The sequence below is a fragment of the Bombina bombina genome, chromosome 2 (genome assembly GCF_027579735.1).
Source record: "Bombina bombina isolate aBomBom1 chromosome 2, aBomBom1.pri, whole genome shotgun sequence".
Taxonomy (NCBI): Eukaryota; Metazoa; Chordata; class Amphibia; order Anura; family Bombinatoridae; genus Bombina; species Bombina bombina.
The window spans coordinates 931008028-931080116 of NC_069500.1; positions in this window are offsets into that span (position 1 = coordinate 931008028).

Genomic DNA, 72089 nt, shown 5'->3' on the forward strand with positions numbered 1-72089 from the left:
ACCCTCAACCTCAACCAACCAGGTTTCCATTGAAAACAGAAAGAGGAAGTCTTTTTTAGAGGAAGAAAACAGCACAGATTCAGAACCACCAGGAGAGGTGGGTGGAAAAAACAAAAGAATAACCAGAAACAAAAAGAACCCAAAGGACAAATCCCAGACAGCGAAACAACACAAACGCAATCCGAGCCCATTCTCAATAATGAGGATGAAAAATTGAGAATAATCAATTTATCAAATCAAATTTTGAATGAACATCATATCAAGGTTCTATCTAAAGGTTTGTCCTTTTGCCCCACCTCCCCTTTAGATAAATTTGAAGCAATAAAAGATGTGCAACTGTTTCTGAGGAAACTACTTCTGAAAAAGCATTTTAACAACAAGGACAATGATGGTGCACCAACTACTTGGTCGGAAGATGAATTGGAAACACTTCAGACTTTAGAAGATTTAATATCAGAACAAGGATCCAATGAACAACCCAATTGGAGGAAAACACTGAAAGTTAAATCCAAGTTCGTCCCCTCGACCAACACTAGCTCCAATATTGATGTATTTAATCAAATTGTATGTCAAAGTATTAACAATCTGAAAACTAATTTCAAACCATCTAACCTATCAAAACAGGAAAAGAAAGCCCTAACTGAATTGGAATCTTGGAATGATGTTATTATCCGCAACGCGGACAAGGGCGGCAATATTGTACTATGGCCAAGAGACATGTATTTGAAGGAAGCAAATACACAACTAAAAAACAAGACGTGCTATAAAGAACTATGGGGAAATCCATCTACAGAATTCCACAGCCAATATAATAAATTGATTGATACAGTCAGCAAGAAAGGGCTCCTAAGCAACAAAGAAAAGAAGTTTCTACAGGTCACCCATCCAAAAACGGCAACGTTTTATTTAATTCCAAAGATTCATAAAAACAGTAAAGAACCACCGGGCAGACCGATTGTGTCCGGGAATGAAAACTTGACCGAAAAAGCAAGTCAGTATGTAGACTTACGCTTAAGACCCTTTTTAACTCAATTACCATCTTATGTGAGAGACACAATGGAGGTTCTGCAAATAATTAAAGATATTAACATCACAGAGAACACATGATTAGTCACCAGTGACGTGGAATCCCTGTATACTAGCATCGAACACAATCTAGGACTGAAGGCTGTAAAACATTTTCTGCAAATGTCCACAGAAGAAAGCCCTGACCATAACCTATTCATACTTGACCTATTAAAATTTGTATTGACCAAAAACTATTTTCTTTTTAACAACAAATTCTACTTGCAAACGCAGGGAACAGCGATGGGCACCGCTTGCGCCCCCACCTACGCTAATCTGTTTTTAGGATGGTGGGAGCAGACCGAGGTATTCACAGACACAAATGATGAATATTGCATGAAGATCCCATTATGGATCAGGTACATAGACGACATTTTGTTTCTATGGGAAGGAACTGAACAAGATCTTGAAACCTTTCTTGCAAAATTAAATCAAAATAATCTTAACATCAGGCTGACACATCATAAGAGCCAAACTGACATCTCATTTCTGGATCTGTTAATCAAAAAGGAAGCAGATGGATCATTAAGTACGGACCTATTTAGAAAAGAGACAGCTACTAACAATGTCCTTTTTGCTACCAGTGCCCACGCTCCCAACACTGCTAAATCCTTACCAATAGGTGAATTCCTAAGGCTAAGGAGAAACTGTTCTCAAGACAAAACTTTTAAAACAAGAGCTACAGAATTGGAGAAGCGTCTTATACAACGAGGATACAGCAAAAGATCCATTCGGAAAGCGAAAACAAGAGCGCTTAAAACTCCAAGATCGGATCTTTTAAAGACCAAAGCCAAGAAAGGTGATACAAAAACCAGATTAGTGCTAACGCACAATCAAGACACCCATTTAATCACAAATATAATCCAGAAAAATTGGCATATTCTTCAAGCTGACCCTGTACTTAAAGATCTAATAGGAGACCGAGTCCAATTAAGCTATCGAAGAAACAAAAATCTGAAAGAAATACTTAGTCCCAGCCATTACGTACATAAGTCCAGAAAAACACGACCAGTAGAACAAGGATCTTTTTCCTGTGGAAACTGCTCATCTTGCAGTAATATGATAAAAAAGAAATCTATAATGGATAGATTCGGACATCATCACAAAATCAAGACATATATCAGCTGTAACACCTCGGGCGTAATTTATGCCCTTCAGTGCAAATGTCCCCGAATCTACATAGGAATGACAACAAGAACGTTACATACAAGATTGATGGAACACATGCGAAATATCCGAAATGCCCCATCTGACTTGTCTAAAGATAGAAAGATCACGTCTGTCGCATCTCACTTTTTCAGATATCACCAATCCAAAACTTCTGAACTTAAGTGCTATGGAATCCAAAAAATATCCTTGGGTCTAAGAGGTGGTGACCTGGAAAAAGCCCTCCTAAAGGCTGAAACCAGGTGGATCTACTTAATGGACTCAGTATACCCTAAGGGTATGAATGAACAAAACAACTACTCCATGTTCCTTTAGGGACATGTAGATCTGAATTTCAGATACAATAGAAACAGTCAAACCAGCCTAGGTTAAAACAAGGTCACCACTGCAGACCCAGACATCATGATTGGTTACTATTTTATTTTAAACCAGATAACCAAATGTGTTTCATTCAATACACATTCAGTATTTCATTATTATGATTAATATTATTGTTTTTATATTTATTTTTGTTTTTATTTTATTCTATGTTAAGAGACACAAGTTAGGCACTGGGCCAACACTAACCCCCTCTTTAATACATTTTATTTTAGTACAGTAATATGTTCAAGGAGTTTGAACAATATACTGATCACATTACCAACTGATCCACTTGCTCTTATATACACAATTTTACACAATTTCACCCATGTTCTATTCACATTCCTAATGCACATCAGAATAACAAACACTAGTGTTGTATAATTTAAAGAATTCACGTTCCTTTCTCACTCAGCATTTCACACTTTTCATCACTCTTTATATTAGGGATTATCATGTCACACATGTATACCAGAGATCTTTCTCCCCAAATATCTATTTATCTATTTATTTATCGTTTATCCATTTTTATTATTTATAAGACAACAAGCACTAGCCAATGAGTCCCACTCTTTATTGATTCCATAATGTTAATGCATCATATCCAACAATGTTTCACGTCTTTTCTATTTGCACCACCTCACAATTCCCTTCCCTATCTCACAATGTCAACCGTATCAAAGTATTTATCTATTTATAAAAAGCTTTCTTCTTCTCCTAAGTATTGAAACACACGACATTCACTAAGCTGATATGAATCAACTTGGGTTGTCAAAGTACACTCATGTTCAAGTACTAGCAACCCAGTGCATTTTAATTTGCTCAATTCTAGTTTGTCTCTTAAAAAATAAAAAACAAAAAACAAAAAATAATACATAATATTATTTCATGGATCATCCCATTGTACTCCCCTAAAAAAACATCCAGATCAATACAGTTGATAGTAGGTTTTCAGTAACCTGATATATAATCATGATCGTTAGCAAATAGAGATAAAATATTAGCCATATTATATCCTATTATTTCTGTATTGTTTCATTCGGTTCCAATACCTTAATTTTAATAAGCAACCAGGTGGGTTATAAACTTTACATCTGAGCAAAATTATCGGAGACTAACCATTGTATCAGTATTATTCAGATTTCACACCGCTCATAAATTCTATGAGGATCACGCAGCACAACATAGTAGAGGTGTGACGTCAGTACTCGAATTTCACACACCTCCGTTTCAGAGTAATATGATTGGCTGATAGGGACCAATCATTTTCGTTCAAGACATTTAAAAAGCCCCAGACGCCGGCGCGCGTCACCTTTGAGAAAGCCGAAACAGTATCGGCGAAACATGTCAGGGGGGGAATAGTCTAACAAACACCCCAATTAGTCGTTTTTTAAAATGGCATAGGAACTGGTTATACAAATTTATTTAATCTAATAAGTTGGCAATCAGGAAAACCTTAATATATATAGTTATATTCGCTAAAAAGCAGCCATAGCTCATTGACCGGAACGGTCAGAATTACATTCAGTAATTCGGTGACACGCTAGAGGTATCAGTTTGGGGATAGCGAACATTTAAGAGTGGTCCTTTAAACTGTAGAAGCGTAATCTATAAACCACAGATGGCAAAATAAGATATTTCTTCAGATTTACTAGACAAGCCAACACCTAATTCTAATAGACACTGTTTGAGAATTACTATAAGACTCATATTACGCTATTTCAGCACACAGCATTCCAAGCAGTGCGGGTGCTATATGATATCAAGTTAATGATAACTGCAAACTTTATTAAGTATATTGTATTTGAGTAACCATATACTGACCCTCATGGTATTTTGATAGTTGTGCTATATGCCAGAGATATAATAGATGTAAAGGATACACAGATTTGAACTGGAATTTTCGATCTAATATATGATAAATAAGGCCAAAATAAGGCCTTTCTTAAGATACAGTTTTTTCTTTTCTTTTTAAAAAAAAATTAATATATAAGTTAAACAGCCACAAAAATCAGTTACAACACGCACAACTAGTTACTTCACGATTCAGCTTTAAGAGTAATGTATGTCTAATTCAAATTTAGCTAAACAGATAAAGGGTATTTTATTTGGGTAAACCAGACCTGAGTATAAGGTCTGGAAAAAGTTAATCTGACAACCATTATATCAGACATCTTATTTGTAAAACCAGAATTAGACATTTGACTAGTCTAACCACAAACCTAGAAAGTGCCATACACAGCACCTAGGTGTGAACCCATTGTGAAACACTCCAATCCACCCCTAGCGCATGATATAAAATACAAACAAGCACCTATACAAGAGTGGGATCCCTCAGAGGTGCCCTCTATAATAGTATAACTAGGTTGCCAAATTGACCATTAGCCAATATTTACAATCCAGTTCCTATGTGTTTTTAAAGCACATACACACACATATTGATTTTATAACTATTGTTGAATAAAAGTTATGTTTTAAGTAAATCCTTTTTGAATAGAAACTTTTTGGTCCTGAATGTGAGTTTATTATTATTATTTACTCGAATCAGGGACGGGAGTGCTGCCTAAGTGCACTATTTCTAGTCTTGATCCCTTCTCTTGGGCTCTAGACTCAATCCAAAAGTTGTTCCTGTGCACAAGCACCCCAGCTCACCACAAGCTATACTTATAAGATTGATATACACACAGACTTGAACGTGTGTACAGATGTATGCATGTGCATAGATAAATATATACGTACATAAACAGATATCAATCTAATCTAATTTGAGCAACCCTGTATTAACAGTATTGTAGTGCTAGTGCCATTCCCTCTTTTTCTCAACATTGCTACTCATTCCTACATCAAGTGTAGGATTCAGGCACAGTTAAAGCACACATATTTGATCTCAGACATGACAAGCAAATTTGAAAGTGACAGGCAGACCAGGGAACAAAAAAGATTGGCAGATATGAACGAAGTGTTCAATAATCCTGGATCCACTAAAATTGATTCTACAACTAATAATCTGGATACTCTGTTAAGAGAATTGCACAAAAATCTATACAAGCAAGATAAACTCTGGTGGGACAAGCAATTCTGCGAACAGTATATTGAGAGGAATCTAATACCGAGAGGCCTTAGAATACAACTTTTTCCAGCCTTTGAATTCAAAGAGAAGAACTTGAGTATTGAATGGGAAGAGGCACTAAGTGAATGCTCTAAGAAACTCATGAAAATACTCATAAAACACGATTCCTCTGAATATGATAGATTAGAAGAGCAGATCAAAACACAAAATGAACAACTAAAGCAGTGTGAAAATATGCAAGAATTTGAAAATATGTACAAGAAATATCAGAAAGAATTGGACAAGTATGAAAGTGAAATCAAGATGACCAAGAAGGGCAAACTACAAAGAGACATACAGGACTTTAAAGATAATAAAGTATATAAATGGAGAAATAGATTTAACAACTCTAACACCAGGTCACAGAGAAGAATCCACCTAGTAGAGACAGATGTCTCAGATACTGATGCGGACGACACAGATGATATGGAAACACCCAGTGTACCCTCAACCTCAACCAACCAGGTTTCCATTGAAAACAGAAAGAGGAAGTCTTTTTTAGAGGAAGAAAACAGCACAGATTCAGAACCACCAGGAGAGGTGGGTGGAAAAAACAAAAGAATAACCAGAAACAAAAAGAATCCAAAGGACAAATCCCAGACAGCGAAACAACACAAACGCAATCCGAGCCCATTCTCAATAATGAGGATGAAAAATTGAGAATAATCAATTTATCAAATCAAATGTTGAATGAACATCATATCAAGGTTCTTTCTAAAGGTTTGTCCTTTTGCCCCACCTCCCCTTTAGATAAATTTGAAGCAATAAAAGATGTGCAACTGTTTCTGAGGAAACTACTTCTGAAAAAGCATTTTGACAACAAGGACAATGATGGTGCACCAACTACTTGGTCGGAAGATGAATTGGAAACACTTCAGACTTTAGAAGATTTAATATCAGAACAAGGATCGAATGAACAACCCAATTGGAGGAAAACACTGAAAGTTAAATCCAAGTTCGTCCCCTCGACTAACACCAGCTCCAATATTGATGTATTTAATCAAATTGTATGTCAAAGTATTAACAATCTGAAAACTAATTTCAAACCATCTAACCTATCAAAACAGGAAAAGAAGGCCCTAACTGAATTGGAATCTTGGAATGATGTTATTATCCGCAACGCGGACAAGGGCGGCAATATTGTACTATGGCCAAGAGACATGTATTTGAAGGAAGCAAATACACAACTAAAAAACAAGACGTGCTATAAAGAACTATGGGGAAATCCATCTACAGAATTCCACAGCCAATATAATAAATTGATTGATACAGTCAGCAAGAAAGGGCTCCTAAGCAACAAAGAAAAGAAGTTTCTACAGGTCACCCATCCAAAAACGGCAACGTTTTATTTAATTCCAAAGATTCATAAAAACAGTAAAGAACCACCGGGCAGACCGATTGTGTCCGGGAATGAAAACTTGACCGAAAAAGCAAGTCAGTATGTAGACTTACGCTTAAGACCCTTTTTAACTCAATTACCATCTTATGTGAGAGACACAATGGAGGTTCTGCAAATAATTAAAGATATTAACATCACAGAGAACACATGGTTAGTCACCAGTGACGTGGAATCCCTGTATACTAGCATCGAACACAATCTAGGACTGAAGGCTGTAAAACATTTTCTGCAAATGTCCACAGAAGAAAGCCCTGACCATAACCTATTCATACTTGACCTATTAAAATTTGTATTGACCAAAAACTATTTTCTTTTTAACAACAAATTCTACTTGCAAACGCAGGGAACAGCGATGGGCACCGCTTGCGCCCCCACCTACGCTAATCTGTTTTTAGGATGGTGGGAGCAGACCGAGGTATTCACAGACACAAATGATGAATATTGCATGAAGATCCCATTATGGATCAGGTACATAGACGACATTTTGTTTCTATGGGAAGGAACTGAACAAGATCTTGAAACCTTTCTTGCAAAATTAAATCAAAATAATCTTAACATCAGGCTGACACATCATAAGAGCCAAACTGACATCTCATTTCTGGATCTGTTAATCAAAAAGGAAGCAGATGGATCATTAAGTACGGACCTATTTAGAAAAGAGACAGCTACTAACAATGTCCTTTTTGCTACCAGTGCCCACGCTCCCAACACTGCTAAATCCTTACCAATAGGTGAATTCCTAAGGCTAAGGAGAAACTGTTCTCAAGACAAAACTTTTAAAACAAGAGCTACAGAATTGGAGAAGCGTCTTATACAACGAGGATACAGCAAAAGATCCATTCGGAAAGCGAAAACAAGAGCGCTTAAAACTCCAAGATCGGATCTTTTAAAGACCAAAGCCAAGAAAGGTGATACAAAAACCAGATTAGTGCTAACGCACAATCAAGACACCCATTTAATCACAAATATAATCCAGAAAAATTGGCATATTCTTCAAGCTGACCCTGTACTTAAAGATCTAATAGGAGACCGAGTCCAATTAAGCTATCGAAGAAACAAAAATCTGAAAGAAATACTTAGTCCCAGCCATTACGTACATAAGTCCAGAAAAACACGACCAGTAGAACAAGGATCTTTTTCCTGTGGAAACTGCTCATCTTGCAGTAATATGATAAAAAAGAAATCTATAATGGATAGATTCGGACATCATCACAAAATCAAGACATATATCAGCTGTAACACCTCGGGCGTAATTTATGCCCTTCAGTGCAAATGTCCCCGAATCTACATAGGAATGACAACAAGAACGTTACATACAAGATTGATGGAACACATGCGAAATATCCGAAATGCCCCATCTGACTTGTCTAAAGATAGAAAGATCACGTCTGTCGCATCTCACTTTTTCAGATATCACCAATCCAAAACTTCTGAACTTAAGTGCTATGGAATCCAAAAAATATCCTTGGGTCTAAGAGGTGGTGACCTGGAAAAAGCCCTCCTAAAGGCTGAAACCAGGTGGATCTACTTAATGGACTCAGTATACCCTAAGGGTATGAATGAACAAAACAACTACTCCATGTTCCTTTAGGGACATGTAGATCTGAATTTCAGATACAATAGAAACAGTCAAACCAGCCTAGGTTAAAACAAGGTCACCACTGCAGACCCAGACATCATGATTGGTTACTATTTTATTTTAAACCAGATAACCAAATGTGTTTCATTCAATACACATTCAGTATTTCATTATTATGATTAATATTATTGTTTTTATATTTATTTTTGTTTTTATTTTATTCTATGTTAAGAGACACAAGTTAGGCACTGGGCCAACACTAACCCCCTCTTTAATACATTTTATTTTAGTACAGTAATATGTTCAAGGAGTTTGAACAATATACTGATCACATTACCAACTGATCCACTTGCTCTTATATACACAATTTTACACAATTTCACCCATGTTCTATTCACATTCCTAATGCACATCAGAATAACAAACACTAGTGTTGTATAATTTAAAGAATTCACGTTCCTTTCTCACTCAGCATTTCACACTTTTCATCACTCTTTATATTAGGGATTATCATGTCACACATGTATACCAGAGATCTTTCTCCCCAAATATCTATTTATCTATTTATTTATCGTTTATCCATTTTTATTATTTATAAGACAACAAGCACTAGCCAATGAGTCCCACTCTTTATTGATTCCATAATGTTAATGCATCATATCCAACAATGTTTCACGTCTTTTCTATTTGCACCACCTCACAATTCCCTTCCCTATCTCACAATGTCAACCGTATCAAAGTATTTATCTATTTATAAAAAGCTTTCTTCTTCTCCTAAGTATTGAAACACACGACATTCACTAAGCTGATATGAATCAACTTGGGTTGTCAAAGTACACTCATGTTCAAGTACTAGCAACCCAGTGCATTTTAATTTGCTCAATTCTAGTTTGTCTCTTAAAAAATAAAAAACAAAAAACAAAAAATAATACATAATATTATTTCATGGATCATCCCATTGTACTCCCCTAAAAAAACATCCAGATCAATACAGTTGATAGTAGGTTTTCAGTAACCTGATATATAATCATGATCGTTAGCAAATAGGGATAAAATATTAGCCATATTATATCCTATTATTTCTGTATTGTTTCATTCGGTTTCAATACCTTAATATTAATAAGCAACCAGGTCGGTTATAAACTTTACATCTGAGCAAAATTATCGGAGACTAACCATTGTATCAGTATTATTCAGATTTCACACCGCTCATAAATTCTATGAGGATCACGCAGCACAACATAGTAGAGGTGTGACGTCAGTACTCGAATTTCACACACCTCCGTTTCAGAGTAATATGATTGGCTGATAGGGACCAATCATTTTCGTTCAAGACATTTAAAAAGCCCCAGACGCCGGCGCGCGTCACCTTTGAGAAAGCCGAAACAGTATCGGCGAAACATGTCAGGGGGGGAATAGTCTAACAAACACCCCAATTAGTCGTTTTTTAAAATGGCATAGGAACTGGTTATACAAATTTATTTAATCTAATAAGTTGGCAATCAGGAAAACCTTAATATATATAGTTATATTCGCTAAAAAGCAGCCATAGCTCATTGACCGGAACGGTCAGAATTACATTCAGTAATTCGGTGACACGCTAGAGGTATCAGTTTGGGGATAGCGAACATTTAAGAGTGGTCCTTTAAACTGTAGAAGCGTAATCTATAAACCACAGATGGCAAAATAAGATATTTCTTCAGATTTACTAGACAAGCCAACACCTAATTCTAATAGACACTGTTTGAGAATTACTATAAGACTCATATTACGCTATTTCAGCACACAGCATTCCAAGCAGTGCGGGTGCTATATGATATCAAGTTAATGATAACTGCAAACTTTATTAAGTATATTGTATTTGAGTAACCATATACTGACCCTCATGGTATTTTGATAGTTGTGCTATATGCCAGAGATATAATAGATGTAAAGGATACACAGATTTGAACTGGAATTTTCGATCTAATATATGATAAATAAGGCCAAAATAAGGCCTTTCTTAAGATACAGTTTTTTCTTTTCTTTTTAAAAAAAAATTAATATATAAGTTAAACAGCCACAAAAATCAGTTACAACACGCACAACTAGTTACTTCACGATTCAGCTTTAAGAGTAATGTATGTCTAATTCAAATTTAGCTAAACAGATAAAGGGTATTTTATTTGGGTAAACCAGACCTGAGTATAAGGTCTGGAAAAAGTTAATCTGACAACCATTATATCAGACATCTTATTTGTAAAACCAGAATTAGACATTTGACTAGTCTAACCACAAACCTAGAAAGTGCCATACACAGCACCTAGGTGTGAACCCATTGTGAAACACTCCAATCCACCCCTAGCGCATGATATAAAATACAAACAAGCACCTATACAAGAGTGGGATCCCTCAGAGGTGCCCTCTATAATAGTATAACTAGGTTGCCAAATTGACCATTAGCCAATATTTACAATCCAGTTCCTATGTGTTTTTAAATCACATACACACACATATTGATTTTATAACTATTGTTGAATAAAAGTTATGTTTTAAGTAAATCCTTTTTGAATAGAAACTTTTTGGTCCTGAATGTGAGTTTATTATTATTATTTACTCGAATCAGGGACGGAGTGCTGCCTAAGTGCACTATTTCTAGTCTTGATCCCTTCTCTTGGGCTCTAGACTCAATCCAAAAAACGAATATTATAGTTATCTCTGCACCATGTTTATGAAGGTGCAGCATATTAATCGGAAATGGCTATATATACGATACATATGGGCTTGGTTGGTCCCCCTATTAAAGGGAATTACAAGGAAACAGAACTATGGGACTATGATATGGACCTCCCAGGGATTTGCCCAGAGACTTTCAGCATTCATATATTGCCATACAAAGTTAATCTATGTTAAAAGGTGTTAACATATATCCTTGCACTTATTCACTCCATTTTGTAACCTTTTTGAAAATGTTGTATCTTCTACCTTATGATGCTCAATAAACAATATTTTAAAATAAAAAAATAAAAAAATAAAAATGCCGGCCCATTTTTGGTGAACAACCTGGGTTGTCCTTGCTGATTGGACAGCATCAATAAACAAGTGCTGTCCATGGTCTGAACCAACAATTCGCTGGCTCCTTAGCTAAGTTGCCTTCTTTTTCAAATAAAGATAGCAAGAGAATGAAAATTGATAATAGAAGTAAATTAGAAAGTTGCTTTAAATTGCATTCTCTATCTGAATCATGAAAGAAAAAAATTAGGGTTCAGTATCCCTTTAAACTAAACATAGGTAGGCTCATATGCTAATTTCTAAGCCTTTGAGGGCTGCCTCTTATCACATGCTTTTAAAATATCTTTTCAACACAAAGAGACAGAAAGTACACGTGGGCCATATAGATAACACTGTGTTCAGGCACAGGGGTTTATTTAAGATTTAGCACAAAACAATGCTACATTTAAGACAATAGATAATAAAGAGTCACAGTCATGTGATCAGGAGGCTGGAAGAAGGTTCCTAGATACAAGGTAATCACAGTGGTAAAAAGTATATTAATATAACTGTGTTGGTTATGCAAAACTGGGGAATGGGTAATAAAGGGATTATCTATCTTTTAAAACAATAACAATTCTATGGTAGACTGTCCCTTTAATAAACAGATTTCCAGCTCTGGCTAAAATAGCCCAAAAAATATCTTTCTGCCCCATGCAGTAGTGTGGAAAGTGAAAGACTGTTCAACTTAGAGTCGAACCTCCATACAAATGTCAGATTGATGTTATATAACAGCCCTACAATCCAATTGTATAACCCCTTTAAATTTAATATTTTATTGTAATATTTTTTATTTATAAACATGTTCACTGAACTTTTTTATTATTTCATAATGTCTCTTGAATTACAGTCATTTATAATTATAAAGAAGGAATCTTAACTAATTAGTCTGTATTGTGCTTGGTAAACTGTCACATGACATAAAAAAAAAAAGTATTAGTAATTGGTATCGGCGAGTATTTGAAAACAAGTATCGGTACTTGTACTCAGTCATAAAAAAATGGTATTGGTGCAACCCTAATTAGAAGGATCCAACATGTTATCTGCCATTACATAGCAGAGTTGGAGAAGAATGTCTACTTTAGGCCTTTCTCCTATCCTTAGATGCAGAGAAGGCCTTTGACAGAGTAGAGTGTAGTTTTATGTGTGAAGCCTTGGCCAATTTTGGATTTTGTGGTAACTTTTTGGATTTAATCTCTAATGTTTACTTTGATGATAGTGCTACTCTCCTGATTAACAGCAATATACAGCAATATATCCCCTTCTTTCCCCCTACACAGAGGGACTAGACACTTATCTTTGACTTGGTTTTAGAACCACTTGCTACAAAATTGAGAGACAGTTTAATAGGCTGTAAACTAGGCAAGGAGGTTTTTCAGATATCATTATTTGTAGACGACTAATTGTTATGTGTAACCTCCCCAGACAAACAAATAAAGGGAATCATAAATCTTCTTGAAAACTATGGTAAGGTTTCAGGATACAAAATACATTTTTCAAAATCTAAGGTTTTGTTGCTAAAGAGAACTAACCCAAATCAAAAACATTAATTTATGGAAACATTACCGTTAAAATATCTGGGGATTTATTTGTCTGCCTCCCCTGATAACCGGTCTAAGGAAAATATAATGAAAGTCTTACAGAACATTAATAACAAATTTAAGAATTGGGCCAACCTCCCTCTTTCACTGTTGGGCAGAGTCACTATTTTTAAAATGTTTATTCTTTCTAAAATATTATACATTTTACGGATGCTTCCTCTGTTAATTAAAAATCAAGATATCAAAAACTTCTCAAAAGCTTTGAGATATTTCCTTTGGCAGGCAAGGAAGCCTAGGATAAAAATGGAAAAGCTATTCCTCCCCTATAATAGAGGAGGGCTGGAATTACCCAATCTAACAATATATAACCATGCTACACTTCTGAAACTTCAACTCAATTGGATATTTCAATCTGCTAAATACACCAATCCTAATATGGATGAAAGAATATGTGAACCTCTCTCCCTCAACTTTATCCTTCATGCATCCAATAAAGAACTGAGCCGAAAAGTTTTTCTCCATCCATTGTTGAGAGATATTCTTAGAACCTGGAGAACCTCAATGAAAGTTTTGAAGGTAGAATTTAAAAGTTCTAAGTGGCTCCCTCTTTTAGGGAATAGTCTATTTTTTATCAGGCCTACAAAATCAAACATTCCAAAAGTGGAAGGAATACCAAGTGACTAACCTAGGCCACTTGGTTTATCCTTTGAGTAAACATGTTTATAATTTTAAAGAATTTTAGGAGAAATATAAACTTCCCGATAGCAATAGATTTTATTTTCTTCAAGCTAAACATTATTTAAACTCAGTCATCCAGTTGACTCCTGACTTTTTCCAAAGTCACCCACTTTTGGAACACCCTAAAGAAAGGGAAGGCTCTTTATCAATTATATGTAAAACAGCAACAAATGAGTGATCTATATGACAAATGGAATACAATTTTCCCATAGTCAACAATAAAAGTACTATACAAAAGAGCTTAGATGTTTTGCAGTGCTTAGATAAATAGGCTAGAAATAGGGAATCTCACTTTAGACTTATTCATCAAGACTATATGACCTCAAGTAGAGTACAGAAATGGAAAAAGTAAGTTGAGAATAAGTGTATGAAGTTCTCAAAAGGCAACCCAAATTTGCTAAACTTGATATATGCCTGCCCTAAGTTATGTCAGGTATGGGCTAAAGTGGAATACTTACTATTCCGTATTCTTGACTTCAAGATTGTTCTATCACGAGAAAACATAATTTTTCTTACTAAAAATCCAAATTGGAAATCAAATACTAAATTTATTCAACTAGGGATTTTGAGAACAAGATCTCTGATTTTTGCGGGCAGCACACGATTGGTAGTTTGTTTGATCAATTGACCTTTGAAAATGGAATGACCTTATGGATTAATTAACTATATTGTTTTTTTTTTCTTTCATTTTTCTCTGGATTTACTAAGTTTTGGAACCTGTACTAGATGCAATGGATCATTAATGTATATTTTTTGTACTTGTATTTGTTAAAATATATTTTTAAAATAAAGGGGGAAAAAAAGATTAAAGTTCATAAATGTAAATCATAATAATAAATTGGCAGCCATTCATTCCTGCTAGAAGTATGAATTATATAACATAAATTAATTAACCACTATGATACACTTAATTAATATTGTTATGTTAATATACATGACTTCATGTCTCAGATTAAAGGGACATTAAAAACTAAATACATAAGCATAGTACTGAGGTTATTCCCAGCCTCTCTCTAGTCATGGGTGCCGCCATATTGAAATCTAGTTTTTACTACATTTCAATGCTGATGTGTTTGCACATGTGCAGCAACTCTACTTCAGATACCTGAGGTGTAACCTAGGTTCATAAGGCAGCACTCGATTAGAGGAAGGTGCATGAAATGTGTTTAGTGTCCCTTTAAAGTATACAAAACTGTGTACAAACTAAAACAAGCTTGAGATAAGTGATAACTTGTATTCACACCACATTTGTTTCCAGGCAACACAAACATGATAAAACCTTTTAAGTTCACCAGAACTGAAAGTGCACAAGTGAATGCATTCAGTTTGTGTTCTGTAAGAAACGTATATGATGCTTGTTACATGTTGTGGCATGAAATTCTATATTTACCCTGGGCAAACTGCCAGTAACAATTCTTAGTAAGTTATAGCCTGCTAATGACTACTTAGAAAACTGTATAATGCTCCTAAACAGGATGAAAGTTCAGTAATCATATTAACTTATGTGAAATCAGTAAAATGACTGCATTAGCAAAAGTCTCAATAAATGTGTGACCTTCTGAACCTGAAAGAAATAGAGTAGCTTCATGAATGATTAATTAGTCATAAATACAGATCTCCTATTGCTTTTATTCTTTATGTTCATGTTATTTTGCTGAGTTCATTAGGAAAGATTAGAAAGCAATTCAAACTGATATACCTTATACTTTAAAACCTCTGTCTTCCCCAAAATGTGTACAATTTGGTGTGCAAATGCATTTTGTTACTCTTAGGTGATTGTTGGATTTGATTGCTATGGAACTCCAGTGTTTTCTTGAGCTTTTCACATACCATAACTGCAGGAAATTCTAAGCAGCCAATGAAAGACAACTACATCATCAAAAATGTATACACTGTTTTATGTTGATGAGATGAGCATTAGATCTGTAGTTGTGATTCCACTGAGTGTGACACACAGGCTAGACCTAACACAGTTTAAAGGGACATTAAACCCCAAAAATGCCAATTTACTTCTATTATCTAATTTGCTTTATTCTTTAGATATCCGTTGTTGAAGAAATAGCAATGCACATGGGTGAGCCAATCACACAAGGCATCTATGTGCAGCCACCAATCAGTAGCTACTGAGCCTATCTAGAATATGCTTTTCAGCAACGATATCAAGATAATGAAGCAAATTAGATAATAGAAGTAAATTAGAAAGTTGTTTAAAATTGAATTTTATTTCTAAATCATGAAAGAAAAAAATGGGTTTCATGCCCCTTTAATGTTTCAATGATTATTATTATAAATATTAAAACACACACATGTTTACACAAGAACATACACACGTCTACACAACTACACACACACATATATATACCCCCAATCATGCAAGTTTAAATGTTTATTAAATAGAGTTTTAGGTGTTATTGAGGTACACTTTTTGACAAAGGGATTGAGAGAGGGGGAGATTGAAAGGTGGTGAGAGAGGTGGAGTATTAGAGAGACAGGGGGGGATGCCATAGGGAGAGCTGGAGGGGGAAAGAGAAGAGGAGTAAAGGGAGGGGGAGAAGTGGTAGAGAGATTTAAAAGGGGGGAGAGAGAAAGATTGTGAGAGGGTTACACTAGAGACAACTGATGAAAGGATATTATAAGGAGAGTCACTGGATAATATGAAATGAGAAAGGAGTGTGACTGAAACAGTGAGAAACACACAATATACACAAAACAAAATACATTTAGTGAAATGATTCCCTCTAGCTAAGCAGCCAGGGAATAAAAGGAAAATCAAGAACATCTTCAAAGTCAGGATTCAAGCACTACCTACAGGCTACCCATCATAAGGGGCCTTTAATTACAACAAAATGTATAATTAATTAAATGTTGCATGGGTTCAAATAAAAGATGGAACATGTAGTGAACTCTCAGGAGTATTATGTTCTACGATTGCAAATCTAATCTTTATTGCAAAACACGGTTTAGTAGTGTGTGGGGGTTTTGGTGCTGGCTGGAATAAGCAGGTCAAGGGAATTTAAGGGGGCAGCTAGGGAGAGTTGTTTTTTTTTGTATGAGTGAGCAATGTGGTCTTGTGTGTTCTAGAGACGGGGGTCAGAGTAACAGAGTGTGAGCATCATATGCAGCTGCAAGTATGTCTTAATTGCCTTTGTTCTGCTTTTGTATTAATGGTAAAGCAATAAGATCAAATTGTTTTCTCCTAACATTCTCATATAATTCTCACAACTAATACCATTGTATAGCTCTGAGGTGAGAAGTCCTACATTATTTGTGTGCACTCTCTTGCTTATGCACCTATAGTTAGATTTATATAACTGTATCTTGGTTGCAGGTTTTGTCTGTACTGAGAGAAGGTACTTTTGATAGGTACTAGTTGACTTTTCTAAATGTATGGATGTTGGCCTACATTCACCAATTATGGCGACATAAGAGAGTCACAAACTATGTCACATAATGGTTAAAAAAGTGTGCAAGACTATAAAATTTGTTTATTCAAATGTTTGTGCTATGATACAAGTCTGATGTAAACTTAATTAAAGTGTCTTAGGGAATTTCACCAGGCTCAAGCCTGGAAATCAAATAAAGGCCTAGATTACAAGTGGAGTGCAAAACTTGCTATTAAACGCAAACACCGGGCACGTTAAATCAATAGCGCTCCTATTCTTGCGCTTATATTACAAGTTGAAAGTTCCCCTGCACACCAACATTGCCCACACTATTATAAATCTATTAACCCCTATTCCACTGCTCCCCGACATCGCCGCAACTAAATAAAGTTATTAACCCCTAAACCTCTGGCCTCCCACATCACTACCACTAAATAAATCTATTAACCCCTAAACCGCCAGCCTCCCACATCGCAAAAATCTAAATTAAACAATTAATCAGAAGTGAAATCAGAAGTGAAATCAGCTCTCAACATACTACCAATCTCCTACCCCCTCAAAAACTCACAATCATCCAAAACCCAAATATCAAAAAATGCAGCTCTTTTGCCCCTGTTAATGAGGATGAAGTTTCTGCCCTTATACTGTCCTCCCACCTCACTACCTGTCCCCTCGACCCCATCCCTTTACAGCTACTCCCCTCCCTATCTTCTACCCCCCATACTCACACACATTTTCAACCTCTCCCTCAGCACTGGTATATTTCCCTCATCTCTAAAACATGCACTGGTCACACCTATCCTCAAAAAACCTTCCCTCGATCCAACCTCCCCATCCAACTACCGCCCTATTTCCCTACTCCCACTTGCCTCAAAGCTCCTAGAAAAGCTAGTATACGCACGTCTATCCCATTTCCTTACACTAAACTCTCTTCTTGACCCACTGCAATCTGGATTTCGTCCCCATCACTCTACAGAGACAGCAATTGTCAAGGTTACCAAAAACCTACTTACAGAAAAATCCAAAGGCCACTTCTCTCTGCTTATCCTCCTTGACCGGTCTGCAGCCTTAGACACTGTTGACCACCCTCTTCTGCTCCAAACCCTCCAATCCTTCAGCATCTGTGACACAGCTCTTTTGTGGTTCTCTTCCTATCTAACTAACCGTACATTTAGTGTAGCCTTCTCTGGAGCATCCTCCGCCCCGTTACCACTTTCTGTTGGGGTACCTCAAGGCTCTGTCCTCGGTCCCCTTCTCTTTTCAATCTACACGTCATCATTAGGTTCCTTAATAAAGTCCCATGGGTTTCAATATCATTTGTATGCCGATGACACCCAAATCTACCTCTCTGCACCAGACCTACCTCCTTCCTTACTAACCCGTGTCACTAACTGTCTTTCTCATATCTCATCTTGGATGTCCTCTCACTACCTTAAGCTAAATCTCTCCAAAACTGAACTCCTTATTTTTCCCCCTTCTTACAATGTCTCCACCCCCAAAATTTCTATAACTGTTGATTCCATCATTACTCCTACCCCGCATGCCCGATGTGTTGGGGTCACACTTGACTCAGATCTTTCCTTCACTCCTCACATTCAGTCCTTGGCTAAAGCCTGCCGCTTCCACCTTAAAAACATTGCTAAAATTAGACATTTCCTTACACAAGATACAACTAATATTTTAATCCACTCTCTCATCCTTTCCCGCCTCGACTACTGCAACTCCGTCCTCTCTGGTCTACCTAGCTGCCACATAGCTCCTTTACAATCCATTATGAATGCCTCTGCCAGGCTCATCTTCCTTACTCGTCGCTCTTCGTCTGCTGCACCTCTCTGCCAATCCCTTCACTGGCTTCCTCTTGCCTCTAGGATTAAACACAAAATCCTCACTCTGACATACAAAGCTCTCAACTGCACTGCTCCCCCCTACATTTCAGAACTTGTCTCCAGATACTTTCCCTCCCGTCCCCTTCGATCAGCTCAGGATCTCCTCCTCTCTTGTTACTTCCTCACATTCCTGTCTACAGAACTTCTCCAGACTGGCCCCCATCTTGTGGAACTCCCTGCCTCGCTCCACAAGACTCTCCCCTAGTTTTAACAGCTTCAAGCGCTCCCTAAAAACTCTACTATTCAGTGCTGCTTACAACCAACACTAACCTTTCCTAACTCCATTGCTTTCCCCTTGAACCCCTTAGAATGTAAGCCTATGAGCCCAGCTGTTTGCAGATCGCCTTCATAAGAGCCGACTACAACAGTGAAACTCTCGGCAGGGCCCTCTACCCACTTGATCCCTGCAAAAGCTATCCTGTATATTGTTTACAGCGCTGCGGAATCTGTTGGCGCTCTACAAATACCTGATAATAATAATAATAATATTAACCCCTAAACCTAACCCTAAACCTAACCCTTATACCCCCTAACTTTAACATAATTACAATAGAGCTAAATTATACTTACAATTATTAACTAAATAATACCTATTTAAAACTAAATACATACCTGTGAAATAAAACCTAAGCTAGCTACAATATAACTAATAGTTATATTCTAGCTAGCTTAGGTTTTATTTTTATTTCACAGGTAAGTTTGTATTTATTTTAACTAGATAGACTAGTTAGTAAATAGACTAGTTAGTTAAGTTACGAGTACCTTGCCTGGGAGGACAGCCCAGGGAGGAATGGCTGTCTGAATGAAATGGACTGGTCCAGAATGAGATGGTGCTGGATGACAGCTACCCGATGGTATGCTATGCAAGTGTGGTCATGGCTGGGTGATGTTGTCCCCACAGAGGGCTTAAGCTACGGCAGCCCTGGATTACTATTTGAACTAATGGCAGAGGACCCAGATTTTTGGAATCAGGAGGAGTGGAGATTTAAGGACATTTGTGAGTACCGAGAGAGCCTGCTGAGTCTCTCAGGGGTACCCTGGCTGCAAGACAATTTGGATTATATATGTGGCCACAGAGCCTGCAGGGAGCTATGATACAGCAGTCTGGGAATCATGGAGTTTGGCCTCTGAGGAGTGGCAACAGAGCATAAGCGACGATGAGCTGCTAGATACAGATCAGCAGCCTGGCCCCGAGCTTATGGACTTGGACAAGGGAGCCACCCCAGCAGAAGCACTGGCAACAGGGCAGAGAGCCACCGTCCTCTGCCCAGCCCCTGCAGCAGCTCCAGGAAACCAGGGAGAGGAGGTAGTCGCCCTCCCTCCCCTTACACAGAACCCCTTCCTGGTAAAGGAGATAGTCGGTCTCTCTCCCCAGCGGCAGAGCCAGGAGCAGGGAGAGGAGACAGTCAGTCTCTCTCCCCAGTAGCAGAGCCATTCCCTGGGAGTGGAGGTAGTAGTCCTCCCTCCCCTTACGCAGAACCCCTTCCTGGGAGAGGAGACAGTTGGTCTCTCTCCCCAGCGGCAGAGCCAGGAGCCGGGAGAGAAGACAGTCTGTCTCTCTCCCCAGCGGCAGAGCCATCCCTTGGGAGCGGAGGTAGTCATCCTCCCTCCCCTTACACAGAACCCCTTCCTGGGAGAGGAGACAGTCGGTCTCTCTCCCCAGCAGCAGAGCCATCCTCTGGGAGCGGAGGTTGTTGTCCTCCCTCCCCTTACACAGAACCCTTTCCTGGGAGGGGAGACAGTCGGTCTCTCTCCCCAGTGGCAGAGCCAGGAGCAGGGAGAGGAGAAAGTCGGTCTCTCTCCCAGCAGCAGAGCATTCCCCTGGGAGAGGAGGTAGTCGTCCTCCCTCCCCTTACGCAGAACCCCTTCCTGGGAGAGGAGACAGTCGGTCTCTCTCCCCAGTGGCAGAGCCAGGAACCAGGAGAGAAGACAGTCGGTCTCTCTCCCCAGTGGCAGAGCCATCCCCTGGGAGCAGAGGTAGTCGTCCTCCCTCCCCTTACGAAGAACCCCTTCCTGGGAGAGGAGACAGTCGGCCTCTCTCCCCAGTGGCAGAGCCAGGAGCCAGGAGAGAAGACAGTCCATCTCTCTCCACAGCAGCAGAGCCATCCCCTGGGAGTGGAGGTAGTCATCCTCCCTCCCCTTACACAGAACCCCTTCCTGGGAGAGGAGACAGTCGGTCTCTCTCCCCAGCGTCAGAGCCAGGAACTGGGAGAGAAGACAGTTGGTCTCTCTCCCCAGTGGCAGAGCCATCCCCTGGGAGCGGAGGTAGTCGTCCTCCCTCCCCTTACACAGAACCCCTTCCTGGGAGAGGAGACAGTTGGTCTCTCTCTCCAGTGGCAGAGCCAGGAGCAGGGAGAGGAGACAGTCAGTTTCTCTCCCCAGCGGCAGAGCTATCCCCTGGAATCGGAGGTAGTCGTCCTCCATCCCCTTGGGCAGAACCCCTTCCTGGGAGAGGAGACAGACGGCCTCTCTCCCCAGTGGCAGAGCCAGGAGTCGGGAGAGAAGACAGTTGGTCTCTCTCCACAGCGGCAGAGCCATCCCCTGGGAGTGGAGGTAGTTGTCCTCCCTCCCCTTACACAGAACCCCTTCCTGGGAGAGGAGACAGTCGGTCTCTCTCCACAGTGGCAGAGCCAGAAGCAGGGAGAGGAGTCAGTCGGTCTCTCTCCCCAGTGGCAGAGCCATCCCGCTTGAATGATCTTCATCCCGGCGGCGAAGTCCTCATCCAGGCAGCGAGAAGTGTTCATCCAGGCGGCCTCTTCAATCTTCATCCCGGCGGTGAAGTCCTCATCCAATCGGCGAGAAGTCTTCATCCAGGCAGCATCTTCTATCTTGATCCCGGCGGCGAGGAGCGGGTCCATGCAGAAGACATCCGGAGCGGAGCACCCTGTTCATACGGTCGCCGCCTTACACTGAATCTTCAAAGCAAGGGAGCCGTTTCAAGATGGTGTCCCTTGCATTCCTATTGGCTGAAAATTTTGAATCAGCCAATAGGAATTAGACCTCCTAAAATCCTATTGGCTGTTCAAATCAGCCAATAGGATTTAAGCAGCTCTCATTCTATTGGCTGATTCGAGCAATGGGTAGCTTAGGTATTTTTTAGAGTTAGGTTTTTTATTTTGGGGGGTTGGTTGGGTGATGGGTTTTACTGTTGGGGGGTCTTTGTATTTATTTATTTTTTACAGGTAAAAGAGCTGTTTAACTTAGGGCAATGCCCTACAAAAGGCCCTTTTAAGGGCTATTGGTAGTTTGTTGTAGGCTAGGGTATTTTTTTTATTTTGGATGGGCCTTTTTATTTTGATTGGGCTATTAGATTAGGTGTAATTCTTTTTTATTTTTGATAATTTCATTTGTTATTTTTCGTAATTTAGTGTTTATTTTTTGTAATTTAGTCTTTTTTTTGTAATTAGATACTTTGTAATTTTTAGAGTAGTGTTAGGATTTTTTTTAATGTGTAGTTTAGTTTTATTTAATTGGTAGTTAGTTTAATTTTAGTTTAATAATTATATTAGTTTAATTGTTAGTTTAAACTAATGGCTAGATTACGAGTTTTGTCGGTAAGGCTGTGCAGTGCTAACGCTTCTTTTTTTCTTACTGCTCCCTTTAAACAACGCTCCCTTTAAACACCCAATCGGAATTAAGGTAGGAAAAATCATATTGGCTGATGCTATCAGCCAATCGGATTGAAGTTCAATCCGATTGGCTGATCCAATCAGCCAATAGGATTGACCTTGCATTCTATTGGCTGATTGGAACAGCCAATAGAATGCGAGGTCAATCCGATTGGCTGATTACATCAGCCAATAGGATTTTTCCTACCTTAATTCCGATTGGCTGTTTAAAGGGAGCGTTGTTTAAAGGGATGACGTCATTTAAAGGAACCTTCATTCTTCGTTAGGACTTCGTTTGAAGAGGATGCTCCGTGTCGGCTGGATTGAAGATGGACCCGCTCCGCTCCGGAAGGATGAAGATAGAAGATGCCGTCTGGATGAAGCCTTCTGCCATCTGGAGGACCTCTTCTGCCCCGATCGGATCAAGACTTCGGACCCTCTGGAGGACCACTTGTGCCCGGCTGGGTGAAGACGGCTCAAGGTAGGGTGATCTTCAGGGGGTTAGTGTTAGGTTTTTTTAAGGGGGGATTGAGTGGGTTTTAGAGTAGGGGTGTGTGGGTGGTGGGTTGTAATGTTGGGGGGGTATTGTATTTTTTTTTTTACAGGTGAAAGAGCTGATTACTTTGGGGCAATGCCCTGCAAAAGGCCCTTTTAAGGGCTATTTGTAATTTAGTATAGGGAAGGGAATTTTATTATTTTGGGGGATTTTTTATTTTATTAGGGGGATTAGATTAGGTGTAATTAGTTTAAAATTCTTGTAATTCTTTTTTTATTTTCTGTAATTTAGTGTTTTTTTTCGTAATTTAGTTTATTTCATTTAATTGTAATTAATTGTAGGTAGTTTAGGTAATTAGTTTAATGATAGTGTAGTGTTAGGTGTAATTGTAACTTAGGTTAGGGTTTATTTTACAGGTAATTTTGTACTTATTTTAGCTAGGTAGTTATTAAATAGTTAATAACTATTTAATAACTATTGTACCTAGTTAAAATAAATACAAAGTTGCCTGTAAAATAAAAATAAATCCTAAGCTAGCTACAATGTAACTATTAGTTATATTGTAGCTAACTTAGGGTTTATTTTTATCGTTAAGTATTTAGTTTTAAATAGGATTAATTTATATAATTATGTTAAATTAATTTCGTTTAATTTAAATTATATTTAAGTTGGGGGGGTTAGGGTTAGACTTAGGTTTAGGGGTTAATAACTTTATTATAGTAGCGGCGACATTGGGGTCGGAAGATTAGGGATTAATAATTGTAGGTAGGTGTCGGCGACGTTGGGGGGCAGATTGGGGTTAATAAAATTGAACTAGTGTTTGCGAGGCGGAAGTGCAGCGGTTTAGGGGTTAATACATTTATTAAAGTGGCAGAGATGTCTGGTCGGCAGATTAGGGGTTAATAATTGTAGGTAGGTGGCGGTGATGTTGGGGGTGGCAGATTAGGGGTTAATAAATATAATGTAGGTATCAGCGATGTTAGGGGCAGCAGATTAGGGGTTCATAGGTATAATGTAGGTGGCGGCGATGTCCGGTCGTCAGATTAGGGGTTAAAATAATTTATTTTAGTGTTTGCGATGTGGGAGGGCCTCGTTTTAGGGGTTAATATGTAGTTTATGGGTGTTAGAGTACTTTGTAGCACTTTAGTTAAGAGCTTTATGTTCCGGCGTTAGCCCATAAAACTCTTAACTACTGACTTTTAAATGCGGTAGGAGTCTTGGAGGTAGAGGCTGTACCGCTCACTTCTTTCAAGACTTGTAATACCAGCGTTAGGCAAATCCCATTAAAAAGATAGGATACGCAATTGACGTAAGGGGATTTGCGATAGCCTCAAGTCGCGGAAGAAAAGTGAGCGGTACACCTGTACCTGCCAGACTAGTAATACCAGCGGGCGTTAAAAAGCAGTGTTGGGACCTCTCAACGCTGCTTTTTAAGGCTAACGCCAAACTCGTAATATAGGCGTTAGTTTTTTTGAATTTGACAGGTAAGTTTTAATTTAATTTAATTTAAGATAGGGAAATTGTAATTTAAATCTAAAGTTAGGGGTGTTAGGTTCAGGGGTTACTAGTTTAATTTAGTTTATTGCGATGTGGGGAGCTTTCGGTTAGGGGTTAGTAGATTACTTTAGTATATTTCGTTGTGGGGGGCTTGTGGTTTAGGGGTTAATAGGTTTATTATAGTGGCGGCGGTGTATGGCTTAATAACTTTAGTATAGTGAGGGCGATGTGGGCGGACGGCAGATTAGGGGTTAATTATATTTAAATAGTGTTTGCGATGCGGGAGGGCGGCGGTTTATGGGTTAATATGTTTATTATAGTGGTGACGATGTTTGGGAGCGGCGGAATAGGGGTTAATATTTTTTTTATTGGCGGCGATGTCGGGAGCAGCAGATTAGGGGTTAATAAATTTAAAATAGTGTTTGCGATGCAGGAGGGCCTCGGTTTATGGGCTAATAGGTAGTTTATGAGTGTTTAGTGTAACTCTTTAGTTATGAGTTTTATGTAACAGTTTTCTTGCGTAAAAATCATAACTACTGCTTTTAGATGGAGTTACAGATCTTGTCATTTTAGGCTGTAACGCAAGCTTTTTAGCCTCAAAACTCGTAATGGCAGCGCTATGGAAGTCCCATGAAAAAACATCATTTTTACGAGTGCGGGACTGACGTTGCGTTACAGGCTAAAAGGCTTGCGGTACACCTATACCGACAAGACTTTGTAATGGCTGTGGTCAGGCCCGGCGCTTGCAGAAGGCAAACTAGGCAACCGCCTAAGGGCACCTCAGCAGTGGGGCGCAAAATTGGAGGGCAGAGCAGTGATTTTTTTTTAAGGAAAAAAAATATATATATTTTTTTTACATTTTTTTTTATTTTTTTTTTTATACTTTATCAGTGGCGGACTTCCAGGGTCCCAAAGGTCACAAATTTGTTGTGGCCACCGGGCCCTGGAGATCCGCCACTTGCGAGGGCCCAGGCCAGCACCGTTCCTAACTTCCAAGTTCCAATTCTAAGTAAGGTGCCTCAGTCAGTGCCGTTAGCTCCTCCTCCTCCAACCCGCGTGCATGGCGCTCCCTCTGTTACCCTGATGGTGATAGTGACAGACTACTCATGGTTATAAATGTTCATCCCACTCTCCCCGGCGGCACGTCCAGCTTTCATTCACTGTCTGTAGTGCACTGTTACACACTAGCTAGCTACTGACAGCAGTCTGGTTATTGGGGGGCTGCCTTCAACTTCTTCAAGAAGATGTCTTGATCTGATCGCATGTAACCCTTCTCCACGGTCCTCCAGGCTCCAGCCTTCTGTGAAGACCGGGTTGTTACTTAGGGAACTCGAGCTCTGTCAGTACCTGCTGTGGGATCATGGGATGGCATTTGGCAATGTAACCTGTTATATATGTATAGTGTGTATATATATATATATAGTGTGTGTATATATATATATATATATATATATATATATATACAGCATATACTGTATATATATACAGTGTGTGTGTATATATATATATAGTATATATATATATATATATATAGTACATATATGTATATATAGTATATATGTGTGTATATTAATATATATATATATATATATATATATATGTATATGTATATATATATTTATATATATATATATTGTGTATATAATTATCTTTAGGGTTTTTTAGTACATCTTTTTAACATTTTGTAAAAATCAGAAATGGTATATGGTATGTAATGGGTGGGGGGGGGGCGCAAAATTTATCCTCACCTGTGTGACCAAAAATCCTAGCACTGGCCCTGGCTGCGGTGCTGTTTTAACGCTGAAAATGCCATTATTTTCAGGGTTAAAAGACGAACGCACAACTCGTAATCTAGCTGACTATTTTTTATTGTTTTTATATGAGTATATATATATATATATTTGTAATCAGTGCATATGAGAGTCAGGTCATGAAAACTAACTTGTTTATATGTTCTAACAAACAACCACCTTTCTATTGAAACACCATGCTATGCAGGCAGATGACATTTTGTCAGGCTTTGATTATCCCAAGAGCCTGTGTGCCCTTGGTGCCTTTAACATTTTACCTGGTACTTATGCTTCAGAGTCTTGGGCTACAACTGCTGTGTCCTATTCTACCTCCTGCTGTTGGCCCTCTGCCCGATAAGTGGGGATGTTACATTATATGATGAGCAGCCAACAGCAGCCTAATAAACTGTGCAACCTGCCTCTGAAACATGCACATGCTCTCTCTTATATTTTTCAAACCCTGTTTTATCTTAAAGGTTATAAGTATAAACTTATTTATTTTATACTGTTTTATTCTAAAAAAACAAGAATATTGGGTATGTAAAAGAAAGGAATAAACTTATAAAGAGTATATTATATATTTTGTTTTATGATTTATGGCCATAATTAATTGTTTCACATATTGTGGTACACCATAACCTCTTTTATATGTCAGTATCAATTAACTTTATTTATACTGTTATTTGTCAGATATTACAGATCATGTCCAAAGTCCTTCCCTCTAACAAGTTCAAATGTATTTATTTTCCTTTCTCTCATATCATAACACTGTATTGATTGGTAATTGTAGCACATTCCTTTCACTTTACTAATTTGAAAGTTGTTCCCAAATACTGAACTCATAAAAACTTTGCATTTTGAGAAAATCTTGATGGAAACATTATGTCATTTGGTCATGCTAAAACTTGTTTATACCAGCTGAGCCATATAATTTAACGTGTCACATTTATTTTTTTGTTTTATGAGGCATTTTTTGTTGCTTTCTTTTATGACTAATCGAATCATTTGTGTCTTTCTAGCCAAGCCCATTCCTTGTAATGAATTAATGATAACCCATCAAAGAAAAGGTAAAATTTGAGGAAAGTTTTAAAAACTAAGAACAAAAAAAAAAGCACAACACATTTTACTTATTCAGCAGTGTCTGCATGCAAATATAGAATATATAATGAAGTGAAATTAGGAGCTAATTAAAAAAAAAAAATAGTGTTAAAATACTATACAATATAATGTCATTTCCCCCCCTAAATAATATACAGTAACTCTCGAGTTATATCACTTTATCTCTTTGTGACTCTGTATGTTAGTATTTTCACAATTTCTGAGCACAACATCCATGTACAATATCTCACAAGCCTGTATAACAGTGTAAATTTGCTGCCTCCTCAAAATAACTCAACACACAACAATTAATGTCTAAACCGTTGGCAACAAAAGTGAGTACACCCTTAAGTGGAAATGTCCAAATTGAGCCCGATAAGTAATTTTCCCTCCCCGGGGTCATGTGACTCGTTAGTGTTACAAGGTCTCAAGTGTGAATGGGAAGCAGGTGTGGAAGAAGGAAGCCTCTTCTAAAAATGATGCATATGAAAGCCCGCAGTTTGCTGAAGACAAGCAGACTAAGGACATGGATTACTGGAACCATGTCCTGTGGTCCGATGAGACCAATATAAACTTATTTGGTTCAGATGGTGTCAAGCGTGTGTGGCGGCAACCAGGTGAGGAGTACAAAGACAAGTGTGTCTTGCCTACAGTCAAGCATGGTGGTGGGAGAGTCATGGTCTGGGCCTGCATGAGTGCTGTCGGCACTGGGGAGCTACAGTTCATTGAGGGAACCATGAATGCCAACATGTACTGTGACATACTGAAGCAGAGCATGATCCCCTCCCTTTGGAGACTGGGCCGCAGGGCAGTATTCCAACATGATAACGACCCCAAACACACCTCCAAGATGACCACTGCCTTGCTAAAGAAGCTGAGGGTAATGGTGATGGACTGGCCAAGCATGTCTCCAGACCTAAAGCCTATTGAGGATCTGTGGGGCATCCTCAAATGGAAGGTGGGGGAGAGCAAGGTCTTTAACATCCACCAGCTGTCATGTCATCATGGAGGAGTGGAAGAGGACTCCAGTGGCAACCTGTGAAGCTCTGGTGAACTCCATGCCCAAGAGAGTTAAAGCAGTGCTGGAAAATAATGGTGGCCACACAAAATATTGACACTTTGTGCCCAATTTGGACATTTCCACTTAGGGGTGTACTCACTTTTGTTCCCAACGGTTAAGACATTAATGGCTCTGTGTTGAGTTATTTTGAGGGGACAGCAAATTTACACTGTTATACAGGCTGTACACTCACTACTTTACATTGTAGCAAAGTGTCATTTCTTCAGCGTTGTCACATGAAAACATACAATAAAATATTTACAAAAATGTGAGGAGTGTTCTCACTTTTGTGAGATACTGTATTTGTGGGTCTGTAAGCCAATGTGAAGCATTTTGTTCTATTCTGATGCACTTAACCCTTTCACTGCTAAGCTTTTTTTTACAACCACTGCTGAGCCAATTTTGAGCTTTTTTTTTACCTACCTACATTTAAACCCTATTGTCAGTCAAATTTCAGTGAGTGACCCAAACAAATTGTATTTTATTTTTATCAGCAGGCCCAGCAGATTTACAATATAGTATTATTATATTTATTATACATGGCATGTGAAATAGTTGTGGCAAAAAATGTAAAGACATGTATAATTTTTGCTCCGTTGCAGCTACCGGTGCATCCTGGTTCAGCCCCTTTGTGACATCACCACGTACGTAAATGGTGATGTCACCGGCACCCTCATGAAGCCCATGGGGCCGATTTATCAAGGGCCAAATGGTCTTTGATGCCCCTGTTTCCACGCGAGCCTGAAGGCTTGCCGGAAACAGCATTTATGACCGCTGCTCCTTAACTGGTCTGCCGCCTCTGAGGTGGCGGACATCAATCTGCCCGATCCTATACGATTGGGCTGATTGACACCCATAATAGGGCTATTATATTAGGTGTAATTTTTATTATTTTGGATAATTGCGTTTATTATTTTTTGTAATCTTAGATTTTTTTTATTTTTCATAATGTTAGTGTTTGTTTTTTTGGTAATGTTAGATTTATTTTTTTTTGTAGTGTTAGGTTTATTTAAATTTGTAATTTTGGTAGTTTTTTTTTATTTCAAAGGTAAGTTTTTATTTATTTTAAGATAGTTATACTGAAATTTAAATTTAAATTAGGGGGGTTTTAGGTTTAGGGGTTAATAGTTTGATTTAGTGTTTTGCGATGTGGGGGGCCGGCGGTTTAGGGATTAATACATTTATTTTCACTGTAGCGATGTGGGGGCTGGCGGTTTAGGGGTTAATAGGTTTAGCTTATTAGATGCGATGTGTGGCCGGGGGTTTAGGGGTTAATCATTTTATTTAGTGTCGGCGATGTCGGGGGCAGTGGTTTAGGGGTTAATCATTTTATTTAGTGTTGGCGATGTTGGGAGTGACAGTTTATGGGTTAATCATTTTATTTAGTGTCAGCGATGTCAGGGGGGGGGGCAGATTAGGGTTGCCTAGACTAGGGGTTTATGTTAGGGTGTTAGGTTTAAACGTTGATGTCCCCATAGACATCAATGGGATTGTGTTACGACGATGCTCCACGCCTCTACAGCTCTGCGCCACCGTGATAAAGATAGATGATGCCCCCGGTGATGGATCAAGATGTCGCCATCTGGATGAAGACTTCTCACCTCCTGGATGAAGATGGATGTCCGGACTTCAGGAACAGTGAGTAGATTTCCTGGGGTTAGTGTTTTTTTTTTTTTGGGGGTGTAAGATTAGGGATAGGCAGTAAAAGAGCTGAATGCCCTTTTAATGTCAATGCCCATACATGGGGCAATGTGTAGCTTTTTAGACTTAAGTTTTTTATTTTGGGTGGTGGGTTGGGTGGGGGGCTTTACTGTTGGGGGACTTTGTAATTTTTGTAGGTAAAAGAGCTGTTTAACTTAGGGCAATGCAGTACAAAGGCCCTTTTAAGGGCTATTGGTAGTTTATTGTTAGGTTAGGGGGTACTTTTATTTTGGGAGGGCTTTTTTATTTTTATAGGGCTATTGTATTAGGTGTAATTTTTATTATTTTGGATAATTTCGTTTATTATTTTTGTAATCTTAGATTTTTTTTTATTTTTCATAATGTTAGTGTTTGTTTTTTTGGTGATGTTAGATTTTTAAAAATGTTTTCGTAGCGTTAGGTTTATTTAAATTTGTAATTTTGTTTTTTATTTTTTTGTAGTGTTAGGTTTTTTTAAACTTTTTTAAAATTTTTAATTGTAGTTTATTTTATTAAAATATTTATATTAGGTTAATTTTTAGTTTAATCTTAGTTTTTGTTTATTTCACAGGTAAGTTTTTATTTATTTTAAGATAGTTATATTGTAATTTTAATTTAAATTAGGGTTTTTTTTAGGTTTAGGGGTTAATAGTTTAATTTAGTGTTTTGCGATGTGGGGGGCCGGCTGTTTAGGGATTAATATATTTTCATAATAGCAATGTGGGGGCTGGCGGTTTAGGGGTTAATAGGTTTAGCTTATTAGTTGCAATGTGGGGCCGGGGGTTTAGGGGTTAATCATTTTATTTAGTGTCAGCGATGCCGGGGGTGGTGGTTTAGGGGTTAATCATTTTATTTAGTGTTTGCGATGTCGGGGGCGACGGTTTATGGATTAATCATTTTATTTAGTGTCAGCGATGTCAGGGGGGGCAGATTAGGGGCCTAGACTAGGGGTTTATGTTAGGGTGTTAGGTTTAAACATAACTTTTTTCCCCCATAGACATCAATGGGATTGTGTTACGGCGATCTCCATTCCGTAAACGCAGGTGTTAGTTTTTTTCTAACACATTCTCCCCATTGATGTCTATGGGGGAAAGCGTGCACGAGCACGTAAACTCAGCCCTTGGCTTTTGTGCAGTATGGAGCTTAACGCACCAGTATAGTGCACAACATGTAATCTAGGTGAATGTTACTTGTTTTCACTCTGCTTTCCTGTACTCTGCTGTAGAAAATTTTCTTATTTAGAAAGAGGGGGATGTGACATTTCAGTGAATGATAGTGCTAGGCACTAACCTGAAGTTAGTTATGAGAGTATTTGCTTGTTATGATATACATTCTTATTTTGCTAAAACACTTTCTAATTGAAATAATATGATTGACATAATGTTAGACACACCATCTAAACTGAAAGTTTAATGATTAGAATTGCTTACGGGGGAAAGGGAGTCTTTGGGTAACATCTTGGAGAGAAGTCGGATACAGCACCTGTGGAATTTTGCTGCCTGTTCCACTGAATGATGACTCTCAGCACTGTTGCATGTTATTAATGCCTTATCTGAAACCCGAAAATAAGTAATGCGCTTATAGTTTAATCACTGACCTGTGTTACTATATTATAACTGCTTAGTTTTGATACATTTATAAGTTGATTACTGATTTGTGTTATTACAATAAGTTCATAATAAACACTGTTATTGTTATATTGTATTTTCCCTTTTGCAGTAATATAATGACAACTAGTGTGCGCTTCCCCAGCGCTAGCACAAAACAATGCCCCTTTTAAAAAATTTGAGCTTAACATTAATGATCATCTAAGTTTTTAGTTTTTTTTAGAATCCTGTGATATTTTTAGTCTAAGGAGTAGGGTTATATTAACCTGAAATATCACATTGATACACAATTCTGTTAGATTGTTGAAATTATAGGTCTCAGTCTTGATTCAATGAGCTAAACATCTCATTGCTTCATCGTCATTATGTTGTAAAACCAGACAGCCAGACAACACTATAATTTATTTTCTTAAAAATTACACCACAGACAACTATTCAAATTCCTGTGGTGATGAAAACTAGAACTCATAGGGAAAACTATGGCAAACATATAATTAAGTTAAAGTTAGGATGGTAGTTTTTTCAATACTTAGAGTATTATCTGAATTATATCTATAAATTGTCTAAGACAGATTTCTGCCTTACAATGAAATACTAAGGTTTAAAATAATTACTATTTTGCCAACTGTTTAGACCAATTCAGAATTACTACAAAAGGGGGATGTGCGCTCTTCTTCTGACTTCTGAAATAGTTATTTTTTAAAGGCAGACCCTTTTTTGGTCAGAACTCAAAACTCGGTCATCATATTATCTTCATGAGCCTCCCTAGTTAGGATAAGATGATTTTAGCTCTTCTAGACTTACTATTGATGGATTCTATATCTACACTGGTATGAGATCAGTGTGCAATAGATAGTTAATTTACAGTGCCCTGATCATGCATCTCAAGGCAAGTGAGTGGTAACAGTGTGGTTAGGGCTTTGGTTTGCTTTGATTTAGGGTATTTTTTACTCATAGGATTACATCCTTCTCTGGATTATTATTATTAGTTATTTGTAGAGCACCAACAGATTCCGCTCTCGGTAGAGGACCCTGCTGAGAGTTGCACTGTTGTAGTCAGCTCCTCTGAAGGTGATCTGCAAACAGCTGGGCTCATAGGCTTACATTCTAAGAGGGTTCAAGGGGATTGCAAAGGAGGAGAGAAACTGGGGTTAGGAAAGGTTAGTGTAAGTTGTATGCATCCTTGAACAGTAGAATCTTTAGGGAGCGCTTGAAGCTTTCAAAACTAGGGCAGAATCTTGTGGAGCAAGGCAGAGAGTTCCCCAAGATGCAGGAGAATTCCTGTAGATGGGAATGTGAGGAGGTAACAAGAGAAGAGGAGAGTTGGAGGTCATGAGCAGAGTGAAGGGGACGGGAGAGTATCTGGAGCCACGTTCTGAAATATAGGGGGGAGCAGTGCAGTTGAGGGCCTGGTATGTCAGAGTCAGAATTATGTGTTTAATCCTGGAGGCAAGAGGAAGCCAGTGAAGGTATTGACAGAGAGGTGCAGCAGATGAGGAGTGACTTGTAAGGAAGATTAGCCTGTTAGAGACATTCATTATGGATTTAGAGGAGCTAGGCGGCAGCTAGGAAGACCAGAGACGATCGCATTGTAGTCGAGGTGGGAAAGGATTAGAGAGTGGATTAAAATCTTAGTTGTGTCTTGTTAAATGAAATGTATAATTTAAGAGATGTTTATAAGGTGGAAGCTGCAGGATATGGTCAAGGACTGAATGTGAGGAGTGAAAGAAAGATCTGATCCAAGTGTGACCCCAAGACATCGGCATGTGGGGTAGGGGTAATACTGAAATTACCGACAGTTATAGAAAATGGGGGTTGGGGATTTTGGAAGAAGGAGTGAAAATAAGGAGCTCAGTTTTGGAGAGATTTAGCTTAAGGTAGTGAAAAGACATCCAGGAAGAGATATGAGAAACACAGTTAGTGACACGGGTTAGCAAGGAAGGAGATAGGTTTGGTGGAGAGAGGTAGATTTGGGTTTCATCTGAAGAATTTATAAAGGAACCTAATGATGACATGTATATTGAGAAGACATGGGCACCGAGGATGTAGCGTTGTGGTACCCCAACAGAAAGTGGTAACAGGGCAGAGGATGCCCCAGAGAAGGCTACACTAAAGGTACAGTTAGACAGTTAGGAAGAGAACCACGTGAGGGCTGTGTCGCAAATGCCGAAGGATTGGAGGGTTTGGAGCAAAAGAGGGTGGTCAACAGTATCAAAGGCTGCAGACAGATAAAGGAGGCTAAGCAGAGAGAAGTGGTCTTTCGGTTTTGCTGTAAGTAGTTCGTTGATAACCTTAATAATTGCTGTCTCTGTGGAGTGATGGGAGCGAAATCCAGATTGCAGTGGGTCAAGGAGGGAGTTCAATGTAAATAAATGGGATTGATGTGCATATACTAGTTTTTCAAGAAGCTTTGAGGCAAGAGGGAGTAGGGAAATAGGGTGGTAGTAGAATTGGGAGGTTGGATAGAGAAAATGTTTTTTGAGGATAGATGTGACCAGTGCATATTTTAGAGATGAGGGAAATATACTGGTGCTAAGGGAGCAGTTGAAAATGTGTGTAAGCATAGGGGTAAGGGTAGAAGAGAGGGAGGGGAGTAGCTGTGAGACAATGGGGTAGGGAGGGCAGGTAGTGAGGTGAGAGGACATACTATAAGGGAAAATTATTCCTCAGTAACACGGGCAAATTAGCTAAATATATGGCTATGTGGGTTTTGGTTGATTGCGAGCGTTTGAGGGGGTGGGAAACTGGTAGTATGTTGAGAGATGTTGGAGTTGATTTTGTTATTGAAGTGGCTGGCAAAATCTTGAGCTGAGAGAGAAGTTGTATTAGGAGGTGGGGGTGGGTGGAGAAGAGTGCAGAACAGACATTTTGGGTTTGAAGAAAGAGTAGAGATAAGTGTAGAGAAGTAAATTTGCTTATAAAGGTTAAGGGCAGAATAGTAGGAGTTAAAGATGAACTTGCAGTAAAGAAAGTCAGCTGAACTCTGAGATTTTCTCCAGTGTTGCTGAGCAGTATGGGAACATATGCATAGGTACCGTGTCAGAGGAGTATGCCAGGGCTGAAGATGAGAGTGTGATTTCCGAACTATGGTAGGAGGGGCAAAAATGTCAAGGATCGATGTAAGGGTGGAATTATAGTGGCAGATAGATTGGTCAGGGCAGGAAAAGGAGGAGATGGAAGAAAGTAGAGATTTGAGAGAGCTAGCAAACTGTTGCTGATCTAATGACTTAATGCTACTGTGAAGTTGGTGTGAGGGGTAAAAGGAGGAAGAGTTGTAGGGAGGGATGTGATGTTGCAGTAAGGAGATGATGGTCAGAAAGAGGAAAAGGGATGTTTGTGATTGCTAAAAAAGGTTTGTAAGGGTCTGCAAATCTTGCAGCAATTTTTCTAACAGCATTGCAGCAATACATTATGCCACTCACAGCAATGTGGCTCCAGTGGTTTCTTGCCTACAGTATTGTTATTGCCACAAAATGTTTTCCCTATAAACAATCATACTCAGACAATCTGCACACTGTATACTCTGCTTCATATGTGGAGACATGGCACTTTCTTGTTGTTGGCGGGGTTTATTATTATTTTGAGGGGGTTAGATTAGGGTTAGCAAAAGAGTTTAGGGATGGGTTTTTATAAAAAAAAATGTGAAAGGCAAAAGAGCTGATCACTTTAGGACACTGGTTTTCAAACCTGTCTTCAGATATAACTCACATAACCATACATTGAGATCATTCGCCCCTGTTACTGAGGAAGAAGTCTCTGCCCTTATAGTACTGTATGTCCTCTCACGTCACTACCTGCCCCCCAACCCCATCCCCTCACATACAGATTTTGTAGGATATCTGAACTAAAGCACAGGGGAAATAATCAGCTGATTAGTAAACATAGTTATTTTACCTGCTGTCACCCAAGGTAATTCTGAAAATCTGGACTTTTAGGGAGGCCTGGGGACAGGTTTGAAAACCAGTGCTTTAGGACAATGCCCTACAAAATGGGCTTCAAATGACAATTTTTTCAGGATATTTTTTTTTTAGAATATTTAACTTTTTAGTTTTTTCAATTTTTTGTATTTTATTGAGGTATAAGTAGCAATACAAAGAAAAATAATGAAATACAAGCCTTAATTCAAGCTTCAATAAAAAGGTAATGGCAGGCGCAGTGCCCTGCTTCAAAGGCAAATATACCATGAAATTCAAGATATAGAAAAACAAGCGTAATATAAGAATATAGGCAGGATCATGGCTATTATACTTAGATACTGAACCTCATTTTTAATCTTGACTCCACTGATAAGTAGCAAATGTCCAACACTGAGAGTACTGTTTGCAAGCCACAGGAGCTCCACAAAACTCCCAAATCAACATAAAAAAAGTCCAGAGGTGGCTGCAAAAATAGGAGGGAATAGAAGAGCAACATTTCGGGAGTAATCCCTTTGTCAAGCTAATTCCACACTGTTCAAAAACCTCAATTTATACACAATCCCACAAGGGGGCACAAAATACATATAAATAAATTAACTCTATCATGCCCAAAATCCATTCATTACATATAATAGTGAAAAAAATAATCTATATACAAACATATCATCAGAGATTCAAACACATGATAGAGAATATAATAATTACACAATACCTACATGATTACAGAAAACAGAAAGGCAAAAATTCATGTATATACATTTTCAAATTTCCTATGAATTAGATCCAAATTTAAAATGTTACATTTTTAAGTTTTTAAATACCAAATTAGAAAGAGTTACTTACAGAAACATGGAGAGATCAAACTCTCTATTTAATCCTGATGGCTATAAGGTGCCAAGTTTATGAATCCATAAATCCAAAAGGATTTGCGTTATTTTAATAAAATTTCTCTTTTGCCACCACGACGGGGTCTGAAAACACATTTAATAATCTGAAACCTAAGTTGGTTTATTGCATGACCCATTTTTAGAAAGTAATATGCAACACGGGCTGTGTCTTTTTTAGTTCTTATATTACTTTTATGTTCGATTAGCTGATCACGGATACATCTAGTGGTTTTGCCAATATAGCTCCTTCCACACGGGCATTTCATAATGTATACTAAAAAAGTAGTTTGACATGTAAGATATCCATTAATGCTATATTTATGTCCCAGTGTAGGATGATAGAAAACAGATCCCTTAATAAGATTTCCACAGCATGAACACCCTAAACAGGGAAAGCAACCATGATTCTTTTTTGTAATATAACTTTGGGTGCTACCTTTTTTACTACGGCCAATATCAGCTTTAATCAGATGTTGTTGGAGATTGGGCCCTCTTTTAAACACGGGCAACAGGTGGTTATAAATTCTGATATTTCAGGATTACATTTTGATAATATTTCCCAATGTTTCCTAATGATTTTTTGTATGACATGGCTTTGTGCATTGTATTCTGATACAAATACCATCCTCTGATCATCATTAATATTGCTCTTATCTTTCTGTAATTTACCCAACTCAGGACATAACAAAAATTGTTTCTCACTTTCAATGATGGTCTCAGGATAGCCACGTTCTAAAAATCTATTGCCCATTTAATGTAGTCTGATATTACAAACCTCTTTATCAGAATCTATTTTTTGAACCCTAAGAAATTGACTTCTATGGAGGGCTTTAAATAAAGAGGGGGGGGCACTGTCATAACGAAGGAGACTGTTACAATCAGTTTCCTTTCTGTACAAATCTACCTGCAAACCCATTTCAGATTTAATAATTTTAGTGTCAAGGAATACTATTCGCCTAGATTTAGAGTTTTGTCGGTAAAAACCTGCGGGGCTAACGCTTCTTTTTTTCTTACCGCTCCCTTTAAACAATGCTGGTATTACGAGTTTTCTGAATGGCTGCATTAGCCTCAGAAAAGTGAGCGTTGAGCCAAATTTAGCTCCACTTCTACCCTCAATACCAGCGTTGCTTACGGTAGCTGTAAACTGGAAAAATGTGCTTGTGCACGATCTCCCCATAGGATACAATGGGGCTGAGCTGGCTGGAAAAAAACCTAACACCTGCAAAAAAGCAGCGTTCAGCTCCTAACCCAGCCCTATTGTTTCCTATGGGGAAACACTATCTACACCTAACACCCTAAACACCCCTAACCTTACACTTATTAACCCCTAATCTGCCGCCCCCGCTATTGCTGACACCTACATTATATTATTAACCCCTAATCTGCCGCTCCGGACACTGCTGCCACCTACATTATAGCTATGAACCCCTAATCTGCTGTCCCTAACATCGCAGACACCTACATTATATTTATTAACCCCTAATCTGTCCCCCCCAACGTCGCCACCACCTACCTACACTTATTAACCCCTAATCTGCCTACCGGACATCACCGCCACTATAATAAATGTATTAACCCCTAAACCGCCACAATCCCGCCTAGCAAACACTATAATAAATTTTATTAACCCCTAATCTGCCCCCCCATGTCGCCGCAACCTACCTACAAATATTAACCCCTAATCTGCCGCACCCAATGTCGCCGCTACTATAATACAATTATTAACCCCTAAACCTAAGTCTAACCCTAACCCTAACACCACCCTAAGTTAAATATAATTTAAATAAATCTAAATAAATTTACTATAATTAAACAAATTATTCCTATTTAAAAATAAATACTTACCTATAAAATAAACCATAATATAGCTACAATATAACTATTGGTTACATTGTAGCTATTTTAGGATTTATATTTATTTTACAGGCAACTTTGTATTTATTTTAACTAGGTACAATAGCTATTAAATAGTTAATAACTATTTAATAGCTACCTAGTTAAAATAATTACAAAATTACCTGTAAAATAAATCCTAACCTAAGTTACAAATACACCTAACACTACACTATCAATAAATTAATTAAATAAATTACCTACAATTATCTAAACTAAAATACAATTAAATAAACTAAACTATATTACCAAAAAAAACCCCACTAAATTACAAAAAATAAAAAAATATTACAAGAATTGTAATCTAATTACACCTAATCTAAGCCCCCTAATAAAATAAAAAAGCCCCCCAAAATAATAAAATTCCCTACCCTATACTAAATTACAAAAGTAATCAGCTCTTTTACCCAACCGATCTCCCCTTAAAAAACCTAACACTACCCCATTGAAGATCACCCTACCTTGAGCCGTGTTCACACAGCCGGGCACCCAATGGGCCAGAATAGGACATCCGGAGCAGCAGAAGTCTTCATCCAATCACGGCAGAAGAGGTCCTCCATCCAGCAGAAGTTTTCATCCAAGCGGCATCTTCTATCTTCATCCATACAGCACGGAGCGGGTCCATCTTCAAGACATCCAGCGCGGAGCATCCTTCCTGGCCGACGGACTAACGACGAATGAAGGTTCCTTTAAATTACATCATCCAAGATGGCGTCCCTCGAATTCTGATTGGCTGATAGGATTCTATCAGCCAATCGGAATTAAGGTAGGAAAAATCTGATTGGTTGATTTAATCAGCCAATCGGATTGAAGTTCAATCCGATTGGCTGATTGGATCAGCCAATAGACTTGACCTCGCATTCTATTGGCTGATCCAATCAGCCAATCGGATTGAACTTCAATCCGATTGGTTGATTACATCAGCCAATCAGATTTTTCCTATCTTAATTCCGATTGGCTGATAGAATCCTATCAGCCAATCGGAATTCAAGGGACACCATCTTGGATGACGTCATTTAAAGGAACCTTCATTCGTCGTTAGTCCGTTGGCCAGGAAGGATGCTCCGCGCTGGATGTCTTGAAGATGGACCCGCTCTGCGCCGGATGGATGAAGATAGAAGATGCCGCTTGGATGAAAACTTCTGCTGGATGGAGGACCTCTTCTGCCCCGATCGGATGAAGACTTCTGCCGCTCCGGATGTCCTATTCTGGCCCATCGGTACCCGGCTGGGTGAACACGGCTCAAGGTAGGGTGATCTTCATTGGGGTAGTGTTAGTTTTTTTAAGGGGGTATCGGGTGGGTTTTAGAGTAGGGGTGTGTGGGTGGTGGGTTTTAATGTTGGTGGGGATCTTTTTATTTTTTTACAGGTAAAAGAGCTGATTACTTTGGGGCAATGCCCCACAAAAAGCCCTTTTAAGGGCTGGTAAAAGAGCTGATTACTTTTGTAATTTAGTATAGGGTAGGGAATTTTATTATTTTGGGGGGCTTTTTTATTTTATTAGGGGGCTTAGATTAGGTGTAATTAGATTAAAATTCTTGTAATATTTTTAAATTTTTTGTAATTTAGTGCTTGTTTTTTTTTTGGTAATATAGTTTAGTTTATTTAATTGTATTTTATGTTAGATAATTGTATTTAATGTATTTAATTAATTTACTGATAGTGTAGTGTTAGGTGTATTTGTAACTTAGGTTAGGATTTATTTTACAGGTAATTTTGCAATTATTTTAACTAGGTAGCTATTTAATAGTTATTAACTATTTAATAGCTATTGTACCTAGTTAAAATAAATACAAAGTCGCCTGTAAAATAAATATAAATCCTAAAATAGCTACAATGTAACAATTAGTTATATTGTAGCTATATTAGGGTTTATTTTATAGCTAAGTATTTAGTTTTAAATAGGATTAATTTATTTAATTATAGTAATTTTAGTTTGTTTTATTTAAATTATGTTTAACTTAGGGGGGTGTTAAGGTTAGGGTTAGACTTAGGTTTAGGGGTTAATAACTTTATTATAGTAGCGGCGACATTGGGGGCGGGAGATTAGGGTTAATAATTGTAGGTATGTGGCGGCGACGTTGGGGGGGCAGATTAGGGGTTAATAAAATTTATTATAGTGTTTGCAAGGCGGGAGTGCAGCAGTTTAGGGGTTAATACATTTATTATAGTGGTGGCGATGTCCGGTCGGCAGATTAGGGGATAATAAGTGTAGGTAGGTGGCGGCGACATTGGGGGGCAGATTAGGGGTTAATAAATATAATGTAGGTGTCGGCGATGTTAGGGGCAGCAGATTAGGGGTTCATAGCTATAATGTAGGCGGCGGCGGCGGTGTCCAGTCAGCAGATTAGGGTTTAAATAATTTTATTATATGGTTTGCGATGTGGTGGGGGCCTCGGTTTAGGGGCTAATAGGTAGTTTATGGGTGTTAGTGTACTACTTTGTAGCACTTTAGTTAAGAGCTGTATGTTCCGGCGTTAGCCCATAAAACTCTTAACTACTGACTTTTTTATGCAGTAGGAGTCTGGGAGGTAGAGGCTGTACCGCTCACTTCTTCTAAGACTCATAGTACCAGCATTAGGTAAATCCCATTAAAATATAGGATACGTAATTGACGTAAGGGGATTTGCGGTGGCCAAAAGTCGCAGAAGAAAAGTGAGCGGTACACCTGTACCTGCCAGACTTGTAATACCAGTGGGCGTTAAAAAGCAGTGTTAGGACCCCTTAACGCTGCTTTTTAAGGCTAACGCAGAACTCCAAATCTAGGTGATACTGTTTTCGCTCCATGACAGTTTAAACTTAATGTAACTAGTAGTCATATTTAAATACTCAACAAAAGCCAACAGGGATCCAACATCGCCTAACCATATACTGAAAATGTCATCGATATAGCACCACCAGTAGGCGCCATATCGAATAAACAATTAGTGAGAAAAAATAAAATTTTCTTCATAGACATTCATAAAAATATTAGCGTAATTGGGGGTGACGTTGGATCTCATGGCTGTGCTTTGCACTTTCAGGTAATAGTCGTCTCCAAATAGGAAATAATTACAGTATAGAATAACTTCAAGTAATTGAATAAAAAAATCAACCTGAACAGAATAATATTTACCACTTGTGTTAAGTACCATTTTAACTGCACCTAGTCTGCTCTCATGGGTTATTGACGTATACAAGCTCTCAACATTGAGGCTAAATAATAAATATTTGTTGGTAGGTAAATCCAATGTGTCAATTTTCATAAAAAAATCCAGGAAAGTTGACACATTGGTAGTAACAGATCCAGTGCTTGCAACGATTGGGTGACCAGGGGGCTTATTAGCATTTGCATGCACCTTTGGGAGGGTGTTTAATACAGGGGTGCGAGGATATTCAACATTTACAAAGTAAACACTTCTTTGTCAATAAAGTTATTAGACAGAGCCTTACACGTTATACATTTGATTTCTTTCTGTGTCAAAATCACAGGATTGCATGAGAGCTTTTTATAAACATTATTGGCACTTAGTTGTTCCTTTATCTCATTACTATAATACAATCTCTCTAAAGCTACAATAGCTCCATGCTTATCAGCAAATTTTGAGATATATTCTTGCTTTTTCTGTGTTTATTATGGAGATTGGGCTGCAAAAGTTCTACCTCATTATTTACAAGACTTATAAAAGTCTCCACACTATGGTTATTCTGAGGAGGGATATAAGAACTTTTATTGCACAAAACCATCTCATGCAGTCTTATAGTATTAGAGACATCATTTACATCATTGCATTAACTTTATTAAATCCCATTACTTTTAATCTTATATTTAGAAAACAAACGGTACAAATCTTTCTGCAAATTGAAAAAATTACAATCTCTTTTGGAGCAAAATGTTAAGCCCTTATTCAACATTCCAGTCTCTCTTTGTGATATAGTAATACTAGAAATGTTAAGCAAATTATCAATCTGATGGTATTTGTGACAATATATCCAGCGTTACAGAATTTGGCGGCGCTATACAAATACATGATAATAATAATAATTATACAATAAGCCCCCTGGCTGCCCAATCGTTGCAAGCACTGGATCTGTGACCATATGTGGAATAGTCCAATTCATTTATAAAAGACACTAGAATTTTTTTGAGGAAAATTGAAACGTTGGATTTACCTACCAACAAATATCTATTATTTATCCTCAATGTTGAGAGCTTGTATAAGTCCATAACCCATGAGAGTGGACTAGGTGTAGTTAAAATGGTACTTAACACAAGTGGTAAATATGATTCTGTTCAGGTTGATTTTTTTATTCAATTACTTGAATTTATTCTATACTGTAATTATTTCCTATTTGGAGACGACTATTACCTGAAAGTGCAAGGCACAGCCATGGGATCCAACATTGCCCCCCATTATGCTAATATTTTTATGAATGTCTACGAAGAAAAATTTATTTTTTCTCACAAATTATTTATTCAATATGGCGCCTGCTGGTGGTGCTATATCGATGACATTTTCAGTGTATGGTTAGGCGACGTTGAATCCCTGTTGGTTTTTGTTGAGGATTTAAAGGGACATGAAACCCACATTTTTTCTTTCACGATTTAGAAAGAGCATACAATTATAAACAACTTTCTCATTTACTTCTATTTTCTATTTTGCTTCATTCTCTTGATATTCTTTGCTGAAAAGCATATCTAGATATGCTTAGTAGCTGCTGATTGGTAACTGCACATAGATGCCTCGTGTGATTGGTTCACTGTGTGCATTGCTATTTCTTCATTAAAGTATATCTAAAGAATGAAGCAAATTAGGTAATATAAGTAAATTGGAATGTTGTTTAAAATTGTATTCTCTACCTTAATCATGAAAGAAAATGTTTGGGTATAGTGTCCCTTTAAATATGACTATTAGTCGCATTAAGTTTAAACTGTCATGGAGCAAAGAGAGTATAGTATTATTTAACACTAAAATTATTACATTTGAAACAGGTTTGCAGGTAGATTTGTACAGAAAGGAAACTGATCATAACAGTCTTCTTCGTTATGACAGTGCCCACCCCCCCTCTTTATTTAAAGCCCTCCCTAGAAGTCAATTTCTTAGGGTTCAAAAAATAGTTTCTGATAAAGAGGTTTCTAATATCAAACTAAATGAAATGGGCAATAGATTTTTAGAACGTGGTTATCCTGAGACCATCATTGAAATTGAGAAACAATTTGCCTTATCTACCCCAAGAGAAACATTGTTATGTCCTGAGTTGGGTAAATTACAGAAAGATAAGAGCAATGTTAATGATGATCAGAGGATGGCATTTGTATCAGAATACAATTCACAAATCCATGTCATACACAAAATCATTAGGAAACATTGGGAAATATTATTAAAATGTAATCTTGAAATATCAGAATTTAAAACCATCCCTATGCCCGCGTATAAAAGAGGGCCCAATCTCTAACAACATCTGACTAAAGCTGATATTGGCAGTAGTAAAAAAGGTAGCCCCCAAAGCTTTATCACAGAAAAGAATCATGGTTGCTTTCCCTGTTTAAGGTGTTCATGTTGTGGAAATCTTATTAAGGGATCTGTTTTCTATCATCCTACAATGGGACATAAATATAGCATTAATGGATATCTTACATGTCAAACTACTTTTGTAGTATACATTATTAAATGCCCGTGTGAGAGGAGCTATATTTGCGAAACCACTATATGTATCTGTGATGAGATAATCGAACATAAAGTAATATAAGAACTAAAAAAGACACAGCCCCTGTTGCATATCACTTTCTAAAAATGGGTCATGCAATAAACCAATTTAGGTTTCAGATTATTGAATGTGTTCTCAGACCCCGTTGTGGTGGCAATAGAGAACATTTATTAAAACAGCGCAAATCCTTTTGGATTCATAAACTTGGCACCTTAGCGCCATCGGGATTAAATAGAGAGTTGGATCTCTCTGTGTTTCTGTAAGTAACTCTTTCTAATTTGGTATTTAAAAACTTAAAATCAAAAATTTTAAATTTTAAATTTGGATGTAATTCATAGGAAATTTGAAAATGTATATAGATGAATTTTTGCCTTTCTGTTTTCTGTAATCATGTAGGAATTGTGTAATTATTATATTCTCTATCATGTGTTTGAATCTCTGATGATATGTTTGTATGTAGATTAAATTTTTCACTATTATATGTAATGAATGGATTTTGGGCATGATAGCGTTAATTTATTTATATGTATTTTGCGCCCCCTTGTGGGGACTGTGTATAAATTGAGGTTTTTGAACAGTGTGAAATTAGCTTGACAAAAGGATTACTACCGAAAAGTTGCTCTGCTATTCTCTGTGTGTGCTTTATAATAAACTCCTTTTTTGCAGCCATCTCTGGACTTTTTTCCCCACTGATAAGTAGACAAACCACTTTTGGGTCTAAACCAATGTTATATATAAATGGTATGGCGGTATTATAAGGGAGAAACAGGGAGATTATAACTGGGTATTATCTGATATGAATTTGGGATGCCTGAGCTTAACAAACTATTTTTGCGAATAATATATTTAGCTCCTTGTGATGTTCTTTTCCATATGCATCTACTCAGATGTAGTAAAGCTAGTAAAGAATAAGAAAATTATAATAGTGCACTCGTTCCATTACTTTATCTATAATAGGCCTTAAATGATATGGGATAATGTGATAAGGCATGTTAGCAGTATGATAGTCAATATCTCAAAAATTCTTCCCAAGGAAGATAACTAGAAAATTGGTATAGATATACTATAAAACAATAAAACATAAGGGCATATAAACATGTGACACAAAGTAAGTCAAGGTACAGTTAAGTATCTCGTGAAGGTTGTAGACAACATTGAGAATGTGTTATAAATATACTTTTTGCCCCAGGATTTAGACTGTAGGAAAGTCTCATTTCTTGTCCGCATCTGAAAGGAGCCCTTCAAATATGTTGAATGAGTCATTACACTGCGGGTCAGTAGCGCTTCCAACAAGGCCTTATGCCACTTTGATTCTTGCAAGCTGGTGAAAGCTTCTGGCTTAGGAATGGGAATGCCCTGCTTACCTAGCTGGATGTTGTTTACAGTCAGCGAATATGCTTTTCCACTGGCCGCAGCCCCCCAGGAGTCCCCCCCGAGCTCCCGTGAAGACGACCCGTCCACCGTGGACGTCCAGCATGCTTGCAGGGGTATGTTTTATGCAGGGGCAGGTTTCATGATTCATTAAATGATACGCTGATTGCCTGCATATAGGGCTGAGTTGGCCAGGCTTTGGTCGTTGATAGGAGTGTGACAGGTCTCTTTCAGGGGCTTCATTGTACTGCGTGACTCCATTATGGTCAGCAGTTGTTCAGTCTTCTGATGATGCCATTATTTCAGCAGTTGCTGTTGGCTTGTCGAGCGCTGACGATTCTTCTGCAATGGAGTTAGTGATGGTATGTGGTATCAGGGAGAGTTGCTTCCTCATATAGTCTAACGGAGCTCTGTCCATTAAGCCCCGCATCAGACTCTCAAACTTCTCCATCTGTTGATAGGAACAAGATCCCTTCCGCAGCCATATTTGTATAATGTTTTGTGCAGTCTATAGTTATTGCCATCTCTCTTTCAGTTGTGTTCCTCTTTTAATCTTTTTAGGTAGATATCAATCCGGTTTGAATGGGAGCAATGTTATGTTCGTTCCAGGCCAAGAACCTTGGAGTACTGTCCAAATCAGTGCTCTTGGTGTCAAAAACACAGCAGAGGTCACAATTTAGTGCAGGCTGCTGTACGAAGCAGCAAAGATAAGTATTGATGTTGATTTTTGCTGTTTGATTCTTCCTAAATCGTCAGATTCTTGGATGCTGTACAGGAGCTCTGAGAGAGTGCGACCGCTCCCGATCGCTGCTTGGACGCGCCCCCGAATATTTTACTTTTTTTAAGGGCAAAAGAGCTGATCAAACACACACACACAAATTCATTTATACATACACACATACAAACTCATACATACACACAAACAAAATTGTACATACACATACATACAAAAAAACTCATACATACACACACAAACTCATACATACACACACACACTCATACATACACACACACACACACACAATCACAAACTCATACATACACACACACACAAACTCATACATACACACACAAACTCATACATACACCCACACACACAAGCTCATTCACACACACACACAATCTCATATATACATACACACACACACATAATCAAACTCATACATACACACACACACACACACACAAACTCATACACACACACAAACTCATGCATATACACACACAAACTCATATATACACACACAAACTCATACATTCACACAGACACACAAACTCATACATACATGTACACACACACACACACTTGAATTCTAAAATAACTATAATTGTGAGATAACATGTTTGAAATTGGATTCATTACATAGATATGTCATATTTTTGGATTGATACTTAAAAAAAACAAACACTGTAATAACTACTACAGAATGCTCAAAATCCACTGCGGATCAAACACAGAAGCACTGTGGCCTGGGGACTGCAGCATGTCCAGTATAAGCACACCACACAGTCTCACGCACAACAACACAACAGGCCGGATAGATGTTGCTTTCATGAGGCAAGCATTGCTAGCAGGCTTAAGAGAGGCACATTGCACATTAGAAGCTGTTAATCTATAAACTATACCAGGTTTCCAACGAAAGCGCAAACTGTTAATACACTATCAGAGGCTGACGATACATTTAGAAAAATTACCCCCAGCTCAACTAGGTGTAAAAGAGGAAAAAGGAGCTTTTTTAAAATTTTTTTATTGCATTATGTCATTATGGTACATTCATTGAAAAGAGTAATAATAATATACATAACAACATATCAGCACAAAGTATAACAGTTGTAGGTAGCCAACCAGTGGCACGCTTATAGTCCCAGGAAATAGAACAGATCTTATTTGGAAAGAGGTATAACATCATTTTCACCATCTTTTCTCATAAATTAAGATATATAACTCAATCCTGTCATTACAGAGAATCCTGGTTGTTGCTATATATAAAACAATATGCTAGGTAGAAGAGAAAATTAAACATAATTGAACAGTGAATATAACCAAAGGGTCACTTTTGGACCCTGAAAAGTTGGTGTAATGTGGGAATGTGGGAACCACTAAAGTTTACCATTACTAGATATGGGTACCGTCTTGGAGATGACAACAGATAGAAATAGAGTGTTTACCATGTATCAGGGAAAATAAACCTTGTATTAGCTAAGGAAAGCTGAATTTTCCAGCTAAACGCAGATATGTAATGTCAGGTCTGATTAACATAGGGGTAGGTACAATCTAAGGGAAGAACAGGAGTAACTAGGATTGTAGTTGCAATTCTACAGTGATGCTCAGATAGCTGCAGACTGAGCTGGGAACATCCATATGCTCCTATTTATGGGGTGGGCAGAATAATATTTAACTTGCAGCTGAAACTTAAGGAAGAAATTACCAGCTGTATATCTTCATATATGGTTTGAACCATTGTTATAGAAACAAGCCCAATTGGCCCCATAAGCGTTAATAGAGCTCCTTAGCTTACGATATAACCTACTAATATTGCAGAAAGTAAAATTCACGCTGCCACGGCCACTGGCAGCTTGACCCTCGGTAGCCCATCTAGGGAAATGAACAAATAATAGGTTTGATGTATTTGATATTTATGCTAAACTGTAGGCTGATATAGAAGACAATGTGTACCAGAATTCACTAACTCTGAAGAAAATATGACATATAGGAAACTGAACAGTTTAAAGAAAAAAAAAAAAAAAAAAGAATATGCAAGTGTAGTATTAGCTGTAGTTTCATAAATGACAACTTTACATAGCCAAATAGTAAATATCCTATCAGAGTTAATAACCCATAAAAAGTAGGAGTATAGCTGGATTGACTCCTGGTCTTACAGATATATTTCCCATGACATGTATTTACTGTACAAAGCTAAAAGGCAAATCACCTATGAACTATTCCTTAAATATAGGTAGTAATATACGCAGAGCTTTAACAAAATTTGTAGGGATACAATAAAACCAATATCTTCTGGCTACAGAAATTAAACAGACTAGTAGTAAGGAGCAATTTACACGTATAAATATCTCAAACTGTAAACAGTTGTCATTTAGTTGGATAGGCTTCCATATATTAGCTATGAAGACAGACATACAGCATATATAAGGCAATGTTTCCTAGGACTGCCATATATGTCATAACAGCTATCACATAACTAGCCTACCCCGGTTCTACCTGTACTATAAACATGTTTCACATATCTCAGACTCCAGGAGCAAAGCAACAAAAAAGGTATCAACTTGTGTGTGGTTGCAGTGTCCCTAAGCCCCAGAACTTTCTCAGAGGTGGGCAAAAAGTTTTCTTTCAAAAGGGTAACTGTCACATCATCCGCTGCTTGTAGGGTCAAGTATTTTTTGGCCATCCAAAATTTGTAGGATCGGGAACAAGTAGATGTCAATATATACTGATGCCAGCTCGCTTGCCACATCCACCTCTTATAGGTCGTCATCTGCTCTAAGGCACCATCTACAGCGGTAGGTTTGTTGTCACTTGGCACCTCACAATCACTTGCATCTCCTCAGGGCTGTAAAGAGGTCAATGTGTGGACCTTCTTCAGATTCAGTGCTCTGTCGGATACTTTAGTTAGACAGAGCAGGAGCGAGCTACATTGAGTGTAATGGCGAGGCCGGGCCATGCTGTGACTAGACAGCTGCCCAGATGCGCTCAGAGGGAACACCAGACCCGCTCAGTAGAGCACAAAGGGCGGGTCTGAAAAACCCTCTTTTTTTAATAAAAATTCACAGGCAATATTATGTTATATAAAGCTAGCACTAATATAATGTTATAGAATTCTGCACTATATGTAGAATTATATAACATTATTTTCTAGGTTTACTGGCCCTTTAACACAATGTTAATTTACATCTAAACAAAAAGAGCAACTGCACACAATGCAATTATACACAGTTTTTCTTGTTCAGACATCTGTGAGAAGTCTGTTATTTATTTTGTTATTTCTGGGAAGTATTTCTCCCTTAAGAGTTTGTATCTTGTACAGTACAAAAGGAAGTGCGCTTCAGTCTCTGTGTCCTCACTGTTACACTGTGCGCATTGTCTGGCTATACTGGGCCTCCATTTTGTCTGATATCTGCCAGTCTCTATTTCTAGTTGGTGGTGCGAGATTCTGTATTTAGTGAGTATCTTTCTGTGTTTTTGGGTTGGTGATATTTGTGAGATAATTAGCTAGTTAATACTCTTTCTGTGAAGACCTGTACCACTCCTGTCTTCTCCGTGTCCAGTATACCTCTCCTCCAGAGCTGGTGTTTGGTGACACTCTCTCATGGGCAGTGCTTGTGCAGGTCTGATATATATGCAAAAAGGGTGTACAAATTCTGGTGTTACCCCACAAATATGCACTCTGTGACCCAGCATCACAAGCATTTAGGGAATATATATTTATTTATATATATATATATATTCCCTAAATGCCTGTGATGCTGGGTCCCAGAGTGCATATTTGTGGGGTAACACCAGAATTTGTACACCCTTTTTGCATCGGTAGCATCTATCACATACATTATTTCAATCTCAGCTATGCTACATCACAATTAAACAAATAATAATAAAACCACACAATGAGGCCTATTTATTAAAGGTCTGTCGGACCTGATCCGACCGTGCGGATCAGGTCCGACAGACCTCGCTGAAGGCGGAGAGCAATACGCTTGTCATATTCAGCATTGCACCAGCAGCTCACAAGAGCTGCTGGTGCAACGCCGCCCCCTGCAGACTCGCGGCTAATGGGCCACCAGCAGGGGGATGTCAATCAACCCAATCATACTCGATCGGGTTGAATTGTGGCGATTCCTGTCTGCCTGCTCAGAGCAGGCGGGCAGGGTTATGGAGCAGCGGTCTTTAGAGCGCTGCTTCATAACTGCTGTTTCTAGCGAGTCTGAAGACTCGCCAGAAACACGGGCCCTCAAGCTCCATACGGAGCTTGATAAATGGGCCTCAATATCTTGAGTGGGACTTGAACCTGTGTTCAGTTAACATGAATGTGCTCTGCCCCCTGTCCATTTTGAACACTTTTTTATATTTATTTTTATTAACATTTTCAAATATACAAAAATATAAGAATAAAAATTGCCATGGGTACATTTCAGATATATTCTGACTAACAGTGTAGAATTCCTAGCTAAAATGTATAGTTCAAAAGGTCAGAACTAATAAAATACAGTAGAGTCAATTAAATTAGTTTACATTTGTTATACATTTAGTTAAAAATAAGAAAATAATATTCATTGGTACTGATTAGTAATAAAGAATCTTGTTATATAAAAGATAATTCAAATATATGTATGCGCTCACAAAAAAACTTCATAGAGTAGTAAAAACCAATACAGTTAGTTTGTTGATAATGGTATTTTTCCATTGATTATAACCACGTTACTTGGCTTCTCCAGTCCTGACTCCTGGATACGAGGGACTAAGATTTATTGATCTCAGTATTATAATTACTTCACAAAGCAAATCAGATTATTGGTTAATTATAAATGCAGTTAATATGTGTTTACAAAAAAAAAAAGCTTTCAGTGCAAAGTATCTTTAAATAGTTACAAAGATACTCCCCTGACATTACTGGACTAACTATACAAAATACTGATTAAAAAAATTAACTATTTGCTGAAGACGTTTTACTTACTTTGGCGAGACCTTTAATTTCTCTCCCCTATCTTTATAATATTTTGCAACAATTTTCCATCATTTCAGGATGCAAAATAAACACAGATAAATGTGAGGCCATTACCAACTCACACCAAAAAAATTAATTGAAACCAACTTTACATTCTCCTGGGTTCAGAAACATATTAAATACTTAGGGATCAATTTAACCACTTAATACACAGACTTATACAAAACTAATTATCTCCCATTATATAAAGAGATAAGAAAAGACATTAATAAATGGAAACAATATAATTTCTCGTGAGAATAAATACCATGATATCACAAAAATGAAGCAAATGTGAAATAAATGTGATAAAATAATAAACAAAGGATGAAGACTAACAAAGTGTACTATAATATAAACTAAATACTCATAAAAAGTTCTTATAAGGATATGTGTGTGATTTTCGGAATCTTCAATCTTCTATTTTCTTTTGATCCTCATATAAAAAGAGAGAAAGAGATGCCACATAGCGTGATTCTGTGATTATTCAGAATGCAGAATGCGTGTTTACAAATGCTTACTCACATGAGATGGAGCTATAGCCTAGCTCAGGTTTATGCGCACACCCGATATTATACTGTTGGGTAAACAGTTGCTTGAACCGGATTTTAGTAAAAAAGATTTATTAAAATACAAGTGTAAAAAGCGTCACAAGAGCTGCAAGAAACACCAAATATACATAGGGTTGGCAATACAATTAAGTAATTGCTCGCATTGAGCTTGTACACAGTACTAGAAACCTTGGTAAGGAGTGCAGAAACTTAACCACACAACCTTTCCATTCAGAGTCCAGCATATGTTGCTCTCCTTACTGGTGTGCAGATTCTTGGAAAGACGCCAAGGGTAAGAAACAATGTATCCGACGTACGTTTCGCAAAGGAGCTTTTTCAAGGAATTCCTTGAAAAAGCTCCTTTGCGAAACGTACGTCGGATACATTGTTTCTTACCCTTGGCGTCTTTCCAAGAATCTGCACACCAGTAAGGAGAGCAACATATGCTGGACTCTGAATGGAAAGGTTGTGTGGTTAAGTTTCTGCACTCCTTACCAAGGTTTCTAGTACTGTGTACAAGCTCAATGCGAGCAATTACTTAATTGTATTGCCAACCCTATGTATATTTGGTGTTTCTTGCAGCTCTTGTGACGCTTTTTACACTTGTATTTTAATAAATCTTTTTTACTAAAATCCGGTTCAAGCAACTGTTTACCCAACAGTATAATATCGGGTGTGCGCATAAACCTGAGCTAGGCTATAGCTCCATCTCATGTGAGTAAGCATTTGTAAACACGCATTCTGCATTCTGAATAATCACAGAATCACGCTATGTGGCATCTCTTTCTCTCTTTTTATATGAGGATCAAAAGAAAATAGAAGATTGAAGATTCCGAAAATCACACACATATCCTTATAAGAACTTTTTATGAGTATTTAGTTTATATTATAGTACACTTTGTTAGTCTTCATCCTTTGTTTATTATTTTATCACATTTATTTCAATATAATTTCTCGGGTTATGACAGATTATCTGCAACTAAGATGAATATTTTACCACGACTCCTCTATTCAGAACACTGACCATTCCAATATCTCGTCCTGATTTACTCACATTACTATCGGATATTCTCAATTTTATTAATGGCTATAAACATACGAGAAACCCCTTTCAAACTATGGCCAGACACAGACAGTTGGGAGGGGTAGGGGCCCCCAATTTTCTAGATTATTTTAATGCCTCTAGACTGGCACTGACTGCTCTGCTAGGATTGAGGAATAGACACTGAGGGGCATATGTATCAAGCTCCGATTGGAGCTTGATGCCCCGTGTTTCTGGCGAGCCTCTTGTGAGCTGCTGGTGCAATGCTGAATACGGCGAGCGTATTGCTTGTCGTATTCAGCGATGTCTGTCGGACTTGATCCGCTCTGTCGGATCAGGTCCGACAGACATTGATAACTAGAGGCCATAGGGGCCGACTTATTAAAGTGCGGATGGGCATGATACTATGTAGCGTATCATGTCAGCCACACATTGATAAATGCCAACAGCATATGCTATCAGCATTTATTATTGCACAAGCCGTTCTTGTGAACATACGCTGCTTAAAGGGACATTAAACCCAAAATAATTCTTTCATGATTCAGACAGAGAATACAATTTCAAACAACATTCCAATTTACGTCTATTATCTAATTTGCTTTATTCTTTAGATATCCTTTGTTAAAGAAATAGCAATGCACATGGGTGAGCCAATCACCTGAGGCATCTATGTGCAGCCACCAGTCAGAAGCTACTGAGCCTATCTAGATATGCTTTTCAGAAAAGAATATAAAGAGAATATAGCAAATTAGATAATAGAAGTAAATTAGAAAGTTGTTTAAAATGGTATTCTCTATTTAAATCATGAAAGAAAAAATATGGGTTTAATGTTCCTTTAATAAATATACCCCTTATTCTTAATATTTAGTAACCAAAAATCTTTTTGTTATGTTTTCTGTTTTGAAGTTATTTAACCAGATATATATTTAGACAGTATACCTTGTACTAAGTATTTATGACCTTTATACATTAGTTCATCAAGAAACCCATCAACCCAAATCAAGATGGATCCTGAGACTACATTCTAATTTTTTATCGCCTAGATTTAGAGTTTTGTCGGTAAAGACCCGCGTAGCTAACGCTGCTTTTTTTCCCAGCGCACCCTTAAGACAACGCTGGTATTTAGAGTTGTCTGAGTGGCTGCGTTAGGCTCAGAAAAGTGAGCGTTGAGCATAATTTAGCTCCACTTCTACTCTCAATACCAGCGTTGCTTACGGTAGCGGTAAGCTGGAAAAACGTGCTCGTGCACGATATCCCCATAGGGATGGAGCTGGCTGGAAAAAAAAACTAACACCTGCAAAAAAGCAGCGTTCAGCTCCTAACGCAGCCCCATTGTTTCCTATGGGGGAACACTCTCTAAGTCTGCACCTAACACCCTAACATGAACCCCGAGTCTAAACACCCCTAACCTTACACTTATTAACCCCTAATCTGCCGCCACCGCTATCGCTGACACCTGCATTATATTATTAACCCCTAATCTGCCGCTCTGGACACCGCCGCAACCTACATTATGCCTATAAACCCCTAATCTGCTGCCCCTAACATCGCCGACACCTACATTATACTTATTAACCCCTAATCTGCCTCCCCCAACGTCGCCGCAACCTAACTACAAGTATTAACCCCTAATCTGCTGACCGGACCTCGCCGCCACTATAATAAATGTATTAACCCCTAAACCGCCGCACTCCCGCCTCACAAACACTATAATAAATTTTATTAACCCCTAATCTGCCCTCCCTAACATCGCCGCCACCTACCCACAATTAATAACCCCTAATCTCCCGCCCGCAACGTCGCCGCTACTATAATAAAGTTATTAACCCCTAAACCAAAGTCTAACCCTAACCCTAACACCCCCCTAACTTAAATATAATTTAAATTAAACTAAATAATATTCCTATTATTAAATAAATTATTCCTATTTAAAAATAAATACTTACCTATAAAATAAACCCTAATATAGCTACAATATAACTAATAATTACATTGTAGCTATTTTAGGATTTATATTTATTTTACAGGCAACTTTGTATTTATTTTAACTAGGTACAATAGCTATTAAATAGTTAATAACTATTTAATAGCTACCTAGTTAAAATAAGTACAAAATTACCTGTAAAATAAATCTTAACCTAAGTTACAAATACACCTAACACTACACTATCATTAAATTAATTAAATAAATTAACTACAATTAGCTAAACTAAAATACAATTAAATAAACTAATCTATAATACAAAAAACAAACAAACACTAAATTACAAAAAAAAAAAAATTACAAGAAGTTTAAACTAATTACACCTAATCTAGGGGTTAATACATTTATTATAGTGGCGGCAAGGTCTGGTCAGCAGATTAGGGGTCAATAAGTGTAGTTAGGTAGCAGCGACGTTGGGGGGGCAGATTAGGGGGTAATAAATATAATGTAGGTGTCGGCGATGTTAGGGGCAGCAGATTAGGGGTTAATAAGTGTAGTTAGGTAGCGGCGACATTGGGGGGGGCAGATTAGGGGGTAATAAATATAATATAGGTGTCGGCGATGTTAGGGGCAGCAGATTAGGGGTTCATAGGGATAATGTAGGTGGCGGTGGTATCCGGTCGGCAGATTAGGGGTTAAAACATTTTATTAGAGGGTTGGCGATGTGGGGGGGTACATAGGTAGTTTATGGGTGTTAGTGTACTTTATAGCACAGTAGTTAGGAGCTTTATATTCCGGCGTTAGCCGATAAAGCTCTTAACTACTTAACTACTGACTTTTTTTGGCGGTAGGAGTCTTGTCGGTAGAGGCTCTACCACTCAGTTCTTCCAAGACTCCAAATACCAGCGTTAGGCAAATCCCATAGAAAAGGATACGCAATTGACGTAAGGGGATCTGCGGTAGCCTGGAGTCGCGGAAAGGAAGTGAGCGGTAGACCCTTTCCTGGCTGACTCTAAATACCAGCGGGCGGTAAAAAGCAGCGTTAGGACCCCTTAACGCTGCTTTTGACGGCTAACGCCAAACTCTAAATCTAGCCGTATGAGTTTGCCCTACTTGCTCATCTGAAAGACAGTATACATTTAAAATGAGTAACGAGTTGGAAGGGACTTATTAAAATTGTAAAGATATTCTACGTGTACTGTACAAGTAACTGTGTATACGGTTTGTAAAACTTTAATAAAACAATTTCAACACAAATAGTTACAAAAGCAATTCACAGCTTATTTGTCTAAAATAAGGACTTTTCATTATGAGCTCTGGTACATTACCTTTACATTATAATAACATAACAAAACTTGAACCTGTGAAGCTCAATTCCGCTACAAAGTGCTTTATCACATGAACTATTTGGATACTTAGCAGTTCTTTTTTTTTTATAGTTTTCCATTATTATGACCATCTAAGAAACAAGTTTCTTTTTTTTAGCTTAAATAAAAAACAAAAATCTATTTTAATTCTCAGACTTCTACCTTTCTTATTTTTTTCAAACATTTCAGGGGAAAATTTTCATCTATGTGTTGTGATAATGGTTCCCACAAAATAGGAATACTATGTAATGGTATACACTCATATTATAGAACTCTGGATAATTATAAAACAACACTCTAAATTAAAGTGTTATCAAACCCTTTTACGTGTGTCCCCAAAGTATATTTAGGACAAGAGAATATCAGTCATAAATTATAAGTGAAAATGTAATTTATTAACACTAATGAATCAATAATGAAGCAAATTGTAGGGACGTTATTGCTATATGTCTGGGTCCGTATCATAAATTGCCTCGTTGGGGAGCTCCTGGTGCTTCTTTCCTACAGGAGCAGATTAAAGACTCGATTGAAGAGGTGCTGGTTCAGGCTACTAATTGCCTTGCCCCAGGACAGCGTTATTGGTGACTGTTGTTTTGAAAATCTTTGCTGATAGCCAAGACGACCTTCTGAGAGACGAGGTGAGCCAAGTCCTCTGCTATATAAATCTAAAGGAAGAACGTATGGCAATAAAATGCTCAGGCTTGCAAGGAAGCTGGTAATGAATCTTTACTTTTTTACAAATTGATGAGCACGCTCTGCAATATTTGTTCAAGGGAACTGATACGGATGCATAAAAGGAAAAACAGGCAGAGATATATATATATAAGGAAATGCTAATTCTTAGCTATTTAATATGTGAGCAGCGTTAAATCCTGGCTATCTTTCTCTTATCAGCATATTATGACTACACTACAATGGTGAATTCTACATATTTATACCGGCATAAGATAATATAGTAACACCAAAAAGGTTTTGCTCCATTGAAAAGAGTGTTCTTGTGATAATAAAGGATATTAGAGAAGGAGATTCATATTTAAAATTGATATATCTTCTTCTTCTTCTTGTGCATAAGAAGATTAGACTTACATGTTGTATTCAGTCACATGAATGTATCATTAATTATTGATTTTATGCCATTATACTGATTCACACAGGCATTGTATGAAGGATCCAATATGGCTTGAACCATGTACTTATTAATTTTGAACTAATTGTTTTGATCTGTTTTTGTTATGAGAATTTTTCTGTTAAACTCAATTGAAGATATGTCATGGAAAATAATAAAAAAGTATTTAAAAAGAAGAAAAGATGTTGCTTTGTTATCACTAGAAGTGAGACAGTTTAATAGTATGACAGTGGTTAAAACAAGGGTACAAAGGGGGGCGGAGCTTGACCGCACAGGGAAATGGCTGCTTGACACACTAGCTCCTAGGCCCCACTGCCCAAACAAGATAAAAAAAGCTACTTGGCCATTACAAACAGAGAACGGGGACTCACTGATCAACTCCAGCACAAACGGAGAGGGAGCCTGCAGGGAAGTATAGCTGCAGGAGCATTGCACACACAGCCGACAGCAACGGACACGGCACCCACGTGGCGCTCTGACACAGCCTTACAGTGCGGTAAGGAAATCTAACGATCCTGGGGCAAAACAAGAGGTGAGAGGGGGCTCCGAAATGGATATAAAAGTGGAGGTGGAGTGGAGGAGGGCATAGGACATTGCGTGCGGCAGCCGCATTAAATAACACTACCGGACCCTCCTCTGCTATATGGAGTGGCAATAACAGGGTACATCAGGCCACACTGAAGCAGTGATCCGCTAGAGCAGTATACACAGAGGGCAAGGTCCCACACAGAGAGCGGTTATAGAAAGAGGGGTGAGCAGACTCCGGTTGTATACCTTAACAGCAGTGGGGGAAAAATAAAAATAAAAACAGGCTAGGTGTGCCACAGAAGGGCTTATTATAAACTAACCTTTCTCAACCATGCTGGCTGGTAGCAAGCTGAAGATAGGGGTTACATTGTTACAGAAGGCTGCTTGACTCTAAAGGCACTACACTAAGGGTCCTAAAAAACACTAGTGAAGAAACCAGCAGAAGATATATAGACAGAAATACCCACATGCTGTGAAGCACCACTATAAGAATAATATACCTCCTATCTGTCTGTGCACACGCAGGTTTCAGAACTTTAGCACTATACAGCAGTCAGTGTGCATTGCAGGCACAAACACAATTACAGCATCTACTGTGTGACATACGAGCAGGCTCCCTGTTATAATTGTACCCAAGTGTTTATGGCAGCTACTTGTCCATTAAAATCGAACCCATTTAGATTACGCTATTGGTTGTGGTCATGCCTGGCCGCAGATTGAATAGACCAGACAAAAACAACAAGTCCAACTCTATCCATTAATATCTTAAACCTCAAGATATATCCTCTACAAACACAGAAATGGAGAAAACAACAGCTCAGGAAACTGAGGCACCACAAAAGCTACCAATAGAACCAGGAAACAGTACCCCACTAACCAAGGATGATCTCAGAACCTTGTGTACAAAGGAGGATATAAAAGAAATCATTGGAGAAGTCAAGGGCTGGTATGGCGAGCTTAAATAGATTTGTCAAAAGTTACTAACAGGGTTTCAACATTGGAGGAAAATCATAATACCATCTTTAAGGATATACAGCATATCTCAAGGCTAGCTTATGAGCAGGAGGAGACCATTCATCATTTGCTAGAAAGGGTCGAAGACCTTGATAACAGGGGTAGGCGTAACAACCTACATATATTGGGTGTTCCCGAATCAGTACAACAGAATGCCATAGAAGGATGCCTCCAGGACCTGTTTAGAAGCCTCAAAGGTACAAATGACTCCCCAGATGCCTGCATTGAGAGAGCACATAGAGCTTTGCGCGCAAAGCCACCACCAAAAGCTCCACCCAGAGACATAATCTTAAAATTACTTAACCACAAGGATCGAGAGGAAATTGCACGCCATGCCAGGCAGAAACAGAAATTCACTCATGCAGGCATATACAGATTTTTGCGGATCTTTGCCCGACAACGTTACAGAAGAGAAGGGAACTCCACTTTGTTACATCGATAATAAGAGAGCAAAAAATTCCTTATAGGTGGGGATTCCCTGTCAGCATCATCGCTACCAAAGATAGCACTACAGCTGTTTACAAAACTCTGGATGATCTCCCCTGCTTCAATAAGGCTCTACAACTAAACATCAAACACCCAGAAGAAGAAGGGCCCTATACAAAAGAAAAATTACACCTAGACAGGCCTAGCACCGCAATGTCACAAATGGAGCAGTCACCACATCACTCCCCAGCAAGGATGCAAACAACAGACATAGCAGACATTTGACATTAGACTCTGTCTAACCTGGACTACCTACCTGAACTTGCCTTTGTAGCTTAAGGTCGTATATTTACCTTTATTTAAAATATGTTTTGAAATATGTTTGGGGGTGGGGATACTACCCTTAGAATTGAATTTACTGTTATAATATTTGAAATATTTGTTGTTGAATAATTTACTGCAGTAATAGTTCAAAATACCATTATTAACTTCTAATTTAGAAGAAACTGAGCACTGGATATTGTTTTGATTATACTGTTAAAAGAAGCATAGTGCTGAACGCAGGGCATACACCAAGAAATTGGGATAAATAAATTACACTAGAATACCAGACAACAGTCAGGGAAACGAACATTAACAGGGCACGACCATATATCTATACCAGTTAAGTCTAGAGTAATCAAAACTGAAAAGATGTCAAACATGCACTCACTTACACTCACAACAGTGAACATAAATGGCTTAAATAGTCCGGAAAACAGATCTATGGTCTTCAGAGACCTATACAAAACCACGGGCGACATCCTGCTTATACAGGAAACACATTTTAAAAGAGGCAAAGAGCCAAGATCAGCATCATATATTTAAAACAATATTTCATTCGTTGCTGGTCCCCACCAAGGAGACACTGTTCTTGGGAGGGGATTTCAATCTACTGTTGGATCCGCAGATAGACACATCTACTGGGTCCACTAGCACATCCAAACGTGTGATCAAGATTGTTAGGAACTATATACACCAACTGAAGCTACATGATGTATGGAGAGCAAAATACACACACACCAGAGACTACACGTTTTATTCAAACCCACATAACACGTTTACCAGAATAGACTACATACTCTCGGATCAACTAGGGTTATCTTTGATTACAGATTCTAAGATCCTACCCATCACGTGGGCGGATCACGCCCCGGTACAATGTGTAGTGGAATGGCCAGACATGCCACATAAAACATATACATGGTGATTAGATGAACATATGCTGGGAAACCCCCTAACTAAGCAAGCTATTGGACACTAGATAACTATTTTAAAGAAAATAACTCAGAGGGCATATCTAACAGGATTGTTCGAGAGGCACACAAGTGTGTAGTCAGAGGGGAACTTACAGCGAGGAAGGCAAGAGAAAAAAAAGAAAACAGACAATTTCTAAACTCCACACTGGCGCAAATAGGGTATTGGGAAAAAGAACACAAGCAAAACCCGCAATCCACAGACATTCTAGCATCACTAACACAGGTCAGACAATCCCTGAGGAACTACCTCACAAAAGAATACCAAAGAAAAGCCGCCTTCCTAAAACAAAAATACTTTGATGTAAGGGACAAGACAGGCACATCATTAGCAAAGGCCTTGAGGCGGCGTCAACTCAACAAACATGTCCATTACATTAAGGACACACAGGGGGTTATACACAAGGATAGCAAAAACATTGCAGAGACATTTAGACAATATTATACATCGCTGTATAACATACCGGAGGCAACTACATTACAGAGTATTGAGGATACACACAAATATGTCACTATATCCGCACACACCCCAAGAAACAGTATCTGACCAGAAAACTAACCCCCTTTGAAACCCTTTGCCTATCTTACAATACCCCCAGACATTTAATTTCTATAGTATACAAACAATTACTGAAAGGGGACACAAAAAAACTACCCAACTACACTAGAGCGTGGGAGAAAGAGCTAGGATTAGACATAACAGAAAGGGACTGGCAAAAAGCATTTCTTGAAACCAAGAGATCATCCATTTTGGTTAGGGTACTGGAAACAAATGATAAATTCCTTATGAGATGGTACCTTACCCCTAGCAGACTGCATAAAATATACAAGACAGCGAGCAATAAATGCTGGAGGGGCTGCGTGGAGGAAGGTAATCTAACACACATATGGTGGAACTGTAGTAGATTGGACGCTTTCTGGTCGGAGATACTTGGGCATATGTCAGATATGATGGGAAAGCAAATACCCAATGACCCATTAATCCTCCTATATCTGTCTCTCCCCAAAATCAACAATAACATAGCCAAACACCTCCTTACTCTAATGATTAACAGTGCCAAATTGTTAATTCCCAAACATTGGAAATCGAACACAATACCCACAGTAGAGGAATGGAGAGCACAAGTGGAGAATTTTCTCCACTTGGAACGATACCACCACTTACAATCAGGCACCACGGAAACGCACAAATTAATGACACTCATGTGGAAACAACATTTCTCTGCAACTTAACATTCAGAAGTACACCACAAACACAAGCTAAGGAACATGAAGCAAGTGGTTCAGTTTCACCTAATTATTCTCTATAGTTACTGTATGTAGAGGCACGAACGGTTAAAATCCTATTGTTTTGCATATTCTTATATCTCATTTTTCAGTGGTTCATACTTGTTTACTGGTTTATTTGTTGAACTGATCTATTGATGACTTGTATTTGCCATCTTGGTACAGCACTGTTGTTTTACCTGTGCATTTGTCTCAATAAAAAATTTATGATTAAAAAAAAAATCCTATTGTTTGTTTACTGTTAGCTATTTTATATAGTATATAGATAAGTAGTGTTCTGTGTTTATGGAACAAGAATGGACTTTAGCAATGTTTAGCCCTGTTGTTGGTAAGACATGAATCTGCCATATGTTAATCCCGTATTGACTGAACTCAATATATGCTCAACCCAACAATGCAAGGAACAATGAACAATTGTTATAGCAGAAAATGTGCGACACTAGCACTAATATAGCCGACAGTTTACCACACTGTAGGTTATTTCGCAATTTTGAATGTCCTAAGCTTTGTTTTGTTATCTTTATCACATACAATGTATGACATTATGGTTTAAATAAAGCTTTTTTGAAAAAAAAACAAACAAAAAAAAACAAGGGTACAAAGGGTATTAGATCTGGAGGACTAGACGAACAGACATGATGCATAAATAAAATATCAAGAGGCAAAAATGAAAGCACTGAAAACAAAAATAGATTAATCAGAAGATCGATTGCTCTTGTCAAAATAATTTAAAAATAGTGGGTCTTCTAGAATCCACTGAATACCAAGACCTTTTGAAATGTACTTCTTCACAGTTGCCTCAGATATTAGGGTAACAATATCTATATATTCCAGTGGAGAGAGCAAACAGAAAAGGTCCAGTTAAAAATAATCCAAATGGATCTGTTAAACCTCGTCCAAGTATGATAACATTTCTTTGATGATCGGTCAGGACAGGATTTTTTGTTTTTAAAATTATTCATCAGAAACTTTGAATAGAAGGAAGGAAATGTCACCTTATTGTACTAGGCTAATAAATACAGGTTTTTCAAGCCACAATAATGTACCCAGCTAAACGTAAATTTAGAATTAACAACAAAGTATTATTTCTAGAAAATACTAGGATGGTGGAAGAAATGTTGGTAAAGAATAAAATTGCATGATTATTATCATTTCTCTAATTAAGATGATGATTAACTTCTTAAACATGTCTGTTTCAGTTGGTTTTATGATGTATATTTATTAATGTGAATGTAGAGGTAGAACTGTCCTCTATAGGGCAATCATTTTTTTTCTCTCTCTCTTACCTCTTATCTGTATTGATTTACACTTTTAGATCATGGAATGTTTTAAACAGAATCTTATACTCAAAGGGACACTCAAGTCAAAATTAAACTGTCATGATTTGGATAGAGCAGCAATTTTAAACAACTTTCCAATTTATTACCATTAACAAAATGTGCACAGTCGTTTTATATTTACACTTTTTGACTCACCAGCTCCTACTGAGCATGTGCAAGAATTCACAGAATATACGTATATGCATTTGTGATTGGCTGATGGCTGTCACATGATATAGGAGGAGTGGAAAAAGACATAACTTTGAAATTTTTTAGAAAAAAATCTACTACTCACTTAGAAGTTCAGACTTAGGGGCCGATTTTATTAAAGTGCGGACGGACATGATACGATGTAGCGTATCATGTACGTCCGCACTTTAATAGCGTATCATGTCTGCCGTACATCGATAAATGCCGACAGCATACGCTGTCAGCATTTATCATTGCACAAGCAGTTCTTGTGAACTGCTTGTGCAATGCCGCCCCCTGCATATTGGCCGCTAGCAGGGGGTGTCAATCAGCCCAATTGTATAGGATCAGGCGGATTGATGTCCACAGCCTCAGAGCAGGCAGACAAGTTATGGAGCAGCGGTCTTTAGACTGCTGCTTCATAACTTCTGTTTTCGGCGAGCCTGAAGGCTCGCACGGAAACAAGGGGCATCAATCTCCATTTTACCTCATAGAATATAGGTGGAATGACCTCACCTATCAAAGGAAAAATGATCATAAAACATTTTAAAACATTCTTGCCTGATATAGCATTTGATCAAGAAACTCCTTTAAAATCAAAAGAGATTGATAAAGTAAAGATAAACTGGATAGATGAGGTTGTTTCCCCTCCATGTAGGTAGGAATAGGAAGAAAGGACTTTCTTTCTTAAATAACAAGAATTTAAAATATAATAAAATCTATCAAGAGCTTGATCCAGAAGAAAGATATATAACTCTGAAGTCAGAAATGAACAATGTGCTTTATATTCTGTGTAATGTCTATGGTACTAATAGTTTAGATAAAAAATTTGGGGATTATAATTAAGATTATTACAACGCAGCAGATCTAATCTTATTGTGGCAGGAGACTTTAATATGTCCATGTATCCGAAAATAGACAGATCGAAAATGGCAGAATTATAGAAGACAAGCAAAGATATTTAAAGAGTTTTGTTCACATTTAAAACTAAGAGATATTTGGTGAATACAAAATCTAGATATAAGGGAATAAAAGTGTAAATCTAAAGCTTATAAATCATTTTCAAGAATAGATCTGTTTTTAATAGTAGAAAATGTATTAAACCTAGACTTAAAAACATAAATTAAGGAAAGTGTTATCTTGGGTCATGCTGTTATTACATTAAATATTCTTTCAGACAGATTAAAAGTTGGTGTGAAAGTTACTTCTCCTTTCCAAAATGAATGTTTGCTAATGTGAAATTTAAGAACTGGTTAATTGGAAAATGGAAGGATTACTATAATTTTAATAGATCACATTTGGAAAAAATGGAGGTGATCTGGGAGGCATCCAAAGCTTATTTTAGGGGAGAAATACAATGATATATGTCTAAATGGAGGAAACAGATGAGGACCAGAGAACCAGAGGCAAAAAAAGAGGAGTTTTAATAAAACAAAAAATAATACAAGACGATCTGTGTTTTAAGGCACCGTTTAATAATTATGAGAGAAAAACAGCTAAATATTTGTTTTAATAAAATCTATACAGGAGAGGATATTCATATATAAAAAATTCAATTTTTTTTTGAGTAATATAAAGATTCAAATTATTGCAAAAGAAAAATGGGATTATTTAAATGCACCTGTTATTCAAGTGATTAACATGTTAAAGTTGAACAAAGCACTTCTCTCTTTTTGTGTATGTAAATTATGACCCCTGGGGAAGTCTCCCTAAGGGTGATGGCAGGAAACCAGATGTGGACCCATTACCCAATGTGCCTAGAGGAAAATGACTGCACCTCACTGATGAAGCCCACACTAGGTAAAATGTATGTCTGGGGTTTGCCATGTCTCTTGTTCAGAGAGGGATTACCTGGTATTTCGGGGCTGGACTGTACTGTATAGTCAGTATCAGACTGATATAGTTCTTCTCTATAAAAGTCAAATGCTGGGCAAAAAGAAGCTGCTTCTGGGGTGGTAACTAGCCATAGTACAAGCTATTATGCTATTGTTCATTACCTTATTGGGTGCTTCTCTCTTTTGTGCATAAAGTGGAATAAAGCATCAGGGCCAGATCAGATCCTGTCAGAATATTATAAAATATTAAAAGACCAGATTACACCAAATTTAAAACAACTTTTCAGTGTATATTTTATACAGAGTAAAATGTAATCTCCCTATTTTGCCTCTTCTGTAATTTCGTTAATACTAAACGAGGGGAATAATTCTGAAGACCTGAGTGCCTACAGGCCAATCTTGTTACTTAATAATGACTACATAAATAAATATTGTCAATTATTCTTGCTAACAGATTAAAATCAATTTTAGATCATTTGATTCATCCAGATCAATCTGGTTTTAGGAATAGGTGTAGTTTAATAAAAAATATAAGGAAAGTATTGCTAATTATAGAATTATTTTGGCATAAGGCACAAAAAAGTAACCCTTCACTTAAATCTGCTCTTGTAACAGCTGATGCATGAAAAGCATTTGGTTTGATTGCTTGGCAATATCTATCTTCTGTGCTAGCCCATTTTGAATTTAGTGGACCATTTATGGAACATACTTCTTTAGTTTACAGAAACCCCTCTTCCATGTTATTAACTAATGGCATATTGATAACAATCCTCTCAAAGGGAACTAGACAGGACTGTCCCCTTTCACCCTTACTGTTTAATCTGGCAATAGAGCCTTTAGCAAATCTACTTTGTAAAGAGCTAGAAGGAATCAATTTGGGTGGAAGAAGAACAGCCCTGTCTTTATATGCAGATGACCTGTTACTATTTTTTACTAATATAAAAAAAGAATATATTGATTTTTATAGATTTTGTCGGTAAATACCTGCGGTGCTAACGAGACTTTTTTTTCCAGCGCACCCTTAAGACAACGCTGGTATTACGAGTTTTCTGAATGGCTGTGTTAGCCTCAGAAAAGTGAGCGTTGAGCCAAATTTAGCTCCACTTCAACCCTCAATACCAGCGTTGCTTACGGTAGCGGTAAGCTGGAAAAACGTGCTTGTGCACAATATCCCCATAGGAAACAATGGGGCTGAGCTGGCTGAAAAAAAAACTAACACCTGTAAAAAAGCAACGTTCAGGCCTAACGCAGCCCCATTGTTTCCTATGGGGAAACACTTTCTAAGTCTACACCTAACACCCTAACATGAACCCAGAGTCTAAACACCCCTAACCTTACACTTATTAACCCCTAATCTGCCGCCCCCACTATCACTGACACCTGCATTATACTATTAACCCCTAATCTGCCGCTCCGGACACCGCCGCAACCTACATTATAGCTTCGAACCCCTAATCTGCTGTCTCTAACATCGCCGACACCTATATTATATTTATTAACCCCTAATCTGTCCCCCCCAACCCGCCACCTACCTACACTTATTAACCCCTAATATGCCGACCGGACATCGCCGCCACTATAATAAATGTATTAACCCCTAAACCGTCGCACTCCAGCCTCGCAAACACTATAATACATTTTATTAACCCCTAATCTGCCCCCCCATGCCACCGCAACCTACCTACAATTATTAACCCCTAATCTGCCACCCCCAACGTCGCCGCTACTATAATAAAGTTATTAACCCCTAAACCTAAGTCTAACCCTAACCCTAACACCCTAAGTTAAATATAATTTAAATAAATCTAAATAAATTTACTATAATTAAATAAATTAATCCTATTTAAAACTAAATACTTACCTATAAAATAAACCCTAATATAGCTACAATATAACTAATAATTACATTGTAGCTATTTTAGGATTTATATTTATTTTACAGGCAACTTTATATTTATTTTAACTAGGTACAATAGCTATTAAATAGTCATTTACTATTTAATAGCTACCTAGTTAAAATAATTACAAAATTACCTGTAAAATAAATCCTAACCTAAGTTACAATTACACCTAACACTACACTATCAATAAATTAATTAAATAAATTACCTACAATTATCTAAACTAAAATACAATTAAATAAACTAAACTATAGTACAAAAAACAAACAAACACTAAATTACAAAAAATAAAAAAATATTACAAGAATTTTAATCTAATTACACTTAATCTAAACCCACTAATAAAATAAAAAAATCCCCCCAAAATAATAAAATGTCATACCCTATACTAAATTACAAAAGTAATCAGCTCTTTTACCAGCCCTTAAAAGGGCTTTTTGCGGGGCATTGCCCCAAAGTAATCAGCTCTTTTACCTGTAAAAAAAATACAAGACCCCCCCAACATTACAACCCACCACCCACACACCCCTACTCTAAAACCCACCTGATCCCCCCTTAAATAAACCTAACACTACCCCATTGAAGATCACCCTACCTTGAGCCGTCTTCACCCAACCGGGCCGAACTCTTCATCCGATGCGGGCACAAGTGGTCCTCCAGCCGGGCAGAAGTCTTCATCCGATCGGGGCAGAAGAGGTCCTCCATCCAGCAGACGTCTTCATCCAAGCGGCATCTTCTATCTTCATCCTTCCGGCGATGAGCGGCTCCATCTTGAATACCTCCGGTGTGGAACTTTCAGCTCTACCGACGACTACCCGACGAATGACTGGTCCTTTAAATGACGTCATCCAAGATGGCATCCCTCGAATTCCGATTGGCTGATAGGATTCTATCAGCCAATCGGAATTAAGGTAGGAAAAATCAGATTGGCTGATGTAATTAACCCCTAGAAACTGCCGGCGCCTACAAACAGTGTTAGGTGATGTCCAATCAAGCAGCAGTGAAGTCTTCTTCCATCCGGGCGATGTCTTCAATCAAGCGGCAGTGAAGTCTTCTTCCATCCGGCGATGTCTTCAAGCAAAGCGGCATCTTCAATCTTCTTTCTTCGCTCCTCCGCCGTGGAGCATCCATCCTGAACAAAGACTGAACGTGGAATGAGGTACCTTTAAATGACGTCACCCAAGATGGCGTCCATTGAATTCCGATTGGCTGATAGGATTCTATCAGCCAATCAGAATTAAGGTAGAAAAATATGATTGGCTGATTGAATCAGCCAATCAGATTCAAGTTCAATCCGATTGGCTGATTGGTTCAGATTTAAATAGGAATATTTTAATTAATAATATTAATATTAATTAGATTTATTTTAATAAGAATTTAGTTAGGGATGTTAGAGTTAGATAGGGTTATTATACTTAATATATATATAATATAATAACGATATTAACTATATTAACCCTAATATAATTAGGGTTAATATAGTTAATATATATAATATAATAACTATGGCCTAGATTTGGAGTTCTGCGGTAGCCGTGAAAACCAGCGTTAGAGGCTCCTAACGCTGGTTTTGGCCGCCCGCTGGTATTTGGAGTCAGTGATTAAAGGGTCTAACGCTCACTTTACAGCCGCGACTTTTCCATACCGCAGATCCCCCTACGCCATTTGCGTATCCTATCTTTTCAATGGGATCTTCCTAACGCCGGTATTTAGAGTCGTTTCTGAAGTGAGCGTTAGAGCTCTAACGACAAAACTCCAGCCGCCTGAAAATAGCAGGAGTTAAGAGCTTTCTGGGCTAACGCCGGTTCATAAAGCTCTTAACTACTGTACCCTAAAGTACACTAACACCCATAAACTACCTATGTACCCCTAAACCGAGCTCCCCCCACATCGCCGCCACTCGATTAAAAATTTTTAACCCCTAATCTGCCGACCGACACCTACGTTATACTTATGTACCCCTAATCTGCTGCCCCTAACCCCGCCGACCCCTGTATTACATTTATTAACCCCTAACCTGCCCCCCACAACGTCGCCGCCAGCTACTTAAAATAATTAACCCCTAATCTTCCGACCGCAAAGCGCCGCCACCTACGTTATCCCTATGTACCCCTAATCTGCTGCCCCTAACACCGCCGACCCTTATATTATATTTATTAACCCCTAATCTGCCCCCCTCAACGTCACCGACACCTGCCTACACTTATTAACCCCTAATCTGCCGAGTGGACCGCACCGCTACTATAATAAAGTTATTAACCCCTAACCCGCCTCACTAACCCTATCATAAATAGTATTAACCCCTAATCTGCCCTCCCTAACATCGCCGACACCTACCTTCAATTATTAACCCCTAATCTGACGACCGGAGCTCATCGCTACTATAATAAATGTATTAACCCCTAAAGCTAAGTCTAACCCTAACACTAACACCCCCCTAACTTAAATATAATTTACATCTAACGAAATAAATTAACTCTTATTAAATAAATGATTCCTATTTAAAGCTAAATACTTACCTGTAAAATAAATCCTAATATAGCTACAATATAAATTATAATTATATTATAGCTATTTTAGGATTAATATTTATTTTACAGGCAACTTTGTAATTATTTTAACCAGGTACAATAGCTATTAAATAGTTAAGAACTATTTAATAGTTACCTAGTTAAAATAATAACAAATTTACCTGTAAAATAAATCCTAACCTAAGATATAATTAAACCTAACACTACCCTATCAATAAATTAATTAAATAAACTACCTACAATTACCTACAATTAACCTAACACTACACTATCAATAAATTAATTAAACACAATTCCTACAAATAAATACAATTAAATAAACTAGCTAAAGTACAAAAAATAAAAAAGAACTAAGTTACAAAAAATAAAAAAATATTTACAAACATAAGAAAAATATTACAACAATTTTAAACTAATTACACCTACTCTAAGCCCCCTAATAAAATAACAAAGCCCCCCAAAATAAAAAATTCCCTACCCTATTCTAAATTAAAAAAGTTACAAGCTCTTTTACCTTACCAGCCCTGAACAGGGCCCTTTGCGGGGCATGCCCCAAGAATTTCAGCTCTTTTGCCTGTAAAAAACATACAATACCCCCCCCCAACATTACAACCCACCACCCACATACCCCTAATCTAACCCAAACCCCCCTTAAATAAACCTAACACTAAGCCCCTGAAGATCTTCCTACCTTGTCTTCACCATCCAGGTTCACCGATCCGTCCTGAAGAGCTCCTCCGATGTCCTGATCCAAGCCCAAGCGGGGGGCTGAAGAGGTCCATGATCCGGTCAAAGTCTTCATCCAAGCGCGGCAGAAGAGGATCTTCCATCCGATTGAAGTCATCATTCAGGCGGCATCTTCTATGGTCTTCCATCCGGAGCGAAGCGGCAGGATCCTGAAGACCTCCAGCGCGGAACATCCATCCGGCCCGACGACTGAACGACGAATGACTGTTCCTTTAAGGGACGTCATCCAAGATGGCGTCCCTCGAATTCCGATTGGCTGATAGGATTCTATCAGCCAATCGGAATTAAGGTAGGAATTTTCTGATTGGCTGATGGAATCAGCCAATCAGAATCAAGTTCAATCCGATTAGTACATGTTAGGGTGTTAGGTGCAGACGTAGGAAGTGTTTCCCCATAGAAAACAATGGGGCTGCGTTAGGAGCTGAACGCTGCTTTTTTGCAGGTGTTAGGTTTTTTTTCAGCTCAAACAGCCCCATTGTTTCCTATGGGAGAATCGTGCACGAGCACGTTTTTGAGGCTGGCCGCGTCCGTAAGCAACTCTGGTATCGAGAGTTGCATTTGCGGTAAAAATGCTCTACGCTCCTTTTTTGGAGCCTAACGCAGCATTTGTTTGAACTCTCGATACCAGAGTTAATTTTATGGTGCGGCCAGAAAAAAGCCCGCGGAGCGTTAACAGCCCTTCTACCGCAAAACTCCAAATCTAGGCCTATATTAACTAGATTAACCCTAATATAATTAGGGTTAATATAGTTAATATAGCTGGCGGCGGTGTAGGGGGATTAAATTAGGGGTTAATATTTTTAAAATAGATGGCGGCGGTGTAAGGGGCTCACTTTAGGGGGTAGGTAAGGTAGATGGCGGCGGGGTAGGGGCTCACTTTAGGGGGTAGGTAAGGTAGATGGCGGCGGGGTAGGGGCTCACTTTAGGGGGTAGGTAAGGTAGATGGCGGCGGTGTAAGGGACTCACATTAGGGGGTATATAATGTAGCTGGCGACGGTGTAGGGGGATCACATTAGGGGGTTATACTTTTAATGTAGGTGGTGGCGGGGTCCGGGAGCGGTGGTTTAGGGGTTAATAACTTTATTAGGGATTACGGCGGGGGATCGCGGTTGACAGGTAGATAGACATTGCGCATGCGTTAGGTGTTAGGTTTTATTTGGCAGGTAGTTTAGGGAGTTACGGGGCTCCAATACACAGCGTAAGGCTTACTACGGCTGCATTTTGTGGCGAGGGGAAAATGGAGTAAGATTTCTCCATTTTTGAAACGTAAGTCCTTACGCTGTATATTGGATACCAAACTGCGCTGGTTTGGTATACCTGCCTATGGCCCAAAAAACTACGGGCAACGGCAGAAATATACGAGCGTAACTTCTAGGTTACGCCGTATATAGGATACCAAACCAGCGCAAATTTCGGCGTCGCCGGCTTTTGCGGGCGACGCT